Consider the following 71,757-nt stretch of genomic DNA (forward strand, 5'->3'; position numbering starts at 1 on the left):
CAGTGTTGATTTTTGCCCTTGTCAAAATCCTCCATTTTTAGGCGTCCCCAATCCTCTTCAAATGCAAAGAAACTCTTTTCTTCACCTCCTCTCCGACTCTATCTCTATTTCTCTCTTTATATATATATATATATATATTCTGAAAATTCATTATTGAGCTGAAAGGGTTGAAGAATTCAATGGAAAATTCGGAATTCCTTGAAGGAGGTTACTACAACGTCGCCCAATTCAAGCCCTAAAGGCTCTACTCTGACACCAAGTCCACCGGCTACCACTTCACCGTTGAAGACCTCATCGAATTCCCCAATAACGATGCTGTTGTCGCTGACTACGGCTTCAACTCCTCCAGCAGCGAGCCTCACTTTGTCGCCGACGTTGGTTGCCGAGGCTTCGCCGACGCTCAATTCTCAGGCGACCTATGCGTCCTGGTAAACTAATAATCTAACCGTAGGCTTGAGAGAGAGAGAAGACAGGAGAGAGAGAGATATGCAAGATTGGGGGGCTGTTTTCCGTGTTTTTGATTTTTGACTATGTTTTCATTGAAAACACCCAAAACAATAAAATATTATTTTGAATTTTCTTTACAAATTTTTTCATTGTTTTCAAAAATGTGTTTTTAAAAATAACAAAAAGAATACGTTTTCAGTGTTTTAAAAAACTGAAAACTCAAAACGAGTTAAAAATAGTAAAGACAACAGGCCCTTAGTATCCCATGCTCCTACAATCAACTCCTATGAGGTTTTGGTGCCAAGACAATAAACATCAGGTGATGAGCTTACAACCAAACAGGAAAGCTGATTAGTGGTTAATTTTATAAAAAATTTGTTATAATTATACCCTTCTTTTGATCTTAAAAATAGTTTAAATTAGATATTAATATATATTTTATGGTTATATGCAAGTTTAAATTGAAAAATGAATGAAATGAAATTTTAAAGTAAAATTTAATAATAATAATAATAATATATAAAATTATATATAATACATATACATCATTATATGCATGCATGTAATATATATATAATATAATATAATATATATATATATGTGCCATGTGTAATACATATATATAATATATAATTTATTAATAACATTAAATTATTTTTATTTTTTTTTTAGGCATGAAGAATTCAAGCCCATGAAGACTTAAAGTCCATGAAGAATTCAAGCCCATGAAGAAATCAAGCCCATGGAAAAATCAAGCCCATGAAGAATTCAAGTCCATGAAGAAATCAAGCCCATGAAAAATTAAAGTCCATGAAGAATTCAAGCCCATGAAGAATTAAGGCCCAATTTGAGCAACCCATGGAAGATATTATTTGGAGAAGGCCCAAGGATTATTTTTAATCCTAATGAAGATTAAAAACCAATTTATAGAAATCTATTTTTATTTTTTATGTGAGAGCTTTATTAGGTGTGTTTTTTAGCTAAAATCCATTTAACTATTAGGTGGATATTATAGCTAAAATCCATTTAACTTTATGAATGCTTTATTAGGTATGTATTTTAGCTAAAATCCATTTAATATTAGGTGTGTATTATAGCTAAAATCCATTTAACTTTAAGTGTGTGAGTGCCCATTAGATATAATTATGTCTAGTTGAATAATTGAAATTGTGTGGTTTGTATTGCATCTTGTGGCCTATAAATAGATCACTTGATTGCATTTGTAAGTGTGATTATTATTCTTGAATCAAAATTTAATTGTTTCCTTATAATTCTCTCTTTGAGAATTGTTCTTGTTCTTTCCCCTTTTCTTTAGTATTCTCTCTTGTGATCTTACTTCCTTCCTTTCTTCTTTTAAATTCTTATGTCATTTATTATTACTTTATTATTCACCGCCTAAATGGCCGGTTAATTTGTGCCTTTAAATTTCTGCAATTTTCATTCTTGTCATTTAATTGTTCACCGTCTAAATGGACGGTTAGTTTATGCCTTTAAATTCTTGCAATTTTAATTCTTGTATTTTAATTATCTACCGCCTAAATGGCCGGTTAGTTTCTTCTATTTTAATTCCTGTCATTTAAATTCTGTTATTTAAATTATGTCATTTAAATTGCTGTCAATTAATTTAATAGAGATGAGTAGCTAAATCTAATCTTGGGTTAAGGCAATGACAGTGTCTAACGCCAATGATTCCCAAAGAAAGCTACGCTTTAAATGAGTAATATTGGTTTAAACTTCAATATGAGTGTGTTTTGATTATTGAAAAATCACTAGGTTTGGATTGGAGCGTAAGCCTAACTTAGAGCTTTCATGTCACGCATGAGAGTTACTAGAACTGGAAACGCTATCATACCCAAACCCGGATGATTAATTTAGTTGTTTTGTGTATTAATTGTAATTGAATTTATGGTAGTTTCTTAAATTAGAATCCCGCATATCATGTATGAGGATTGCTTAAACTAGAGTTATCATTATCTTTAATTGCATTTAATAACAAATCCTCATATCTGAAATTAAATTAATGTTGCTAATCTTTTATGCTAATATTTGGGAATCAACGGGTTGGCACTGAAATTGTCTTAACTCAAGTACTTTCCAATTTCATATTCTCACGTTTAGTATTTATTTCAACTTCTGTCTTGCTTTATTTTCTAGTATTTGTTATCTAAAAAAATCATAAAAAATCATGTTATCAATCCATCTAAATGCGTGTGCGTGTGTGTGACATTCTTTTTTTCTTTTACCATAAATAAATTTCTCAGTGGACGACCTGGACTTATCCAGAAAGTATAAATTTAAATTTGAACTACAACTGCACTCGTACACTGACGAGTATAAACCTCTCGCCTAAATAAATAAATAAAATATAAAATTTTTATTGTGTTTTGTTTTGTGTTTTAATTGCAGGGTGAGAGTGCAGTCAAAAGCACTTGATAATGAGAGTGCTGGCTAGGTGAACGAAATGAGATCTTCTGTCATTGGAAGAAGGAAAGCAATGGCATCGATTAGAAAGAATATTAAAGATGGAAAGATATATCTCGTGACTAACTAACCATTATTTATAAAAGATATGAGATTCAATGAACTATCTTTTTTGAGGTTGCTTTCTAGCTAAGAAAAATATTTATGAAAGATGAGTTAATGTAAAGACTCTCAACAAAAGAACGATTTATATTTACGTTATACAAAGAGACTAGGGGCGGATCCAGAAATCTATATAGGGGGAGATTAAAATTTGTTTTTGAGGTATAAAATTACACATCATAAATTTTGGGGTGGGTTGGAATTTTTTTTGACTGAATTATTAGTAAAATTTATTATTTTTTATATTAAAAAAATAAAATTTATATTAAAAAATATTTTTAATTATGAGTTATTTTGGGCTGAAGTCAAGAGACACTCCAAGTCGAACCAATTAAGTAAAAGGAAGAAATAGTGAAGATAGCGTCCATTTTGAAGGCAAGAATAAAAAAAGCAAAAGTTTGAAAAGTCCATGCAACTTCAATCAACCCTAAAAACTATACGAGGAAAAAAAAAATACATGACCAAAGGCAAATTTAAGGGGATTTAAGAAGAGAATCGGAGTTTCAATTTGAGGGATTGTGTGTGTATATATATATGTATATATATATAATGTTTTAGTTGGGGCTGGCATGGGTCGAAGCCCGTGTCAGCCCTTCTCTGGATCCATCATAGTTAACTTGTGTTAGTCTTTTCCTAGATCTGTCACTGACCATGACTAATTAATTTTAAATATATTCTCTCTCAATTTGAGACTCTACAGGACATGTAAGAATCTATCGTCAAAGTATGAAAAGACAATTGTAATAAAATTTACATGCCCTAAAATCAAATATTAAGTTTAAATATCCAAATAATATTTCTCCTAACATTAACCCCATGAGCCATGACGTTTGGATGTGCATGGTTGCTAGGCAGGCATTATTTTTTTTAAAATACAAAATATTTGAGCAAAATTGAAAAGTATTTTTCAAAACTAAATGGCCGTTAAATTTTTTTGTTCGGTTTCACTTTTTATATTTAGTTTTATATATTTATCCTTTTATTTTTATTATAAAAACTATAAAAGCAGAATAATGTTTTAGCAAAAGAGGCTGGAAATATATTAAAGAAAATTTAGCTGAAAGAAGGTGTTATTAGAAAGTAATTAGAAATATAGAATTTATATATATCATATTTCACTTGGTGATTATTTAAGATGTAAAAACAATACATTGTCAAATAATAATAATAATAATAATAATATTATTATTATTATTATGTGATGATGGAGCATCTCAACTCATTGGAAAAAAGTGAAAATGCCCCCTAGCTCTGCTCTCCACAGATGACCTGAGGCCAGTAGGAATATCACAAGCCTAGGCCCGAATTAGGTTTGTCTCCATGATCAGAGTTCAAGATTTAACTTGAGGCCCATCCAGCCCCTATAGAAGATTTGGCCCAAAAAGGATTTAGGCCCAAACTTGGACGTAGGCACATGTCATTTCTCATCTAAGTTGCCCTATGGGTTCAAATCCAACATTCCACGTGGTATGATCATAATCAATCACAAGATTTACATTTGATTATTCGTGTGGCATGATCTTGACCTTTCACCTGTTTTACAGTATATTTATATTAAGGTGAGAATTTTAAAAGTCAAGTATCTTATTAATTGTATAATCATTACATCATTTACTCTCGAGTCTTATGATTAACTTGATTGTTGAAGGACATACTGAATGATTAAACCATGCCCTTATTTTTTGCAAGCTGAGTAGGTTTCCAACAAATTCAAGCCTAAGAACAGCTAGAGTTGTAGGTCTATAAGGAGATGGCTATTCAAGAGAAGGTAAATTGAGTGTTTAAAATTTTTGATTATTTTATCGTAATTACAATTTTTGTTAATTAATTTTATACAAATTAAGTTTGTATAGATATGTATACGTGTGTTTGATTTTAATAATGAATGCAAGTCATAAGATAGAAATATAATAAATAAATAAAACACAAGACAATTTTAAGTGATTTGGTATCTTCGCGTACATCTAGTTCACTCTTTCTAAGATTTGACCACTCTTGAGGTTCTACTAATCTAATATCAGCAAGATTTTTACATTAGCTCACATTGAAAGTTAGATACACTTTTAGATTATAATGGGTTGTAGATAATCACTACACACAAAATTTCTCCCTAACTTACCTTAAAAACTAGATTTATCTAGATTTTAATAATTTTAGGAAACGCATACAATACACAACAATAATTTAAATGATTACAAGTAATTGTCCACATTTGGACACAAATAAATAAGCAATTAAGAACAAATTATATAAGCCAAATGAAATTTAAATAAAATAAATAAATTTGTAATCTCAAATGGATAAGTTTAGATTTGTCGTAGAAGACTTAAAGAACTTTTATCCTCTTACCTCGTGGCTCTTCGGTGGATGTGCAATGATACTTTGAGAGCCTCAGATTGGTTGGGTTTTTGCTTGAGAGTGTTAGAGAGTTTTCGAGTGCTTTGGATATGCAATATGTGCAATGAATTGATCTCCAAAATGAGTTTGAGACTATTTATAAGCATTCTGAAAAATACTGTAACGTTAGTGTTCATAATGGTTGGATACTATAGCATCACTGTTCACACGATCGGATTTATTGTTCACAACGGGCGGATACTATAGTGCCAATGCTCACACGATCGGATTGCTATTCACAACGATCAGATTCGCTATAGCATCACTGTTTATTGTAGTATTTGAAAATATATTTTTATATAAAATTTTTATGCATTTTTTCAAATAATTTTAATGAAAAATAATATTTTTTTGGTAATACATATTTTATAAATTAATAAAAAATAATTAATATATTTACTTAATATAATATTTTTGTTAATTATTAAAACTTAATTACAAATTAAATATATCAACTTGGCTAAACAAGAATGCCTTAGGGTTGAAGAAAACTAATCAGAAGTACAACCCTTGGATGGGTTGGGTCGTGTTCAACTTTGAGACGTTATCATTTAATTTTTTTTTTAAAAAAAACAAAAATTAGACTTGTTATTTGATAAAAATATGTTTATTTTATAATAGGATTAAATATATAATTCATGTTGACCTATTAAAACTTTGTTTTCCCTCTTATTTTGCAATTAGAACTTATGCTCGGTTTGATAGCACGCATTTGTTATAGAAAATATCTAATTATGTATAATTATTAAATATATTTTTTATGAAAATAATCAAAATATTCTTAATTTTTTTATGAAAAATATGTATATAATATAAGCATTTAAAACTTCTTTCTATGAAATTCATTTTTCATGGGGTGAGATAATTTTTATTTTATAGGCAATCGTTACTTAATTCTAAGTAATGCAATCAAACAGGCCCTTAGGGTGTGTTTGATTGGAATTATTTTTCATAGAAATGTCACATCAATAAAAAATTTGTCATACTTGCATATTTGATTGCTTAACATTTTTCATGGTACAACACATTGAATCGTATTTTGTCCCATTTTCTATAAAAAATTGCAACTAGGGGAGGTGGGAATTGTTTTTCATTAAATTAAAAAATACTTTTTTTTTTTATATTTTTTCAATCAAACACACCATGTTTGATAGTATTTAGTTGAAAAAGAAAATATTTTTCAACTTATATGGAAAATAAAAACCACATCCCCTAAATGAAAATTTTCATGAAAAAGAGGGCAAATGGTGTTTTAATGGTTATATTATAAAATTCAATTCTATGAAAGATGTAATATATCAAACAACAAAAATGGAATCTAATTTCTTGTATGGGACATTTTTCATATAATTTTCGTACTATCAAACACACCCCTATTAGATTTATGTTTATTTGTGGGTTTCAAATGATGAGTCCAAACTTGAAAACCCATTTTCTTTTTTATTCTCGTCTAGTCTTTAGTTTGATAGTGGAAAAAATAAAAGAAAATATGAGAAAAAATTATCAACAATATTTCTTGCTTTTCTTCTTATCTAATCAACTTAATTAGAAGCCTAAACTTAATTGGATGTGGTTAAACCCAAAGCCAAAAGGTGTTTGTAATTAACAATGTAATGTAAATTCCATTCAATTTTATTATAAATTACGTAATTAGTTGGGGAGAAAGATTGCTTTTTTTCTCAACGGAGAGAGCAGCGTGGAGATGGAGGTAGGTTTAACGGTCAAATATTTACGGCAGACCGTTGGAGAATTTTACACGTTGGGGGAAGTGATCGAGTCGAGAAGATTCTCACACGTGGAAAAGCAAAGCGAGCCAAGCCACCTAGTTGGAATACCGTCCAGTTTGGTAGAAGCAATCAAGGAAGAAAAGCTATACACGATGATTTGGGCGTTGGGTGTACGGGGCTGGCTCAAGAATCTGTGGCTGGAGAGATCTCCTCCTCAAAAATTGTCTGGTTCGTGTTCACCACAATCCGTCCACATAAATACCCTTTTCGTTTTTTGCCCTAAAAGATCTCCGCTCCTTCAAACGTTTTCTTCATTCGGTGTCGGCGTTATAAGCCTCTTTACCCACCTTGGTGAATCTTTGACTCCATTTCTCAATCCCCCATTTTCCTGGAGGCTCACCATCTGGTTGTTGATTTGCCCTAGTGGGTGGCTTCTGTTCCTCTCCATTGTTGCCTCAGAACTTTCATCTGGGCAACATTGTTGGCCTGCTGATTTAGGTGAATTTGAAGGATGGTGGGGGCTTTGGCTTTGGTCGGTTCATCGGTGGTGGATTCGCATACTTCGCCGTGCTTGTGTTTGGAAGCTTTGCCCTCGTCCAGTTTGAATCACAAGAGCGGTGGAGACTTGGTTTCGCAGAGGAGTTCTGCGGCTAGAAAGCATTTGTTGAGCAGCTCTTTTGTTGATTCAGGGCATGAGTTGAAGCTCTTGGTTAAAGCCAAGAAATCAAGGAAACCGCCGAAGCATCGGAGCCTTGTCATCGTCAATGAGTTGGCTGGACAATATGAAGATAGTTTCGAGGATGTTAAAACAGTAAGAGAACTCTTAATACATAATTCCTGATGGATCCGTTCTTTGTTCCTGTGCTTGATTTGGATTTGAAATCTTATACGGTTCATTTATCCAAGGAGATGCTGTAAGGGAAAAAAAATCTTCGAAGTACACGCAAGTATTCTTTTCACTTGCCCACGAAGCATTCTTGTCAATCAATCATAATCCTTGCAATCACAAATCATAAAAAATACAAGCCAATCCAACAAACTCCACCTGGCAAGTACTTTTGCCATGCCACGCGTGGAGTCTCCAATCAGAAACCGGTGATCTTAAGAAAACCATACAAAATTCATTGGACTTTCAATAAACCAACTACATGCAAACTCGAATCAATTAATGGTCGTATGCCTGATTCACATAAGTGGCCAATGCACCATGTATTGTTGCAACTGAGTCAATGGCTCCACTTGACTCTACAGAAAGACCTCAATCTCTCTACCTCACCATTGACAATTTTTTTTTTCCTTCACAATCACCTGCACCCTGGAAACCATTCACATAATTCTTTATTTCCTCCACCGCGTAGGAAACTCGTGGTTGATGATTACCATCCCTAGCTCATGCATTCTGTTTCCAGCTCCTTGAGGTCTATTGTATTGCTTTTTAAACGGTACAAATCTTGATTGAGGTTCCCTCTTATCAAGACCATACAATGCAACCATGGACGACTATTAGAACTTCACCATCAGCCTTGTAGCCACAACCTTGGTAGTTTAACAAGCTTATAGAAATGAGATTTGCTATGCATCTTTGGAACAAAAGCAAAACCATCTATAAAGTGTGCAGTGCTCCATCAGACATTTTGATTTTTACTCCACCAACACCCATCCATACCCTCCTCTGCTGAATTGTCACCTAATTTTTGTGCACTAGTCATTCTCCTGTAGACTGTCAAAATAATCCTTGCGAGAGCATACGTGAGTGTTACAACAAATTAAATGCCAACCATTTTTGGAAGATGCATCATTACCTTCAAAGACACTGAAGATATCTCCACCATTGCCTGTAACAAGAGACCACCCAGCATTATCTTTTTCTTCCTTGCTTTTGCCCTTTTCCTTTTCCTTTAGACAATCTTTGCATCCATAGCATTGACTGCATCATCCAAATTTCTGACTTCAAATATAGACCTACCTTGTTCAGATGGATGTTCTCACTGACCTAGTGACCTCCACCTTGAGTAATCAATGCCTCACCATTCTTGATCGGATTTCTCCTTTTCTTTTTTTTTGGGCATCATGTACCACCAATGCTGCCTGTGCTTGATCCATGGTCACTGTATTTTTGCTACACAGAAGTGTCTGTATGCATTTACCATAAGAGTTGGGGAGTGAGGTAAGAAGCAGAAATGCCTTATCTTCTTCCTCAATTTTCTGATGGACCTTTTTAGTCGATCTAATATACCATCCAATTTGTTCAGATTCTCCACCAGAATTTTGCCTTCCTCCATCCCAAGTCTATATAAATCCTTCTATAACCTGAATTTGTTAGTCAAACATTTAGCCAAATAAAGTGTTTTTTTCCCTTGAACTTTTCCAAAATAGTTGCTTCAGATCATCATTAGTTAACATTGTTTTCACAATATTGTCAGTGATGCAAAGATGAATAGTACTTACACGCTTTGCTTTGTAACTCCTCCTAGTCATTGCCACTCATCTTTTCAGGTTTGCCACTGGGACCTTTCAATGTGCTTGCCAAGCCCTATTAAGCAAGAAGATCCTTCACCCTTCCCTGCCATAGCATGAAGTTGCTTTTTCCATTAAACTTAATCCACTGTGAACTGTGCTGAAACATTTGACATGTTTGTTGCATCTACAATCCAAGGTTGAACTAGCTCTGATACCAAAAATGGGGAAAATCTAGGACCCAAGCAACTTGTAAAACAATTAACAAATGCATATAACACAAACCCAAAGAAGATAAGTAAGAATGCCCGTGGAAGTTTACGTGGTTTGGCACCTTTTGCTTACTCCACAGAGAGATAGCTAAGTTTTTCACTATGTAAGGTAAACAAATACAAGCTAATTCAATCTCGAGTCAATCCAAACCTAAACCCTTAAACCACTGTACGCTTTCTCACAATTCCACAAGAAACTCTCTCAAATCCTCTAGACCATGCTAGAACAAAAAATACTAGAGCTATCAAAGTATTTCCCACACAGCTGATGCATTGTGTGTCTATATGCTGTGACTCCAAAATACATCTAGTATTCATATAGTACATCCACCAATCACAAGGAGACTTTGCCTTCATGTAATGAAAAAAAAAATCTTCAAATAGTAAATTCCCTTGACTTGTCCACAAAGTATACTTCTGATCAAATAGTCCTTGTAATCACAAATTAACAAAAATACAAGCCAATCAACAAAAGCGTAGAGCAAACTCTGGACAACTCTTGCACATTCTAAACATAGGTATTTCAGTTTCAGTTGTTAACAATCCTCCAACTTGCTGTTGGAATTATGATGCTTTGCAGAGTTAGAGAACGTGATGAAGTTGGAGAGTAACTTCAAGACAACTTGATGCAAATGAATCGTAACTACAGCCATGCTTTATGGTTTATATGAATATAGCTCCCTTGATTTGTTGAAAAATAGTCAAATTTATATAGAACTTGAACTATCAAAATCTGTCAATTGCTAAGAATTGGTACAAATTATTGCCTTATCTTGTCTCAACAGAAACGTGGAAATGTTGTTCATGACAGCGTTGCCTTAGATCAGATCATTGATTGTGTGAAAGACTTATCTGCTATTACCGAGCTTGTACTCCTGTATGTTATCTATTTCAAGGTGGTTCAACAAATGGCTGTAATTTTGGTATTTTTCCTGAAACTAGACATTGAATTGCTAATAACCTACTGAATTTTGCAGAGAGAATATCTTTTGCCCTCTTTACACCTAAAATGAATTTTTTCCCAACTTTTCTCATATATTTCTTAGGTATTGTATTTACATCACAAATACATGGTCACATGTCCTGTAATTTGCGCAACACAAGTCACAAAACCTGTTTATTAATGTCTCTTTTACCTCGAGTTTCCTGTAGATTTCAGTGATTTTGTATTTAATCTTTATTTTCTGCTTGCAGCAATTATTGAATTATTTTACCTACAAAGCAGTGCGGACTGTTCTAAACCAGCTTTATGAGATGAACCCAACGCAGTATAGGTGGTTCTATGAGTAAGTGGATCATCATCCCGCCATATCAAAATTGATGGTTTCATTGCATCTCATATAGGTAATTCATGTTAAGAGTTGTGGTTAGTTAGCCTGTGGTTCATCAGGTTTGATGCATTTCTGAAGCCTTTCTGATGTATGTCACATGGATGAATTGCAAGCAATTGAACCTTCCAAATTAACAATATTTTCATTCACGAGAACATAATGTGAAGTGTACTGCAACTAGTAACTTTGTTGAGTTCTCGTGCTTTATGGGAGTTCCATCACCTCAACTTGAACTTGACTTTTGGTTTGGATTCAAACCGAACCCCATGCTCAACCTAATCCAAACTTTCTGATAATTCTGAAACTAGAAAATGATTGCAACCTTCACAATTTAGGTGGTTTAATGATATGATCAAGATTTGGTATATAAAACACTTTTTGTCCTGGACTGAGTCCACATAGTCTCCAGCCATTGCTGGAAATGCATCCAGTAACTTTGAATGACATGGTAAATTGTCTCTAATTTTCGTGGCATTTTCTCATTCTTTCAGTTTTGTTGTCACCAACAAACCAGGTGATGGGAGACGTTTTATTCGCTCCCTTGGAAAGGTACCTTCCTGAATGACATCATCTAAAGATGGTATGCTAGTTTTATATAATTCCAATCTTAAGCATATAAGCGCCTGTTTGTCATCTTGTTGTATGATAGGAGAAGCAAGATCTCGCTGAGAGAGTGATGATAACGAGACTTCACCTCTATGGAAAGTGGGTCAAGGTATTAAATTTGTTACACTTCTCTGACTTATTCAATATGGAAATCAAAATCAGATAGGGAAGATGATTTCTTCTGTTACTGAACTGTAGAAATGCAACCATGCTGAGATATACAAGGAGATTTCGGAACAGAACTTGGAGTTGATGCGTGAACGACTGATAGAGACTGTGATTTGGCCGTCAGATGACACAAATACAGAGAAGATCGGCTGATGAAATCAAGTACCCCTTGGAGTTGAGTTTTCACCTTATTTTTCCCCTTCTAGTCTCTGCTATTGCTGTTCACCAGTTAGGTCTCATCCTTGAAAAAGAGATGGAAAAGTTTAGTTGAAACAACTGTCATTTATATTATTATATCTCCACCAAGTAATAAGCAGTGTCATGTATATTGCACACGAAAGTTGTGTACATAAATATAACCCATCAAGTTTATTTAGATCTCTATGGGAAGTGACTTGAAAACTTGGGATGATTGGATTGACATAAGATAATGACCATTGATATAGACAATTGGCAGTCTAAAATTGTGACTGGAGACAATAGCTTTACGAAAGAGGTGACCCAAATGAAGATAATTTGGAATGTATGTAGCCAGCTTAGCTTGGTAAAATTATATGACTCTTAACTGTTGTTATTAGAAGTGTGTAGCCATGTGATTTTGTGCTGAAGACTTGCTGGCTATATACCCTATTAAGTAATTGTGCTTTGCAGTCTAGTAGTTTACACGCATGCAATCTTATCCCTATTTTAGCACAACTTTTAAGTCGACTCGTAATATTCCAATCACAAATGCTAACAAATGAACAACATTACTGTCCCGACCAAAGTTCACCGCAAAACTTATCCCAATTAAATTATGACGACACTGAAAATATTTTTAGTGGAAACTCAACATTACGGTAGCTCAGTTTACATAATAATTCACTAATTTGCAACCCCCAAAAAAGATGTATAGAACAAGGGACCAAAAATACAAACAAAGAAAAAAGAAAAAAAGAAAAAAGACAGGCTAATATGATACAGTGAGTCTGGCTGGCAGGTAGAGCACCATAAGAGGTAGAACACCGTAAGGCAGTGGCTTTTGAACATAGCTTGGTCGCTGGGTACCCAGAAGAGAGCTCTGCGCTTTGCTTTGAGGTGGAAAATATGGAGAGCTAATGTCTTAAACCTGAAAAAGGAAAAAAGGTTGCAGTGAAAGCAGAGACTTCATTCACAATACATGAATGAGTGGCTTCTAATGTAAACCTAACTAGGATGGAAAATCATATTAAATCCACTCCTAGAATAGAAACGCAATTGTATAGAAGAGGTTCATCGTATGTTTTTTCCATCCTTAAATCAGCAAGTTTCAATGTCATATTATCAAGTAGCAACAATGGGTAACCCCTCCATTAGAGGCAAGTGCAGTAATTAAGCCCCACTAGAGACTCCTAACAAGACAAGGACAAAGAGAGCAAATTCTGTCGATTTGGGGTACAAAGGAACTTCTAACAGAGGACACCATTCATCATTAGATGAAACCATATTATTTATTTTGAAGAAGTCTTAAGCAAAATCTCTATTGACTATGACAATTATTGGGACCAAAAAATTGTCACCTGCATACCATGATTTCAGGGCACCCATGAAGGTGATGGCGACAACTTATAAGCTGTAAGAGCTCACAAAATTGGTTGGCAGCAAAATCTCTTGTACTGTTACCAAGTTCAATGACTGACAAAGATAATCATGTCAAGCTATCGCCAAACACCATAAATTGCCCAAGCGCTGTTTTTATACGAAGCTGAAAAGAATCAAAATAATTTTAGTCAACAAGCAGAAACATGATTGTTAAAGAAAAGTCTGATTTTGTATGACCAATAATTACCATTACATCCAAGCAGGGATCACTAAACATATTCTTTAAGCGAGAAGCTACGCCAGCATTCTGTAGTTCTACAACCCGATTGTGAGCACCAGGACAGCTTGGAAAGATGAGATTTATTACAGTCCAGACAGCAGCTGCACGTAACCGGCTGTCGTTACTCTGCAAAACCTTGATTATAATTGATTGGGTACCATCACTCATTTGTCGCAAAAGCTGGTGCATAACCGCTTTCTTGTGGAACTCACTGCCAGAAGCCACATTACTGAGAACATACATTCCCTAAATGAGACAGGTTTAAAGATCTATCAGAGGCAACACAAACAAATAACCTCTATTACATATACCCAGAATATCCTTGTTGACAAGACACAACATGCCATGGCAATCTCCTTGCAGCACATGGATGCTGGGATGCATTTTAGATTTTAGCAGTCATCATAACAAGTTTTCTTATTTGAATGCTAATAGTACAATGGACCATGCTATTGGTACCCCTTGGGCTACACAATGCATCACAAATGACAAAAATACTTCTCACGCCTCACTACCTTGCCTCGCCTCACCTCATCGCCGCCTTGAGTTAGGGGTATTTTAGACATTTTAGCTACATTGTGTAGCCAAGGTGTAAGCCATGATGTACCAATAGCATTTTCCAAATAATAACCATGCATCATAATGCTCATCAAGTAACTGAACTCAATGGTACTTAAATGACCCTCCATGTCAAACAAGGTTTGTATAATTTAATTCTCTTTTGGTTTTCACTGGAAAAAAGAAAGAACCTCATAACCTGAACTAAAACCTCAGCTTTTGAGGCAGTCTGCAATTGCCTTCCAACAGCATTTAATATGCGTCCATCCTCCATAAAGACATACTCAATGCAGTCCAAACATCCATCCACAAGATTGCGAGCAAGAGCCAAAGCTTGCTCTTGGACAGATGGCTCAGGGTCTGCAATGTAATTTTAATCAAGCTCTAAGTTGTTAAAGATATAATTTCCAATATTTTTACTTTCACTTAATACAAACAATGAACATGATATTTACCATTAATTAGGCTAGTTAATGTTGATACTGTGAGCTCTAAGAATATCTCTTCCTTACACTTATTGTCAGTGAGGAATATCAAGTTCCTCAAAGCCCATACGGCATTTACCCTGATAGTTGATTCCATTGATTTTGACAGCTGAACAAGATCTTTCAATCCTCCACTTTGTTTGAATACTGACTTGTGCGTTTTAAAATCAACCACAATGTTGCCAATGGCACGAAGAGCTGCAACCTGGAAAAGAATGATCAAAAGAAAGATCTGTTACATAATCATAACTCCAACAAAGTCCAAACAGGTGTTAATGCATAGTTATTATATTACTGTTGTATCCAAAATTTCTTTAAGTTTGTCGCATAATTGAGCTAAAATTAATAACTATAAAAACAAAGGAATAATTAGTTATTCATGACCCCACTAACTTTGGTCTCAGTGAAAATGTACAAAGAAGTAAGACAAGCATGTTTGGTAGGCTGGCATCAGTCCTAGGCTTTGTCAGATTGTGTGACTAATCTTGACAGACTTATCCAGCAAGCCCGTTTCAGTAAGACATGCCATCAAGGTCCCTTGTATGGACCAATAATTACACACAAGTGAATTGGGTCTCTGCTACATGTATTTTAAGGTTACACAATAAACAGAGTGCCAGGCAGAAACAGTTACATAGTATGTTGCACTGAACATCCAAATATAGTTTATTGCATTATGGAGGCAACACATTCAGGAGACTGAAGCAAAAGGCAATAAATACCCTTTGAAATTTTACAAATGCTGTTCAGTATAACATATCTGCACGATCAGCTTATGTCATAATTCTCAACATGTCACATAAATCAATTTTTATTTCACTATCCTGATCTTCATTTGAATGCAAAAGACTGCTAGTAGTCATTAGAGGACATTTCTACGAGTTCCAAAATGTTGACGCATTGGTTGGTGCAGCTAGTCATATGGCTGTTTCTTTCTTGACCACCAATCTAACCCCAAGACCCAAAACTTGGCAGCTGTTCTCAGACCTCAAGTTCTCAGAAATTTCTGCAAACATTGTACTTCAAAATTGAAAAGGAATTTGCTTTTTCTTCAATCTTCATCTACCAGCCCCAGATCCTTTGTGCTATTTTCCACATCCTAAATTAGAAAATTTGACATGAAGGTTTCTCACCATAAAATCATTCATAACTGTCAAATTTTGAGTATACTGGGTTGTTCTACATTACAGAGAGACAATGTGGAACACATGCATATGACTGCATCATGTTCTATCACTTTGAAACTTCTAATCCATATATCACAGAAATATGGAAGGCTAAGCTAATTTTCATGTAAAAGAAAACCAGGAAGAATAAGAAGTGAAATTCCTAATAAGTAATTCCAATAAAAAAGATAAAAAGATGGCTACCCAGAGGTGGTAATCATTTACAAGAATTAAAAACTAAACCTGGACAGTAGTTGAAGTATCATGTAGTAGTTGAACCAAGCGTGTGATAATGGCTTCCTTCATAAATTCACCTGCACTCAGATTCTGAATTACATTCTGTCAGGAAAGATAATTGCAACTGGAAATCAGATCAAGAGTAACATTATGCATTTTGCATACCTTGACTGACCGAGACACACTTTTTAAGCAAATGCAAGCTGCAGCGCGTACATTGGCACTATCATGTGTTAGTGCATCAGTTACCAAGTTCAATACCTATAAAGTAACAGTTACCAGTAAACCATTCATGCATGTGCTAATTCGCAAAACTAATGACAATTCATTTGAATAAATTACTTTATCAGGCACCTTTTTGTTAGTGCTTGCATCATTTCCAGGCAAGGTTGCAATTATCACTAATTAACTGTGCTTGTGTAATATTCATGCAATTAGTAATGAACTTTGATAACAACATGCCAAGCCTTTATCCACAATGTGGGGTTGGCTTAGTATTACACTTAAATGTTATAAGCAAATCATTAATTTGATTAAAAATTAGAATAAATCATCTAAAAGAGCACCTATCTTCTGCTTTGAAATCTCTGACTAAACTAGCTAAAGTTTCTTTCTATTTCTGGAAGCTTCCCCTGCTCAAAACGTACTTCTATTTCAGAAAGAAATGCACCATTCTAGGTATCTCCATCATCAGGTGATATGTCAAGGGGGTACTTAAGACAAATACAGAACTTTAGTTCTGTAAATCTTGGAAGGCTGCCGCGAATCTTAATTGACATATGACAACTATAAGTTTATAACCAATAATAGAAAAGTGAGCAAGCAAAAAAAAAAAAAAAAAAGGACAGGAATTTAACAGGCATAATGGACATTATGCCAGGTCCAGTGAGGGAGAGGGAAGCAGGCAGAGAAGCTTCCACAGTTCTGGTCAGGTTCTTGGCAGTTTGTAGTTCTGGTGCAATAATGTTGCATAGGGGTTAGGTTGTGTATGCCAGACTAAAAAAAGTAGCTAAACTTAACTTTGATAGTAGCTAGTAATTTTATTAATAGCAGGAAATATATATTTTCCACAAGTATCAAGCGAGTCATTATGAACTAATAAGCAGGTACTCTACACTTGGGCAATCTTGACAAGTTAGGTCAGAGATTCATACTACTAGTTCTGTTAAATCATGCAATAGCTTGACTATGTAAAGTCTAAAAAGTAAAATTAAAAACTAACTCACAAAAACAAGAATAATTTATCTAGAAACCATATAAAAAAAACTACTACAGACTAATAAATACTGCAGGGGCAAGTTTATGCATTCTAAGGAACAACAAACCTGCAGTGACAGAAGTTTAGACCTGCAACTTTCCAACTTTGAGCATAGATCAGCCAATGCCAGCAATATTCCTTCAAAGCGTTTGGCCTGAAAGGGGCCTCTTCCCAAGTGGCTGCAAAGCCTATCAATAACATTTTCCTCAAATGCTAACCTTTGTAGGTCCTCCTTTTCTGAAATTAAATTAGACAAAACAAAAGCAGCTTCATCTCCAACTTGACCAGGATCATCAAGAAGCTCCAGCAATATCAGCATCAATTTGGTATTTGTTTCTACATCTTGCAGGACGCAAGGAGAAGTGTTCCTTATGACAATCAGGCACATGGATGCTAGCAACCTTGTCCGTGGATACTTATCCTTTATTAACTCAGTAACCGTACTCAATGCCCTTCCACTTTCAGGTCCCAGAAATTTCAAGACAACTTCAGGATTTCCCTTGATTATCGAGGCTAGAGACTCCAAGCAAGAATCTCTAAGGCATACAGAACTTGTGAGAAGACTAAGAAGCCGTCTTAATACCCCAGCATCACATAAAGCCTTCTGCGCAATACTCGTCTCACAGCAATGTGTGATGATACTTGCACCAAGACCAGTAACAGTTTCGTTCTCACTATTCAACAGTGAAAGAAGAAAATCCATGTTCTTCTCTTGAAGAAAATCATACTTTGGAGCCAATTTTGATTGATAAATCATTTTAAGTGCACGAGCTCCAGCGTCCACTACCTGTAGAACAAGGAAATGATTCAAATGACTTGGCAGAGCACGTAGATGAGCACCGGGAAAAAGGAGCAGGGTATCAACAATTGAGGTTGGCTCTACTAAAAAGTCCAAAAAAGAATGGAGAGATAAAAAATGGGAGAACACGTTAGGAAATAATATGGAGTGGAAGGATCGAACATCTCTTTTGAATGAATCAATAATAGCAGTCTACGATCAGCACAAGGAAAGCTGAGAGGGGGCGCAATTTAATTTATGATGATTCATAGAGTTTATATTTGGTTGTCTTTAAAAGAGCGATACACGACGCAGCCAACGCAATCCCCTGTCTAGATGTCCATCATCATACCCATCCAATTCAATTAAACTTTGCCCCATATAGGTGTTAAGTAAAACCTTGTATATTTAGTTGTAAGAGAACCTCAAGTATTCAAATGACATACAATTCCTGAAGTGCAATGGCTGGTCTACAGTGAACAAAATCCTTTCTTTTTCCTTCAATTTTCTGTTGCTTGAAACAAACTTAAGAAAGAACTTTTGAGACCTTTGGGTTTGAATATAGTATTTATTGCCTCTCTCTCCTCATGCCTTTGAAGTTCCCTAAGGATTTAATTGGGTGAGAGGAGGGGTAGGAGATGGGACAGTAAAAATTTTTATTCTCCCTTTGTTTGGGAAGAATAAAATGTAAATGAGCATAGTCAAACTTTATTTTGTTTGGAAAGATATTGGAAGGGAATGGACTGGTAAAGTGAAAAAAAGACAAAGTGACAATTATACCCTTCACTTTCAAAATAAATTACAAGATACAACATAATTGGATGCGAAAAATCTAAACTTAAAAGAGCTTTACATTGTGTTATATATATATATATAAATTATTTTGAGCATTTAGAAAAGATATATCATGTTAAATTATAAAAAAATAATTATAGGATTTTTTCAGATTAACAATGATATTGAGTTTTTTAAAAAAATAATAAAGGTAAAATAATAAAAACAATAGAAGTTATTAATCTGTTTCCTTCTCGCTACACCTCAAAATGTGGTGCAAGAAAAATTAGGGCATGGATGGGGAAGAGAGGGTATCAAGCACCCTCCCTTCTCCTTCCATTCCATTTTAAGACTCTGTCCCAAACAAGAATAAGAGCATCTCATCCCATCCCCCTCCATACTCTCCGTCCAAACAAGAGATAAGGATCTCATTTTATGAGTAAAAGATTAATTTATCTCTCCATAGAACTACCAATTCAAAAACTTCTTGGCATGTTAATAAGAATTTTGGAAAATTTTGAAGAGTTGAAAGTGGACTAGTCTTGAAGTAGAAATGTGCCAACCCATGGTAACACTCAAGCACATTTACAGCATGATAATATACATATGAGTGATGCATTTAACAAAGAATTAGTTCTATTAATTGTTAAAAGTTAAAGCAATTTTTTTTCTCCCTCAATATTAGAAAGAAGGAAAAAGGGTTTTATTTTAGGGGGAACATGAACTGAAAGGAAAAAAAGGTTTTGTTTTCCTTAAAAAAAAGGTTTTATTTTCCTTAAATATTAGAAATCAACACCATAGTAGGGATAAACAGTTAGATAGTCAAATATCTTTCTTTCTGCAGGTATTGGGAGTACTTGAAAAGAGCATTCTTTAGTTATGGAATTGTAGTATGGTTCTACTAATCGTACCTCACTGCAAGCTTGAAGAGATTCATGTTATTTTAGCAAGGCATCCATACATAGAGCACCCTCAAATTCTGTATGCACTACAAAAACTTGTATCATCAGAGGAACAAGTTTACATTGCTTTCCTCTATGCATGATTCTCCATCAACTCATTTAAACAATGACTACATGAAAGTTGGAGTTTTCCAGAGAAATTAAAACTCTCCACTAAAAAACTTTCCAAACTAAAATTCCAAGTACAGAATTTCCCAAAATACAACTCTACCGCCTGTCAGTGCTAGAGCTTGGCAATGAATCCTTCCTAATTCGACGTGAATTAGAGGGTGCAAGACACGGTAGAAGAACAGAGAGAGAGAGGGAGAATTGTAGGGAGAAAGAGAACAATTCTCATTAACTTCTTGATGATTCAATCAGGGGGGATCAGTTGGTTTATATACTGATCTCCTTCGCCCAATCTGCTGGTAGGGGTGCAAATTGGATGAAGTTCCCACCAAATACAATCTTCTATAACCTTCTATAGTTGTAACTAACTACACGTGACTACCCTCACATGTAACAGACTTTCCAAACTAAAAGTACATGACAATTCCACCCCACCCCCCCCCCAAAAAAAAAAAAACCAAATTTCTTATCCTCAAGCAATGCTAAGGAGACTTGTTGTTTGAGGGAATTGCTTGAGTAAGTCAGGTAAGTACTCCCAAGTATTATTGTTTGCATGGAAGTTCGACCACTTCACTAACACCTGCATGAGTGGGGCTCCGTGTTTGTATATAATGCGTCTGCCCACTATAGCTTATGGCTCCATAGGAGGGGTGGCTTCCTTAGGAAGTAGGGGCAATGCGGGGCTTACCTGCTGCATCCCCACTAATTTCTTTAGAAGACAAACATACACCGAATGAATTTGAGAGTCCTCAGGTAGTCATAGTTTGTAAGCAACCTTCCCAATCTTGGCACATATGGGAAAAGGCCCATAGTATCGGGGGCTTAGTTTAGTTACCTGCCCTTGTGTGATTGATTTGAGGTGAGGCTATCTTAACTTTAAATAAACTTCTTCCCTTACTGAAAACTCGCTCTCACTTTTCCTCCAATCCACAAACTGTTTCATTCGGTTTGGGCCGAGGCTAATTCGTTTAATTGTTGCAAGACTTGTTGCCTCTATTGCAAATAATCTTCCATCGTTGCCACCGTAGTGCGCCCCCCAATAGCCGATAAGATAGGCAGTTTGTAACAAAATAAGGCCTTGAAAGGAGACATTTTAAGAGAGTTGTGATGGTTGGAATTGTACCACCGTTGTGCAAGTATCAACCACTTGTGCCACCCCTTGAGATGTAGGAAACATAGGCATTGTAAGTAAGTCTTCAAACTCTGGTTCACCCTCTCTGTTTGCCCATTTGATTGCAGGTAATAGGCAGTGGACAAGTTGGTGAATATTTCATGATTGGAGACTATAGGCTGAGGGGTACCATGTAGTTTGACCACTTGGTCTAGGAAGGTTCTAGCTATCTCCTGTGTTGTGTAGGGGTGGGTGAGCCCTATGAAATAAGCAAATTTGGTGACTCTATCAACCATCACCATTATACTATCTTCCCCCTCTGATTTAGGCAATCCTTATATGAAGTCTATAGATACACTGACCCAAACTTGTGCAGGTGTGGTTAAGGGTTGTAATAGTTCAGGGTAGGCCATGGTTTTGTGCTTACACCTTTTATAGGTGTCACATGCCATGACAAATTCTTTCACCTCTTTCTTAAGTTGGGACCAATAGAAGACTTGCTTGACTCGGTCGTAGGTATTCTAAATTCCAGAATGTCCTCCCAAAGGTGATTCGTGTAGAGCTTGCAAAATTTTCTTCTTGGGTGACTCACTACTCCCAATCACAAGCCTCCCCTGATACCTTATCGATCCATTCACCAGTACATACCCCTTCTTCCCATTCAGATCCACTGCCAGTTGCTCCAATAGCTCCTTAACCTTCTCATCCCCTTCATAGCTTGTCACTACCTCTTGGTACCAATATGGAATTATAGTAGTAATGGGGCTGTTGAACTCCCTTCCTCATGGCACCTTGAAAAGGCATTGGCTGCCACGTTCTCCCTTCCCTTCTTGTATTGTATGGTGTAGTCTAGCCCCATTAGTTTTGCCATCCCCTTCTTCTGCAGGTGAGTGTGCAATTTCAATTGCAATAAAAATTTTAAACTCTCATGATCGGTCCTGATTATGAATCGGCCCCCTTCCAAATAATGTCTCCATTTTTCCATAGACATTAGCATGGCTAGGAATTCCTTTTCATAGATACTCAACCCCATGTGTCTGGGGCCCAAGGCTTGGCTAAGAAATGCCAGTAGCCTTCCCTCCTGCATCACGACCGCCCCAATTCACATTCCACAAGCGTTCTATATCTAGGATGAAGGGTTTGCTAAAGTCAAGCAACCTAAGGACCGGAACCTTACTCACAACCTTCTTCAATTTTGCAAAGACCACCTTTGCCTCAGGTCCCTAGCTAAACTTGTCCTTAGTAGCTTGGTTAGGGGCCTACTAGTAACTCCATGATTCTTCACAAACCGGTGATAATATCCACTCAACCCTAGGAACCCTCTTAGGGCCTTAACTGTGGTAGGTCGTGGCCATGCAGTCATTGTCTCCACTTTCCCCGAATCTGTACTTACCCCTTCCACCGAGATTATAAGCCCCAAGTACTCCACCTGCCCTTGGCTAAAAGCACACTTCGACCTTTTAATATAGAGCTGGTTAGACCTGAGGATCTCAAATGTAGTTCTTAGGTGGGTTAAGTGTTGGTCGAAGGTGGGGCTATAAACAAGTTGTTGGACAGAATTAGAGGATCCTAAGCTAAAGAGACTTCAAAGCTAAGAAGGAATGTAGAAGATGCGGATAAAGGAAGAAATAACTCACGGTTGAAGATTAAAATGGTAGGATAATCCTAGAGTTTTCTTGTTGTAAAGTTTAAATTTATTTCCTAAGTTTTAGGAGATAGTTTATCCTATTTTCTAGGAGATAGATATCCTAAATCTTCTCCTACTTTATAGGAGAAAAAGTAGGACACAACCTCTATATATTGTTCATGTGTGTTTTATGGAATTATTCAAGCCTCCAATTATCTTTTAGGCTTGTTTCATGGTATCAGAGCTAGGTTCTAATTACTCATAGTGTTAGAATCAAGGCTATGCACGAGAATATGGCCGAAGCTCACCAAAACCCTACCTTAACTGAAGCATCAGCCACAAGCTCGCCAAACATTCTTAGTCCTCCGTTTGCTACAACAAATCTTTCCACCAATTCAATTGATCACCATCCTTTGCTTATTACTCACCACAAATTGAATGGGAGTAATTTCAGAGAATGGTTTCAATTCATAATGTTGGTAATCAAAGGAAAGGAAAGGGAAAATCTGGATATTTAACCGATTCTATTCCTCCTCCACTAACAACAACAGCCACTTATGGTGTTTGGAAGGTAGAAAACTCCACCATAATGGCCCGGTTGATAAATTCGATGGAGCCTAAAATAAGTAGGACTTACCTATTCTACAAGATTGCAAAGGAAATATGGGATTTAGTCCAAGAGATGTACTTCGACTTGGAAAATTCATCCCAATGCTTTGAGATTAGGTAGGCCATCAGAATAACCAAACAAGGTACTCTAAATGTCACTACTGATTACTTTAATTTTTTGGTTGAACTATGGCATGAAATGAATCTATTCCACACTATTGATTGGGAATGCAAAGAAGACAGTGCTAAATATAGCAAGATGATTGAAAAAGATCACGTGTTTGATTTTTTACATGGACTTAACCCTGATTTAGATGAAGTTAGAGGAAGGATCTTGGATACAAAGCCTCTACCATCACAGTCAAGTCTCTGGATCGAGACTTGAATTTTCGAAGTATAAGAGAATAGAGAGAGAGAGAGAGAGAGAGAGAACGAGGGAAAGAGAGATAGAATTTGGAGGGAGAATAGAGAGAGAGAGATTGGAGGGAAAGAATTCAATGTTATTTCCGTAAATGAATTCCCATCCTCATGCATCTAAGCCTTTTATAGGCCATGCATCAGCGATTAAAGCCTTCACGTGAGGGTATACAGTCCTCACAATATCACCAGATTAGTTAGTTACATGTCCACTTGCAAAAGTTTTAAAAAATTACAATTGGGACCCTTAGGTCGTGACACTCCCCTACCCTTCAACAACATTCTTGTCCTCAAGAAGTCTTCAAAGTAGGCTGGTCATTCTGGGAAGCTTCTTCAGTAACTTGAGGAGGTATTCCCAAGCGGTATGGTCGGGCTGGAGTTGCGACCATTGGACCAAAACTTGAATGAGGGGAACTGTAGTGGCTCGAAGCAGTGCCGAGGCTGAATTTCGTGCCATTGCTCAAGGGATATGTGAAATTATTTGGTTGGAAAGGATAATGGAGGACCTGGGGATATCACAACCAACATAAGTTTATAGTGATAGCAAGTCTGCTATTAGTATTGTGAAGAATCTGGTTCAACATGACTGAATGAAACATGTAAGAATTGACAGGAGTTTTATAAAGAGGGAAATTGAAGAAGGAATCAGCTTATCCTACATTCCAACTACTAATCAAGTAGCTGATATTTTCACAAAACTGTTGCAAGGCCAGGGTTTGAGTTACTAATTGGCAAGCTGAGAATGACTTGTATCTATTCCTCAGTTTGAGGGGGAGTGTTGGAAGGCCAAGTTGCCGAGCTGATGAGGCCGAGCTGCCGAGCTAATGAAAGGTTGAGTTGATGAGGCTGAGCTTCCGAGTTAATGAAAGGTCGATCTGCGAGCTGATGGAGGCTAAGCTAATGGTCGAGTTGCTGAGCTACTAAGCTCGTTATCGGCTAATTTACCCTCTATGATTTATCTTGATTTATATTACTTTTATCTTATCTTGCTTCTATTAGATTTGTTTGTATTTAAGGTCATTGTAATCTAGTCTTATAAAGTAGAAATTTAATCTCTAAAGTTTAGGAGAATTCTTAGGATCCACTATGTATATATTTGTGGCATTCTCGAGGGAACAATTGACGGAGTATTATTCTTCCCAAAAAAGAAGATTTCTTCAAGTATAAAATCCACTACATCCTTCTTTTGCCTCGACCAAAAGAATAGTTGCCTTACTTTGTGGTAGGTGGCCCAGATACCTGAGCGACCCCCTAGGGGTGAGCAGTGCAGGGATTTCAAAATCTTCTCCTTCAACTCTTTGTCATCCCCTATCACCAGGCACCCTTGGAATTTGATGAGACCATATGATACGGAGTAGCCCTTTTCCTCCCCTGTTTGCACCACCAATTAGGTTAAGAGGGACTGCACCCACTGTGTGTTTTCATAACTTTGCTCCACCTCCTTTACCCACTCCGGCACCATTGCAGTGATCCCATAACATTGACCCTCATTTTCCATGACTTCTCTCCTGGACAGTGCGTCTGCTACTATATTCTCTTTACCTTTTCGATAAAGGATAGTGTAGTCCAACCCCATTAGTTTAGACACCCCCTTCCTTTGTAACTGAGATTGCAGCCTCAGTTGGGAGAAAAACCTTAGGCTTTCATGGTCTATCTTGATTATAAACAAATTGCCCTCTAGGTAGTTGTCAAGCCCTTGACTTAAGGTTTGACAATGGTAGAAATTCCGAAAGGAATTTCCTTCTAAAACAACAATACAAGAAAAGAAAGAAAGAGAGATAGAGAGAGAGAGAGGGAGAGAGAGAGAAACGAAGAGGGCGGGAGAGTTTGTTATTTCATCAAAACTAATTCTTCCTCTACAATAGCCTCTTTAGTAGGCGTTAGCTCCCACAAGGCTTCCCTCCCATTACATTCCCTTGCCCGTTAGTTATTTAACTACCCACTTTTATTACAATTATGCCTTGGGTCCTAATAGTAATGTCTCCATTTATCCATAGCCTTCAACATAGCCAGTAACTCTTTGTCGTATACACTCCACCCCTAGTGTTTAGGCCCTAAAGCTTGGCTGATGTAAGCAATAGGCCTTTCTTCCTACATTAAGACTGCCTCAATCCCTTTTTCACACGCGTCCGTCTCTACCACAAATTGTTTGTTGAAGTCTGGGAGGGCTAATACAAGGGCTCGTATCATGGCATTTTTTAGATTTAAGAATGTTGCTTCTGCTTGGGGATTCCAGAAAGACCCTTACTTAAGCAATTCTATCAGGGGTTGGCTGATGAACCCATAGTGCCTTATGAACTTGCGGTAGTAGACTATTAATCCCAAAAATCCCCTTAATTCCCTCACCATTTGGGGTCTATGCCACTCTACCATTGCTGTGAGCTTGCTGGGATCGGTTTTGACTCCACCTCCTGATATGATGTGCCCCAAGTAGACCACCTCATCTTTGGCAAAAATACACTTGGATAGCTTGACATACAAATGGTTAGCTCTAAGGACCACAAATGCAGTTTTAAGGTGGTTTAAGTGTTGGTCTATGTTTGGGCTGTATATGAGAATATCGTCAAAGAAAACTAGGATGAATTTTAAGAGATAGGGAGCAAATATCTAGTTCATAAGGGCTTGGAAGGTGGCTGGGGCATTTGTCAGCCCAAAGGGCATAACAACAAATTCATAAAGGCCTTGGTGAGTGCGAAATGCAGTTTTTGGTATGTATGTGTCATGTACCGTTGGGGATAAGGATAGTTTTGCAATAAAATGTAATAGAAGGGCTGGATAAGAAAGGTTGGGCTGAGTTAGTTAGTTGTTGTGGGGGGTAGTACATAATCTGTTGCTACTTTATTAAGCTTGTACATTCCCTATAGCTGTAATCGATTACAGCACTGAGGAGAATCCCAGCTATATATGGGCTATCTCTCCCGATTGGATATTCATTGAGAAGTAATATCACTATCCTATCAATTTCTCCCTCTGTTCTTCCTTCCTCTCTCCTAATTCTCTCTATTTTCCCTCTCCCATTCTCTAAAATATCTAGTCAGTCCTCCGGGACCTGACAGTCTGTTGTTTTCATCTGGATTTGATGGTATTCGGATCTCAAATCAAGTTTAGAAAAAACCTTGGCCCCAGCCAATTCATCAAGTAGGTCATCAATGAGGGGAATTGGAAATTTGTTTTTGATGGTGTGTGAGTTGAGTTGGGGATAGTCTACACAAAATCTCTAAGTTCTATCTTTCTTTTTTACCAATAGAACAGGGGATGCAAAGGAACTTTGGCCAGGTTGTATGAATGAAGTGGCTAGCATGTTAGAGATTTGTTTTTCGATCTCTGCCTTTTGTGTAGGAGAGTATCGATAAGCTCTAATATTAATTGGGATGGTATGAGGTTTAAGTGGTATAGCATGATCCAAGGGCCATTGGGGAGGTAGGGAATTAGGTTCTTGGAATGGGTCCTTAAAGTTTTCCATTAGTACATGCAAGCTATCTAAAGTAGTTACCTCTTGATGGGTGACGTGGGATGCTCCCCCTTCCTCTGGTATGTACTCAATTGTTCGGTCTGATTCTTCTTTCTCAATGGCATGTATCGAGTATAGCTAAGATATCTGTCCCTTTTTCTTAGCCAACAACTTCTGTAGCTTGTCCCCTTCGATCATTTTGCACTCCCCCTATTCCAGACTTCCCACGAAGGTTAGCCATTTGCAGCCCATTTCCATTGTTACTTCCAACTTGTTAAAGTCGAAGGTTAGGGGACTAACTGTTCTCATCCAATCCACACCTAGCACAATCTCACAGCCACCCAACTCCAAGATCCTCAAATCAGCCTTGAACTCGTTTCCTTGCATCATCCAAGTGAACCCCACACACTTGCAGTGGCTATACATTTTGTGTCCATTGGCTACAGTCATTGACAGGGGGTTAGTATGAGTCAACTTACATCCCAACTCCTTGGTTGTAGTTTCATTGAGGAAGCTATGGGTACTATCACTGTCTATTAGTACCATGAGCTTCTTCTTCCCCACCTGGCCTTATACTTTAATCATCTTCCCCGTAGGTCCCCCTTTTAAGGCATGGAAGGAGATCTCCCCACCTTCCGATCCTTGTTCTTCCTCTAGCATTTCTAGTGGAGGTTCCTCCTCCTTCCTCTTTATCCAACTCTTCTTCTTCATTCCCTTCTCTACCTTACATAATAAACAATTGTCTCCTACACTGGTGCCCCTGACTATATTTTTCTCCGCATCTAAAACATAACCCCAACATCCTCCTCTAGTCCAAAGTGGTACTCCTGTTTGGCCTCGCATTGGATCCCCCCCTTTGGTCCACCTGGAGTGACCATAGGCACCATAGCCTTCAAAGTACCCCCACTGAAGGCCCCTCCCATAGGGAACGACTTAGCCACGATTTTGTTCTTTTTAAAGATGGCTTCGAGCATTAGCTCTTGTAGCCTTTCCTTCTCTGCTGCCTCCCTCACTGTGGCTGGCATCATCATTTTCACCATTGATTTTAACTCATCTTTGAGGTCGCTGATAAAACTGGATACGAAGTATTGATTAGTTAGAGTGGGTTGAGTACTCCACATTAGCGATCCCAGTTCTTCAAACCTCTCTTGATACTCAGTCATCGATCCCTCTTTGAAGTATCCACCTCGCCCCAATACCTATGGATCTTAACCATCCTTGGTACTAGAGATGGAAAAATGGGCCCGGCCCAACGGGCTGGCCCGTTGGGGCCCGGCCTGGGACCGGGCTAGGGCCAGCATTTTGCTGGCCCATTTAAGGCCGGGCCGATTTGGCCCGGCCCGCTTGGCCCGCTAATCGGCCACAACCCCCCCCCCCCTCGCCTCGCCCCTCAGTCGCTCGCACCCCTCGCTCTCAGTCTCGCCCCTCGCCCTCTATCGCTCACGCTGCCTGCCTCTGTTGCCTAGCTAAAGCCTAAAGGTAAGTTAAGTTTTGTGTTAATTATTTGCCTAGCTAAAGCCAAAAATGGTATCAAACAAAAAAAAAATAAAATTGGGCGGGCCCGTGTAGGGCCGAGCTAGGGCCAGCAATCTGCTGGCCCGTTTTTAAGCGGGCCGATTTGGCCCGGCCCGTTTGCCATCTTTACTTGGTACCAACAATCAACTATGTCGTTAAGATATGCTGAAGCCAGCGGATCTGGCCCGGCCCGTTTGCCATCTCTACTTGGTACCAACAATCAGCTATGTCGTTAAGATATGCTGAAGCCAGCGTGATCCGCTGGTTCTCCAAGATACTGTAGAATTGGAAGTACCTCTCACACCTCCGAATCCACCATCTCGGTTTAGATCCTTCAAACAGAGGTATCTCTAGCCTCGGTAAGGGTACATGATTAATTCTAAGGGAATTCAGATCCCTTACCTGATCGCATGTCTCCTCAATGTGTACAGTATCAACCTCTCTTGCTCCTTGAGGCCTCAAAAGTATCCCTTAACTCGAAGTACTCGTCTCCGGTACTGATCGAGGGGGAAACTCTGGCGGCAAACAAAATTGAGAAAGAGCAAACAGCATGTTGATCACACTGTTGATCCGTTGCTCCATTGACTCCCTCTGTTGGGCCAATTCTCTCATCATGCCTTCTCGGGAAGCCGCCATGTCCTCCTGCAATTCTTCCCTAATGGATTGAACCTCCTCTCTACTCTGCGTCCTGCGTTTGTGTCAGACCGAACTCCATTGCTTCCATCCTATTCTCTAGCTACTTCGTTCGTGTACCCTTAGCCATTCTGAATTCCGTCGTTCAAGTCACCTCCGATGATCGATCAATGATTTGAAATCACAGTCTAGGACAACTGACTCTGATACCAATTGTCAAGTCTTTGGATCGAGACTTGAATTTCTGAAGTATAAGAGAATAAAGAGAGATGAGGGAAATAGAGAGAGAATTTGGAGGGAGAATAGAGAGAAAGATATTGGAGGGAAAGAATTCAATGTTATTTCTGTGAATGAATTCCCATCCTCACGCATCTAAGCCTTTTATAGGCCATGCATCAGCGGTTACAACCTTCACGTGAGGGTATACAGTCCTCACACTATCACCAGATCAGTTAGTTATATGTCCACTTGGAAAAGTTTTAAAAAATTACAATTGGGACCCTTAGGTCGTGACACTCACTTAAGGAAGTTTTTTCAAAAGTAAGGAGGAAAGAAAGCCGACGTAAGGTTACGCTCAATCAACAAAGTGAACCTTCCTTAACTCATCAGAATTCGGCTCTTACTATTTTTAAACAAGGAGAGAACCTACCAAAGAGCCTAGGAAGGGACAAACAGTGGTGTGACCACTGCAAAAGACCTTATCACACCAAGGAAACATGCTCCTTATCACACCACGGAAACATGCTAGAAGATCCATGGCAAACCAGCTAACTGGAAGCCAAGGAACAAGAGGGAGATTACATGATCTGCTTACATAGCAGATGTACCAACAAAAATCGAGAAGAAACCAATCTCAACCTGACAAAGGACCAGATTCAGGCCTGATATAGGCTGCTCAATCAAGGTACAGCTTCCCTAAGTCTTCCTACGACATCTACTGCCGTGCAAGCTAATTCTCCTTGCTCTCTAATTTCAAAAAGGTTTCCTAAGAATGTTTGGATAGTGGATACTGGTGTGTCAGATCATATGGCTTGTTCAGCCTCCTCAATGACTGAATATACTCCTTATATCACTACTATTGATATTTCTATGGCCGATGGCACAACCTCACCTGCCCTAGGACTCGGAATAGTGTGTATTTCTGAATTGAAGTTAAAATCAGTCCTACATGTACTAGGGTTACAATGCAATCTATTATCAGTCAATAAGATCACTCAAGATATGAACTCCTGTATCACTTTCTTTCCATCCTATTGCTTATTTCAGGACCGAGCATCGAGGAGGATGATTGGCAGTGCTAAGGCAAGGGATGGCGTATACTACTTGACAGAGGGTGCTTCAGCCTCTTCCATAAATAAAGCTAGTCTAATAGTCACAATGGATGCCAAAGTTCTATTATGGTATAAACGATTAGGACACTCTAGTTTTCCCTATTTAAAATTCTTGTACCCTCAAATTTTCAACAATAAAGATCAAATTTTCTCATGTGAGCAGTGCACTCTCACAAAATACTCTCGATTTCCCCATCCCATTAAATCCTATAAACCATCTACACCTTTCCATTTGATCCACAGTGATATTTGGGGACCATCTAAACACCCAAATATTTCTAGTTCCAGATGGCTTATAACATTTATGGATGATCATTCTAGAGTTTGTTTGGGGGTACCTTATGACGGAAAAATTCGAAACAAGCAACATCATTAAGAAATTTCACAAATTTATCTTGAACATGTTCCAAACTACAATTCACATCATTCACACTGATAATGGTCGAGAATATTTCTCACCCCATACCCGGGTAAGATCGAATCCATCCTCTCCCTATGAGGAAAGTCAGGGGAGATTTTTATTAAATTTTGGTGAGTGAACATCTCCATAAACTGTTGAAGCTGATCCCTGAATTACACTCCCATCTCCTCCTGGATCTATGAGATAGCTCCATCCAATCTCCACTCCAGCCCTACCATGGAGCTGTCCAACTTCCGATCGACTGCCATAATCACTTCATGATTCTTGGTAGATTCGATCTCTAATAGATCAGCTTTGTTTTGAAAATTGGACATCGTCGAACTAAATTGCTACAATTGAGATTTGAAGTTCTTCATGCAAGTACCATTCGCCATTGATTCGGGTTCTTAGAGAACTCTTGCCGAGAACCGCACTCTGATACCAAAATTGTCAATGCTAGAGCCTGATAATGAATCCTCCCTAATTCGATGTGAATTAGAGGGTGCAAGACACAGTAGAAGAACAGAGAAAGAAAGAGAGAGTTGTAGGGAGAAAGAGAACAATTCTCATTAACTTCTCGATGATTCAATCAGGGGGATCAATTGGTTTATATATTGATCTCCTTCGCCCAATCTGCCGGTAGGGGTGCAAATTGGAAGAGGTTCCCACCAAATTCAATCTTCTATAACCTTCTATAGTTCTAAATAACTACACGTGACTACCCTCACACGTAACAGACGTCCCAAACTGAAAGTACATGACATCGCCATGCCACAGAACACATCATAACAGTAGCCAAGAAAGAGCTGCTGACTTGGTCAGCAGTTCCCACAGAAAACTGCTGGCCTAGTCAGCGGGTTCTAATGGGAAATGCAGCAGCGGTTAATAGGAGCCACTGCTTGCTGGTTCCCACTAAAAATGGGAACTGCTACCATGCGAACTGCTGCTTACCATTTTTAATGTGAACTGCTAGCTCAGCCAGTAGTTCCTAAAGAGAACTGCTGACTGGGCCAGCGGTTCTCTCCTACCTCTTCTGCATTGTGTGAATGATGTGGTATGTAATGTGATGAGAGGACTTCTAGTTTGGGTAATAATTTAGAGAGAATTTTAGTTTGATTTATTTTGTAAGGAGTTTTAATTTTGTAAAAAACTCTGAATGTTGAAAGAGGAAACAAAAAAATAAATAAACAATGCTTTCAGATTTCCCTCATCAAACTAAAAGTTTCTCCTCAATTAAACACTTTTGCATTTCATTAGCATTCATCACTCTCAATCTACTTGGGAGAACAACAAGCAAATTCTTTTTTTTTTTTTTTTTGGATTTCCCTCATCCAACTATGAGTTTGTCCTTAATTAACCACTTCCCCGTTTCATTGTCATTCATCACTCCGTATCTCAAATTTTAAGGTTCAGATGGTTATTCTTTTTCCTAAGTTCAGCATATACACTAAGAACAAACAAGTTTCCATTTACGATGAACATTTCTAAGACCAAAACCTCATAACGCATAATTGAGAAATGTTCTATAGAAGTTCATAGTAACCAAGATTGCATTGAATACTAACCTCCTAAATCCTTGTTCATCTTATCCCCAATGTTTGCCCACCGCATATTACAAGCTCTAACCCTCATGATAACATAGCCTATTTTCAGAGCAAAGAGAAATACAACACTATACAATAATAAAGCATTGCAGTTCAACCCCCAATGAACTAACACCGTAGATGGGGGGAAAGGGAAACGAAACAACCAATTCACACACCACATACGTGCAAATCTAAATAATAGGTCATACACACGACCGTCTTCTCTGAAATGGAACTTGATTCTGCTTTTTGGTGCGAAGTTGAAGGAAGAAAGAAAGAAATAGAGACAAAGAGAAGGCAATCAAGATTTTGAGATCAGAAGCGAAATCAGTAGGAAAAATAGAATTTCTGACTTGCAGGAACTGATAGATTAGTTCATCCTGTAGAACCACGCAATAGAAAAGCGAAAATGGCCTAGCAAAAGAGAAAGGGGGAAAAATAAAATTTTTCCTTTTCCTCCTCTGCCCTTTACTGCCTTTCCCAATTTTGATCAGCACCAGAGAGAGACCAAGAAAGGAGAAATTACCTTGTGATTAGGATGAGAAATGAGAGTGAGAAGGTGAGGAAAAGCTCCGGCGTCGAGAACGGCCTCGACGCCGGCCTCGAGTCCGCAGGCGAAGCTCCCAATGGCGGCGGCGGACTGCACGAGGAGGGATTCAGAGAGGGACCGGGAGTGGTAAGCGTCGGCGTCAGCAGCAGCGGAGGAGAGGATGGTGACGACGGAGGGGACGGCGCCGAACTTGATGTAGGAGAGCTTCTTGGTGGGGTTGCCGATGATCTGGTTCTTGAGCTCCCTTAGGGCTTTCAGCCTGGAGTTGGGGTCGATGGAGGGGGAGCTGAGCCGCGCCAGCAGCTCCTCCGGGCGGTGACCCGAAGCCGAGGCTGAGGCTGATGCCGATGCTGGCATGGTGTCGCCTCACCGGACCACAATCGTCATGCGAGAGCACGGAGCGTCCCCTTCTCTCCCTCTCTCTCTGCCCAAAAGCATAAAACAACCCATCACTGTCTCACATGAAGTATATATACACACATATAATATATTATAGAAACACATGGCTTAAAATAAGATGGATAAAGATTATATAAACATAAAATTAAAATATTTTTTAAATTAATATATAAAATAATTAAAATAAAAAATATATTAAAATTTTTATTAAATTATTTATTATTTTTTAAAATATATAAAATATTTTTTATTATATATATTATCAAAGAGATAAATTTATCTAGAAAATTTTAAATAAAAAGTCACGTAACTTATTTTTTAAGAATTATCAAATAAATTTAATAAAAAATATTTTTATTTAAAATATTCTTTGAATTTTTTTAACTTATAATTTAATTAATAAATAATATATCTGATGATAATTTATCTGATTAATTCCAACTCTATTAAAATTCAACGTTAATTAATTTAATCGCAGGCACCTCTGTTTTCGCCCACGGCCTATTCACCCTCGTCGCCACATCAGCCTACGTCCCATGTTTTATGATATTTTATGATTATAATCAATTTATCAATTTAATCACTCATTTACTATAGGGACACCGATCTCATCCATAAAGAAGAGATGCTGCCATTCAACTAGCAAAACAATTAAGCATCCATGGGATGGGCCACGTGAGATGGTTTAAATCTCCGTTACCTCTACTAAGGTTTAGTTCTCTATGGAAGTGAGTCGACACAAAGATGTTTTGTTTTTTTTATATGCTTGTTAGGATACATGCTTTCTTAGCAATAGCATACGTCGTGAGAGAGAGAAAAAAAAAAAAACATAAAAGAGGAATAAAGTCTCCAAAGTTGTGTAAGAAAAGAATTTATAAGTTGAATACGTTGTCCAAATTATTAAGAATATTTTGTGTGAGTTACCATTCATTGTTAATGATTTTATTTTGTTAAAAATTGGTTAATAATATGACTGATTATTTTTTAAGAAATGTGCACGACGTTTTCGTTATTGATAATGATTTAACTAATTATTAGCGGAATGCGTGCATTGATTTTTGGATTCAAGTGTGAGTTTGGGTTAATTTGATCTATGGATTAATGTTGTAAAGGAGGAGATGAGTCTATGGATTATAATGGAGTTTGAAAACTAATTAAGCTCCGTAAAAATAGTAAACCCATAAGTTAAAAGTGGGTTGATAAGACTAAAAAAGACTTGAAAAGAAGGATTGAGTGCTCCAAGACAAGATGGGTGACAAAAGGGTTTACTTAGAGAGAAACCATTGATTATACTAAGATATTTTCTCCTATGCTTCTAATGATTCATTCAAAATTATTATGGCCACTAGATGGGCGTGAAGATAATCTTCTTGAATGGAGATCTAAATGAAAAGGTTTTACATGAGACACCCTGAAGGTTTTGAGATAGAGGGAAAATAACTTTTGGTGTGTAAGTTATAGAAGTTCATTTATAATTTGAAGCAAACTTCACGATAATAGTATTTCAAATTTGATGAAGTGGTGTCATATTTAGGTTTTGTGAAAAGCAAAGTTGATCAAGGCATCTATGTTGAGGTTAGTGGGATTAAGTTCACGTTTTTTCCATTTCGTATGTTGATGATATATTACTTGCTAGTAATGATATTTGAAATTTGATGAAGTGGTGTCATTGTTAGGTTTTGTGGAAAGCAAAATTGATCAATGCATCTATGTTAAGGTTAGTAGGATCAAGTTCACTTTTTTCGTTTTGTATGTCGATAGCATATTACTTGCTAGTAATGACCTTGGTATATTTTTCGAGACTAAGCAAATGTTGTCAAATAACCTTGATATGAAAGGCCTAAGGGAGGCTTATTTTGTCTTAGGAATTGAGATTTGCAGGGATAGATCTCGTTCTTTATTGGATTTATCTTAGAAAGCATACATTAATAGTGTCCTTGAGAGATTCAATATGATAAATTGCAAAATTGGGAATGTACCATTTATTAAGGGTGACAAATTTAGCAAGAATCAGTGTCCCAATAATGATTTGGAAAGGGGAAAAAATGAAAAATGTTCTTTATGTTAGTGTAGTTGGGAGCTTGATGTATGCTTAAATCTGTACTAGGTTAGATATATCTTTTATTGTTAAGGTTCTTAGTAGATATCTTTCTGACCCATGATATGATCATTGGATAACTGGTAAAAAGGTTATGAAGCATCTATAGAAGATAAAAGAACATAAGCTTGTTTATAGGCATGTGGATCTTGAGGTACTTGGATACTCAAACTCAGATCTAGCTAGATGTCTAGATGATCTGAAATCCACTTCAGGGTACATTTTTATGTTAACTAAAGTTGCAGTAACTTGGAAGATGGCTAAACAAAGCATGGCTACTTTTTCTACCATGAATGTTGAATTCATTGCATGTTTCATTGCTACTACTCAAGTAGTGTGGTTGAAGAATTTTATTTCTAAGTTTCATGTCGTTAACTTTATTTATAGACCATTGTATATTTAGTGTGACAATACTGTTGTTGTGTTATTTTCTAAGAACAATAAAATACCTAGTAGGTCTAAGCATAAGTTAAAATACTTGACTATCAAAGACCATGTAAAGAAAGGGAACATAACAATAGAACATATTGATACTAGCTTGATGTTGGTGATTCTTTGACCAAAGGACTTAGGTCTATAGTTTTTATTGGACATGTTTTCAATATGTGAGTTCTAAGTTATTTTGATGTACTTGGTTAGTGGAAGTTTTGTTATTTTATTCTTGTGTTTGACTTATTTTTTTATTTATTTATTGGCCATGTTGGAGGTAAGGTGTGAGCTTTGGGCCTAATGTCATTGTCTCATTATCGATACCATATTTAGATATGAGAGTGTTATTATCTTAATGATTGTTGCGAAATTTCTTTTGCTTCTATGGTTTTGAGCTTATTTTGAAAATAAATTAATTTATTTTGCTTATGTTGTTCTAAACATTTCTAAGAGAAATTGAGGAGACAATATGTTTGATGTTATTTTCTTGCCACACTACCACACCTTAACTCATCTTAATATTATTTATTATATTTGTAATCATGGATAAGGGTTGCCTTGAAATTAAGAATGCAATGATTGCATGGTTCAATACTGTGAATTTTATTGGACAGAATCGTATTTAATGTTACCTCTTTGATCATATTGTTTTTTTATTAAATCATGAACATGTTACAAAATTAGTCACTCAACCCAAGAGTCATTTGATGATAAAATGTTTTCAAAATCAAACTCTTGCAATTAATGTTGCCCAAGTGGGAGAACGTTGGGAATATTTTGTGTAAGTTGGCATTAATTGTAAATAATTTTGTTTTGTTAAAAACGAGCTGATAATATGATTGATTATTTTTTAAGAGATGTGCATAACATTCTCATTGTTGATAATGGTATAACTAACTATTAATGGAATGTGCGTATTGACTTTTGGATTTAAGTGTGGCACTAAGGTAGACTGTAAGCCATTATCTTATTAACGGTAATGGGAGGATTATTAAATAAATATTTTATTTACAGTTATTTCCCCCTCTCTAGTACTTTAAATAATAAGTTTTGAGTTAATTTTTTTTTTTTGCCCTACGATAACGCATTATATGCGTGTTCTATTAAACAACTGTATGTCTAACAAGTAATGGGAGGAAGTTCTTGATGTATAAGATTAGTTTTGATTTGACATCAGTGTTTGTGATTGTGATTCAGTGCTAGATCAAATCATATAAAATCTTATTCAATAGTGAATACAAATATGTTATATTTCGTCTATATTAATTCATACGATCTGATTATTTAAATATTTTACATGTGATATCAAAGCACTAGTTGTATGATTTTTTTTTTTTTTTAGAACCCATCCCTTAATTTCCGAGGCTTTCGTTTGTTATAAAAGCATTGATTGATTCAATTTTGATATGAAACCGTTGTAATCAACTAAGTACAAAACTATGAAGCTGTTTGGCTTGCAATTTTTTAAGATGGCTTTTAAGCGTTCTTATTTAAAAGTTATGTAAAACTTTAAAGGTAGTTACATTTAAATTGATATCGTGTTTAAATCAATACACTTTAAGGTGTTACTTATATAATTATGTGTTTGATTTAAAAAAAACTAATAAGCTATCAAGACTTAACAAAAAGACTAAAATAATAAGCGATGGGGTTGGAAGGGCGACTGATAGGGATAGGGCTGATGGCTGATGGAGGAGACGGTGACGACGATGACAATGACAGCGCTAGAGGGAGGCGACGATAGAGAGAAGGTAGAGGGATGAAGGAGAGGCATAAAGTTGGAAATATGATAATTATTTGAGAGCAAAATTGTAAAATACTCAGTCAACGAAATAAATTGGTAACAACATTTTGAGAAAAGTGGGGGGGGGGGGGGGAGCTTTTCTAAAACGCTGTTAAATTAGCGTTTAAACTCTTTAATTTTTAACAAATGTGTAACTAAATAAGATATACAACATTTAAACTAATGGGGCAGCTTATAAGCGGTCAAACCACTAAGCCAAACACCCCCTATATGACAGCCATGTTTCCATGGATCTATACCCGTTAACTAAGGAATACACCGCCACTACTGCTTCCTTGGCTGGGATTTGCTTCTCAAGGAAGCCTTTCTGGAGCTATTAGAACAACAAATTCATGTTCAGTGCCTGAGAAAGCCCCAAGGCCCTGATCCAGTCCCTATCCTGCAAGTTAAGAGTTTGTTGTCATGGAGGCTTACAAGGATATATACTATTGACAAGTTCATCCACGGTAAAAAGCTCATATGCTTTGGTGAACACTTTTGTGGTCAGGAGGGTACCTCCAAAAACCGACGAATACTCTGAGACTCATGTATATAGTCAGAGCAACCCAAATTCCTATGAATCCATGGCTGGACGAGAGAATGAACAACAGGAAGATGCTGGCCACAGCCACCAGAACCTGAAAAAAGATGAGCATTGACCGTGTTAACTTTTAGTATGGTAAAACAGCTCAAATTTTCAAACTTTGTGTTACATTTGCCCCCAAAAGTTGGTTTGCATCCCTGTCTAACTCTACACTCCAACTGTAGTAAAAAACTCCAGGCTTTAGGGTTCATCAGATCTCAAATGTGGCGAGATAAAAAGAAAAAGAGAGAAAGAATGAAAGAAAGACTTGCTTATAGTCTATATAACGAGATGCTTCATGGGTAAATCTTTTGCAATATAAGTGCCTTATGTTAAATGGCTTAGAAGAGGTTAACATTAATGTCAAAATATATGAAAAATGCTATTGGTACATCATGACTTACATCTTGAGCTATACAATGTAGCTAAAATGTCTATAAAATACTTCTCACCCAAGGTGGTGAGGTGAGGCAGTGTGAGGTAGTGAGGCGCATGACTAAAATATCCCACCCCCGAGGCGGTGAGGCGTGAGGGGTAATTTTGTCATTTGTGACGCATTGTATAGCCCAAGAGGTACCAATAGCATGGTCCCAAAATATATAAAGGGAAATGTTTCAATACAAGCTAATAAGGTTCTAAGTTTGTTCATGATATGAAGAAGCTGACAAGGTTTACCATAGAGTAAGCAGAATACGCAAAATCAGAAGCTCCAAAATTGACACCATCAAAAACAAAAGCCAGGGCGTTGATTGGTTGAGTAGCTGCAACAAACTGATATGAAGGTCAAGGTATATCAAATACAAGTTGGTTTAACACGACAAGAGCTAATGACAGTGTTTCCCAGTTTGCAAAGAAAAATAGATACCGGGATGCTAGTATGGATGAGGTGGACAACATTGATGTCTTTTGTGAATAACCTAGCTCCAAACTGCAGCCCAACTCCCAGTATGAGAGCCAGCACCATGCCAAGGACCAATCCCAACTGCAGTAATGATCACATAGAACAATCATTTTCAATAAAAGAAAAATATATTAGATGAACATGCACGAGCATCCTGTCAAACACAATCCAATTAAGTACCTGCAAAACTCGCGTTGCAGTTGCTTTAGCCCGTTTGTTGTCTTTTCTTGCAAATGCACTTGCAATTATTGCCTAAAAAAGTGCAATATAGTAAACTCAGGTTTTCAAAGAAGTAGATGCAAATAGAGAACTCGAGATAAATAAATCATATCTCCATTGACATAGGCTCGAACAGGAGGGGGTGTTGATGTTGTAGGTCCTATATAGTGACAATAGGAGGTATCAATATGCTTCTTAATTTTTTCTTATCATGATTCAGAACGTGTGTATTTTGGGGTTCAACAATTGGAACACAAGCTTCTAAATTCATCTTCCTAAATGTGTGCACAATTTTCAAAGCCATTTTAATCCATTCAAGAATTAACATGCCATTTGACCACATATCCAGGTTCAGGGACGTGAATCATCCTTTGCTGTATTTGCATCCAGAAAGAGGTGATTTCTGACCTGCCCGGCAACAGCCAGTCCATCAGCAAGAAGAGATGTCGTTAGCCAAACTTGCAAGCAGACCTGAAATGCAGCCATTGGTGTTGATCCCAGGCGTGCAGCCATAGAAGCTGCCAGGGTCACGCAGAATGTAACAGCTATGACCCTCATGAGTAACAAAAAGCCTGGATGTCATTAACAAGTAATTGATTAATATGCTTAAAACTTAAAGAGATGAAGGTTCTACATGTTCAAGAAAATTTAAAAAGCGATGGTTGAGTGTAAAGGTTAAAAGCCAAAATAGGAAAGGTGGAGAAACACTTGGAGAATGAAACCCTTTGATTCAAGGAGTTTTTTTGGCCTTTTCACAGCACACAATTATACACACCAAACTAACGAGGGAAAAAACTTCTCAATCTAGTGGGTGTCTAGACAAGGTTATTGGTGGTTAAAAAAGTACAAAAACAAAAACAGTAATTAGTATTTATAGAAGGAGAAGCAGAAGAAATACTCTCACCATTTTTAAGAAATGGACCAAATTGCATATATTTGAGACTAGGAGGGAAAAGATCAACTTGTTGCACTAATTTCCAAAAAAGTATAAGGGAAATTAGGTACCTACAATTCAAAAGTGAAATGTGTTGAAATTTCCTGACAATGTTATAATAAAGAAGTTCATATCAGGATTGAACCATATCCTTGCAATAGAAGAGCAATTAAATTTGAACTTACTGAGACAAAACATGTGCAATGGCTGCACCACTGACACCCAGATGGAAAACGAACATAAATATTGCGTCCAGAATTATATTTGTCACATCTCCTGCCACTAAATTGAACAGCATAAGGAGAAGAGTTAATATTAAAACAGAAAAAAAGTTCCAACAAGAAGAGTTGGAAAACTGGTTGTCTTTAGATGACTGCAAACAAGGACTCCACACGAGCGGAATTATTTGACCGGTCCAATAAAAGTAAACACTATGCAAAACATGTTCTGTGTGAGAGTGGGTTTATCTGTCGTTTTTATCAGGTTACATACCAGTAGCATATAAAGGAGTTTTCGTGTCCTTAAATCCGCGGAAAACTCCTTGCATGGCCAGTGAGAGCAGAACAGCAGGAGCACCAAGAGACCTCAATGTCAAGTATTTTTGTGCTGGTTTTAGCATAGGAGAGTCCTTTGTAAAAGAAATCATTCAGATGTTTCCATAACAAATAGCAGACAGAAAAGCCTAAAACTGTGAAAGAAAAATTGAATGTTTTTCAACAGAACTTACGGATTTGACTCCCATGAAGTTTAAAACAGGTTTTGCTGTATAAATTAAAAATAAGGCCTCCAAGAGTCCGAGGATGGAACCAATAAATAATGCTGTAGAAGCTGATGGGATGCGCCTTTTTGCATGTTTAGGTAGAACTATATCAAAGCTACTGCTCAGTGATTTTGATTTGTATTCTGAATCTGGTAAGGACATAGGACAACAGGAAGTTAAAATAAAAAAAAGAAAAACAAAAGAACTATTCCGGCACACAACTTGAACAAATATTAGTAGCACTGATGAAATCTCATACCTGGCTTTTGTATCAACACTTTCTTTTCACCAAGTGTTGAGCCAACTTCCAAGTTTTCACTTTCTTCTCTGTCAGGACTTGCTGTCCTAACATCTTCCTCAGCTACAAAAGATGTTGTGACACTTACAAGTGGAAATATTGCGATCCTTGATACTTGATTGAACACAGCAATAGAAACTCCTACAGCAGCAAGTTCAACTGGACCTGTAGACAATAATGGAGCATTACCTATTTGTTCATTGTCGCAGCAAAGTAAATAAACAGTGGAAAGAAGTAACACCATGACAATGTGAGAAATTCATCTTCACACACCTTGTCTGTGTCCTATTATCAATATTTGTTGTGTTAGGGCATTTTAGTAGTTGTAACACCCCACTTCTCTGGAGCGTTACGTAACGTAAGATTCCGGGAATATAAATTTTTTTCCAAATAAAAACCCATCACAAAAACCGTTCCCCGAAAATCCCGTTACACCTTCTCAGTATATTAACTATGAACCATCAATAAACTAAGACAGGTTCACCAACTCAAATGCGGAAACTAGATCAAAACCTTAACAGGTCATAACCGAAACCACTTTATTAATAATATAAAGTCAAACCAACACTTACAAGACGTCCTCAAAATAAACAACATTATTGAAAGCGACGTATTACAAGCTATCAACTAATCGCCATCACTCCTCGGCAATTCCCTTTCCTTTCGCACCGCTGTCTTCACCTAGAACGTTTGAATATTCCAGGGACATAGTTCAAATTAGATGCTGAATCATCTAAGTGAGAGTTAAAATCACATTTTTCATGAATGAATATAAGACATGAAATAAACCAATACACCCGGTAAGCCCTAGCCCAAGAGAATCCCCAGCGCTTAACCTTACCACGGGAAAAGAGCAATCTCTCTAAAAGCTATGCCACCATACCGACTCGACGACACGACGACGCGACGCGATTCTAGCTTAAATGGGGCTGCTAACGCATCTCACCAGATTACATTCCCACCTTAAGCATCCAGGAAACACCATACAATCCCAGCTCCAAAATTTCACATGGACCACCTAGTTATCCTAGTGCAACTTCCTTGACCAAACGGCTTGGCACGAAAACCAAGGCGGCTATCTTGACATGCACACCAGCATCAGATATCCCTATTATTCCGTCACGCCCTTGGAGAATTATGGCTACACTATCCAGACAATATCCTAGGCTGACATCCCACATGAACAACACATTATGGACCACCTAGTCGTCCTAGTGCAACTTCCCTGACCAAGCGGTTTGGCACGAAAACCAAGGCTGGCGTGTGAGAGTGAAGGTTGGCGCGTGGCTGCACGCGCCACCGTCTTCTTCGTTGAACCAGCCGCCGACGGTTGCTCCGATGGCCGAAATGAAGACACCCACTTGAAGCCCTCTTAATGTCGATCACGATGGTACCTTTTTCTGGCCGAAACAACACCGGCAAGGCCTCCAAAAATCGATTTACAGGTAGCCCTAGGCGGTTCGCCTCCCACTCACGGCCAAGCTTCGATTGGCCACCAAACGAACACGAAAATGCCTTAAAATGCTCCCAAAATGATCCTTGATGCCTAGAGACCAAAAGCCCTCTATCAAAGCTCCCAAAATCGTACCAAAACGCGACCAATTCCTTGCCAAAATTTCGAAACCCTCGGCCCCCCTTTTATAGCATTTTCCGGCCAACTCTCGGCCAATCACCGGCCGAGGCTTGGCCCCCAAGCTAGCCCACGCCGTATAGCACCTTCCCCAGCTCCTCCCCGGCCGTCCCATCGTCGAGATCGGCCTTCATGTGTGAAGATTTGCAGCAGCCGAAATTCCATTGCTGTGTTCACATTGCAAATTTTTCATTTTTTACACTTTCACCCCCTACTTTCTTCCAATTCCATTTTAGCCCCTACCATAATACCCTTGATCATTCCAACACCATCACTAAGGCCCACAAGTTTAGTACTATTCATTTCATCCTTGAAACTTTCAAAAAATTACCGTTTTGACCAACCTCGGGCAAAATTAGAAAAATTACACTTAGGCCCGACTGATTGATTTGACCTTAAATCCATACGTTTTAACTTGAAATCACTTAAGGGTTGTTCTATACATAAAATCTAAGTTCTCAGGACACTCCGTTGACTTTCTGGACGTCTTCTACGTCGATTCGGTTTTCTCAACCTGGTCGATAGCTATACCGAAAACTGTTCCCAATCCAATTTCTTTCATCACCAAAAATCATAATTCGAATCACTCATTGATACTATACCATTTTCCTTGGCTATCTAGGGTCCGGAGTACTCCCTTCGTCTAATTCGGTCGCTTGAGACTGCGATAGTGTACCCTATAGCCTCATTTTTTCTGAAAATTTCATTTATGCTCTTCATCAAATATTATTTATAACCTCAAATCATTCCCGGGTATTACAGTAGTTCTTTATGTTTGACTATAATACCTGCAAAGTGACCAGGAGAATAAGAAAAATAGCACTGTTGGATGAAGGTTGAGATGCTACATATAGGAAGTTATGTGCAATTTTATCCATTACCAATTAAAAATGTCAACCATTCTGATGAAAACCATAATCTCATAAAGACTAGAGGTAAGCAAATCCAAAAAACTCATGGATAGTTGTTACAGTAGAACAATGACAACAATGATTATGCTCAAGTAGTTCCTTCAACTACTACTTGTTCTGCTACATGATCAATGCTATATGGAGAAACGAGCTTGAAATCATTTTGCTTGTACAAAGTTCTCAATCTGCTGTTGATTAAGTGCTTTCTTCATTATACCCCAATGGATTCAGCCATACAATTTGAACAGATAAAGTTGAAACTTGAAAGTACATATTTGACGGTGCAGATGCCAGCTCCTTTAGTGTCCAAAAGGACACGTGGGAAAAATAATTTGGTGAAAGTGTGAAGAAGATACCTATTTGGCCAATGAATGCTGTGTCAACCAAAGAAGCAATTGGGTCAGCTGCCAAAGCCATTGCTGCAGGGACTGCAATCCTTGCGACTTCCAGGCCAAGCTCATCCATTTTGAAAACAAGTCTGCCGATAACAATTGAAATAAATATTCTCAACTCCTAGGCATCTTAAAAACAGAAAAGAAAAAAAAGAGGTACTAATAATACTAGCACCAATGGAAGACACTTGAATCGAAGTTAGTATCATATCCTGAAAGCAAGATATATGAAATCAGAAAGTGAAGAACTGGTAGCCAGTGATCACCATCCTGATCATTTCTGAAACGACTTACCTAGTTGGACTTTTGTTACCTTAAAGCATCAAAGTTCGGAAAAATTAACAATTCTTGTAACTAAAGGACCATGTCTACCATCGATGAGATCAATTTCATGGTTCCAAAACGTACACACAACACAAGAACTAAATGTAAACACTACTGAAAAGAAGATGGGCTGTTGAAATGAAGAGTGTCAAAGCAAATAATCAAAGAAGGAATGGTAAACTAAATGTATGTACAAATGAGACTCCGGGCACAGCATGGTCTAGAAGTGTCACCCATCACTGCCAGAATAGGAAAAGCAAATATCACGGAAAATCAAAGGAAACGGAAAAGAGGGAGAGAATTTATAAATGCATAAAACAGATAAAATAAGCAGAAATGGCAATTGGTGTTAGAATGGCGGTTACACAAGGAATAAATTCTCTAATGATAAGATAAATATTTAGAATTTGAATTTGTTTCAAATTGATTCGTATTTGAATTTTAACAATATGATGGGATAAATTTATTAAAAGTTCTACAAGTGGGCACCTGGCATCGTCAAAGAAAACGCATAGGGGGCTTCTGCTCTTGCTCTCCGAAGGGTACGATGATGAATCAATTCTATCTCCCATGGTTGGGGAGGGCTCGAATCACCTTCACACATAACAGAGAAGACGACAACTCGTCAGTGAACCGGGCTTATGAACGAGTGTTGAACTTGGTACGAGAAGAAGCCCCAGCTGGTTCCGCTGCAAAATTAGTAAAGATGAACAGATACGGAAAACCCAATATGGCTGATCGCAAGAAGAGAAAAGGAGGGTTGAATTATTCTAGAATTGGGATTTATTCGGGATCAGAAGCCCAGTAAAGGAAGAGCTTCAAATTTCACAGAGAGAGAGAGAGAGAGAGAGAGAGAGAGAGAGAGAGAGAGAGAGAGAAGAGAGAACCTTCCACTTTTTCTGGAAAATGAGATTCTGAAATGGAAAGAAGCCGTCCTGCCTCTGGAAGTATCGAAGTCTAAATGATGTGTAGGCTTCCCTTCCAATTCCAAGCCAAGGTCGAGAGAGAGAGAGAGGTGGAGGGAAATATGATATAGGTATCCTCCAAATCACAGAGGGGATTCACACACACGTTACTAACAAGAAGAGGAAGAAGATGACGAGACAGTGATCAGAGACCGGGCCCACTCAGACCGTCACTCTGACAAAAATTAATTAATGGGAGTAGTGAAAATCTTATTTTACCCTCGCATTCACTCAAATCGGCACTTTTTAGTCTTAATGAATGAATGATCTTATATGTACACTCATTTTATATATCTTAAAATATATAAAGAGATATTATGATCAAAATATTCTACGCCTCACATGCACTTTACGCGTCTCATAAGAAATTTTTTTGTTATAATACCTTTTTATGTAGCTCAAGATATACAAAATAAGTGTACTAATAGTATTTTTCCTGAATGAATACTTAGCCAAAAATCAAAATAGAATGGAAAAATTTTAACAAAAAATATTTATAAAAATAGCAATAACGGGTTTTATTGTTTTGTCTTTACTTGATTTTAATATTGCAAAAAATAAATAATTATAAAAATTTATAAACTATTCTATTTGTATTTCAATTTTTAATTTTAAGTTTTAAATTTATTTTTAATTTTATATTTTTAATGTCTGTTTTGAAATTGTTAAATTTTTTTTATGTGGAGTTCTTTTTGCTTTTTAAAAATTTTGAGCGTATTTGTAATTATTTTTAATTTTCGTTATATTTTTTTTAAAAAAATATTTTTTAAAAAATAAAAATAAACACATTTTTACTATTTTTAAAAACTAAAAACTAAAAATAATCTAAAAAAAATAAAAAGAATAAGGTCTTAAGGTTTCGTTTGATATTAAATTTCAATCCACGTGGAGTGGAGCTTAATGTGGAATATGACAAAAGAAGGTATTTGATATATAGTCTCATTTTTGTTTCAATTCAACTTCAAGTTTTTGATACATTATGTAAATTTAAGTGTTTTACCAAATAATTATCATTAAAACTTAATCTAACTTGATTAAATTACTAAATAATTTTATGTAATCAAATATTTTTTTTTATTCACCTAAAGTGTTCGACCTTCGTCCAACTAATTTTCATGGATAGGTGACTTTCCCTCTTGATGTACTTCTTTGATAAATTTAGATGTAGATATAGTCTATACATACTCAGAGCTAAACATTAGCACAATCCATGTGGAACTTGCCTTCTAACAATAATTCTATCTTTTAAGTCCTCGCACTGATTCGAATCTCGATATTTTATGTAAAACTTCAAGTGTTTTATCATTGCACTATGCCTATAACAACGTAATTAAATAAATTTTACCTAACACTTTGCCCGTCAATTTCCAATGAAGTAGGCAATCGATCTAGTGATAGGATCAAATGTTGGTATCTTTATCGTAATAATAGATAGGTAAATAAATAACTATGATTTGATATGTATTACAAAATCTTTGGGGATAAGGATAAAAAGAAATTCTTTTAATTGATTATTCATCCACTAAAGAAAGAATAGTACAAAAAAAAGCTAAAAACAAAAGCAAAGGCATATTTTAGAGGCGGTGGGGAAGGAGAAGAGTGACTGAGGGATGCCATTTGCTCTTTCTTATGTGGTTATTATTCTAAGCCCATTTGGCCCATCATCAAATGGGTGGTTTAGGTTTTGTTTAGAAATGATGAGTTGTGTGGATTCTGATTCAGCAAGAAGAGTGGGGGAGTGGGCACAACTTTTGAAGAGGGATGGCAGACTTTAATTTAAAAATAAAAATCAAAGGTTTTGTTTAATATTTTTGTTATTATTTTTAAAATTTAAAAATGATAGATAGAGTCAACGAAATTAGACTCTAGGACATGTGGGGGTCTAAAAGATTTTATTAATTATAACAATAATAATAATATGAATTTTTGTTTATTATTAGTTTAAAGTCTAAATAAATGATGTAATTTTGTAAAATAAAAAAACAGACACAAATTTAAGATGAATTGAGTGAAAATAAAAAAAATTCATGAAATGAACTTCAAATGATGTGATAAAAACTTGAGATCATATTATAATAATATAAATTTTATTTTATTGAAATCTTAACATTCCAAAAGGGTGATGGGGATGGATGGAGGGAGATTCCTAACATAAAAGTCATATGCCTTGAAGAGTTTGGTATCCCCACGCAATCATCTATTTCTTTTTCGGGTTTTAAAATCCAAACATATTTCTTTTTTTTGGAGTTTGGGATTCAGTCTATGAAAAATATATAAAAAAAAATTAAAAATTAATGAGTTAACATGTCATTAACTAAAGTAATCCCTTCCCCAACTACTTTATTTCAACAACCTCTTCCCTATCCCTAACTATTATTAGTAGTCCAGTTATGTTATTTGGCCACCCTCAGTGTCACTCAATAAGATCTATCAGTCGAATCTTCATAGATCTAACCTTAAAGTTTTGACTAAACCCAAATAAGTTTAGAAGATTTACCTCATTCTAGATCGGGGACAATGAAGACGTGAAATGGACGAAAAAGAGAAAGAGAAAGAGAGAGGGCATGAGTTGCTGCAATGGAGAAAATTCGATCGCAAGAGAAAGAGAGAGAGAGGGGGTGGGGGGAAGAAGGAAGCACGGGAGTGAGTGAGTGAGATAAAGATAAATGAGTTGAAGATATATATATATATATATATATATATATTGAAGGTATATTCGGATGTCCGAATAGCATTACTCTATTTTTATTGACTTTTGTCAACATCACAATTCTTCACTTTATTAAGGCTTAATTTTAGACATATTATTTTATTTTTGCAAGAAAACTATTCTACAACTTAAGCAAATCACTCATCCAACCAAGCAGTCACCCTGTCCCTGTCATTTACTTAATAGGAAAAAAAAAAAAAAAAATAATCACAAGTCATTCATCTCGACATTTGAATTCCATTTCAAAACTTCAAATACAAACTCAATAGTTGCTTTGGCCCATTAGCATATAAAATCCCGAAATCCCCACCAAAATTAATCTCTAGAATAAATAATCAAAACTAATGCAACAAGTTTAAGTAAATATACAAGGGAAGATTGTGACTGAGGTGACAGTAGATTCAGCCAATGTACTAAATTTTTGGGTCAGTGAAATGAATGAAGCCAACCCCTCTCCCTACCACAACCCAATGGCCTTCCACCAAGCCCCTCCAACTCCAAGCCAGATGATAATGTTTACTACTGAGATGAGGAATCCATAGCCCCACCATTTAGCAAGCGGCACATATTTTGCACCATAGAAGACGGGTGCAGATCCGATCCCATAGTGGGTGAGTCCACCCATCAAGTTGGAGAGGAATGCAAGCACCAAGGCTCCCAGGTATGGCGGGGTGCCTAGTGCGCTCGCAACTGATAGGAACGCTGTAAACATCGCACCAATATGAGCAGCACCGCTTGCAAAGAAGTAGTGAGAGTAGAAATAGAGTAGAAGTAAAATGCCGAAAGACAGCTGCCATGAAAGACCCAATCCACCAACAAACTGTGAAGCAAGGCAAAAAGATGGTAGTTACTATATACTTCATAAACATGGCAAAATAATCTAAGTTCCACACTTGCTGAACCTTAAAATTAGGCTATATTTATAAGTTTACAAGGATTTATAAAGGGAGTGATCACCCAAACTACTGTAATCTCTTACTACTCAGCATCGGATTTGAAACACTGCTATTATACCCAAACCAGATGGCAAGTTATACAGGCCAAACCACAAACTAATTCAGTACAGTTATTTGAATTGTTTGGGGAATAAAGCAGATCCAATAGAACTGACTCGTCATACCTTCATTAGATCATAACTAGATTGACAGTTATTTGAAGTGGCTGGTTGAAAGGGCAAGACTTGAATCAATGTTTTACCATTTTAAAGCCGTAGAAATGCAAAGTCTATATATACACATGGTGCTTAGCTAGGGGGGCAGCCACCCTACATCTAGCCAACTATTTTTTCCTTTTAAGAAAGAGTAACTATCAATAAAATGTCAAAGTGGCCAAACCCTGCATATAGATACAAGAGGTGTCTACGATCTGTCTACAAAAAAGTCTCATCAGATCAACCAAAAAAAAAAAAAAAAAAAAAGGAAAGAAAGAAGGTCATACAAAAAGTGAGTCCTCCCTTCAACCACTAAAAAGGTGGAAATACAAGATTTTTGTTCCCTAAAAAGGGAAACGAAAAGGGAACAACTGCATAACTGTTGTAGTTAGATAATGGAATTTAAATTGCGGATCATCCTAAAATCATATATCCAATTAAACTTATTGCAGGGATCCATTGATTTTGTCAGATTCCTCTACTTAACATTCAGAAAACGCATGGTGATGAAATAATTTTTCTTTCATTTCCAAGTTTTATTTGCATTAGTAGAAAATTAGTTTCCCACCAAATTAACATGTTAAATGATGTTTTCTATTTTCTGTTTCTTCCTTATTAAGTTCTCATGTCTAGCTATTATCTTCAACTAAGGAACTAACAGTTCCATTTTGGTCTTAACCACAAACGGGTAGCACCGCATCTTGAAATACAAGTGGACCAAGTGAAATTAATGTAAACCCTAGAGGGACAAAAAGTAATTGACCTCCAAAAAGAGATGGGGTTGCAGGTACGTTCATTGTGCTCCTCCAGTAGGTCATATAGATATATCACCATGAAATTCTATAACTAAGGGTAACTCACTGCACAAGGTTCTTGTCATTGGGCGTCTAATACATAGACAGAATTTTCATGGTTGGAACCCACGATCCTATAATCACAAAAGGGGTAGAACCACATCTTGAAATACAAGTGAAGAAAGTGAAAATTGATCTAAACCTATAGGACAAGAATACTCTTCCTCCAAAAGAGAAGAGGGTGCATTTACATTCATTGAGCCCCTCCAAGAGGTCATATATAGATATATCAGCATGAAAATCTATGACTAAAAAAGGGTAACTCAGCCCACAAGGTTCTCGCCATTGGGCTTCTTATTCAGATTCATAGAGAGACGATTTTATGGTTGGAACCCACAATTCTACAACAACAATGAAGAACCCTTTAGCACTGATCATCTAATATAGAAAATAAGGTTTTTCAACAGGCTAGGAATACCTGACCAACCAGAAAAGATATTTATTCAGCTGAAATTCGTTCAAGAAACCATCTACTGTGTAATTATAATAAGTATCAAAAAGAAAACATGAGAGAAATAAATTATTTTAGTGAAAAAGTCGGCATCTCTCTGTGGTACCATCTGAATTTGGCTGTACCACATGAAATTTTCAGACACAACCAGAATTTTCTGGCACCAAATGAAAACTTGCACAGAACAAGCCCACCCTTGTCTGAATGATGACAACAGGGTTGGATTTCGTCTATCTTTTGGGATAGCAAACTATCTAGATATAGACTATACTAAATTAGGCGTGGGGAATTTCTCCAAGGGCATGCAAAATTAACCATGCATAGAAGGTAACAGTAATAACCTTAACAACAGTTTGGCTGAACCATGAGATAAGGCCATATTTGTTGAGATAACCAGCCATTGCAATGAGTGCAGCAAACCAAGTTAAAGTGTCCCAGGCAACTGCTTCAGACAAGCATTCTTTCCATGTGACAACCCCAGTTATTAGGAGAATAGCTAGCCCAAGGATGGCAGCAGTAACAGCATCTATATTTAGCACCCCACCAAATACCCATAATCCAACCTGATACAATAGAAAAGAGAGAACATGAAAATCCGTATAGGAAGGGAACACAATAACAGGAACACACTGATTCAACAAGTCTCATGGTGCCTTATGGTTCATGTCAGCAGATGCATATCCACCTCATTTGCCTGCATATGAAGTACTGCATGACATGACTTTTGTGCCAAGAGAGATAATAACAATGTCATATATAACTAGTTTATTTGCAGCAACACTTATTAAAAATCTTGTGCATATATATAAACATGGACCTTTTTCCACCTAGTACTGTTACATTTGCCAAAAAGTGTACTTGAGGAACATCAACATTATTGGATTTGGCAACATGAACAACTGAATTTTCTAAAAGGTTGTATATTTCACAGATGCTGCTGCAACACTGTAATAAAGTTGGGGGCGACAACTATTAAAGATAAGATGCACAAGGTGCCGTTTAGATGGTTTGGACATGCAAGAAGAAGACCAATAAATTCACCACCTCTATAGGTCAAAATGCTTCTTTTTTCATCTTCAAACCTCTCACACTAAACACTGCAATGCCAGACAAGTTTATGCATTTGTACAGCCATGTCTTCCATATGGTAGCTAAAGATTGAGAGCGGAAGAAAATTTTGAGCAGGACCATGAAGATAAATCATGACAGAAGATCTGTAACTGTCGTTATGTCAAAAGAGGGGAAGAAAATTTTGAGAGCAGATTGATGTTCCAGTTGAGGATAGAAGCGTATAAGAGAGGCTAACAGTATCCTTCACCAATTAAATTCAAGAAGGCCATAATACATTCAGAACAAAGAAACTTCATAGAATAAACTAAAGTCATCAAATCAAATAAAGGAGAAACACAGATCTGCACTTAGGTATGAAAACAAAGCATAAGTTCTAGATACTGAGAAGAGGTCAGTGAAAAGGGCAATATCATGCATAAGACGAGAAACAACATAGTTGTATTACCATGAGAAGAATGAATGAGTGCTTTTTTGTCAAGATAAATCAAAAAGTGGGAGGTTCAGAGAGAAGAAGAGGAGAATCCAGCCAAAGAAAGATAAAAAAAAAAAGTATGGTAAAACAGCACCATGCCAAGGACCAATCCCAACTGCAGAAAGTGATTCCAAATTGTGTTCAAGACTAGGGCCCTTATATCCTTGCTGGTCTTAAATGCTCTAACTAGTTTGGTGGTATTGGTGTTGAATGAATTACATGTGATGTGACAACTGTAGGAAACTATGGAATAATAAATTTAATGGTCTAAAAGTCTCTGATTTGGATACAAGTTTTAGTGGCAAAGAGGAAATGGAAAAGGAAAGCTCCTAAAAAAATGAAAATACCTGAATACAAAGTCAAGAACTTACATGTAGCACAAATAAATGCCTAGATGGATTGTCTGACAAATTTTACTTTTAATATGATTTTAAAGAGAAAATACTGCAAAATATAGGGAGTAGGTATCACAAGCTGAAATACTAGCAAACCAAGTACACTGGTCAGAGTTAAAGGCTGTGCTTTCCAATTACAGAGTGGTTCTATATACATGTATACGAACCAAATAACAAGCAAAACAGGCGGAAACTATTAACCATGTCTACAGAAGACAGATAAGTCTATCAACCATAAAATTTGCAAATGAATGGCGCACAAAAATAAAATGTTTGAGAAAAGCTCTTGTTAGACAATACAAATATGAAATATGCATAAAACTATTAGTACAACAGTACAATATATAAAACTGAACAGTAGTAGTGGGGAATATAATACAGTATAAAAGAAGATAAGAGCACAACAGAATATGAAATTGAACTGAAATAGTGCACAGATAGAGAACTGAGGACTGTGTGACACACAGTGCCCTTAAAACAGATTTGTCCCCTCACCGAGAGTGCTTGAGGTTGGTTGGGCATCTGTTTCTCAGGATACAACGGTATATGGACTATGAAGTTAGCACAAATACTCTAGAGCCTTATAGCGAACAAGATCAATGGCCGAACACTATCAGAACTGGGCAGAATACCAGGATGTTTTTGGAGAATGCAGATTTCGTGCAGTGAGAGTTGTGTGATGCAAAGAAACTGAGGGATGCTATTCATAGGAGAATCGTTAGTAAATGGCACTGCTGTTATTGGCTGGGCGTCTTATCTCCCGGGATAAAAAAAATAAAGGGGAAATAGCAAAACATAGCTTGGCCCGGGTGTTCATTTCGGCGCTGCATTCGTGTACGCAGGCCTGTTCTCCGGGCCTGGGATTTGCGCCCCCCCACGCACGGGCGCGCAAGAGAGAGCCTCTTGTCTAATAAGCTCACTCATCATAAAATGTGTAAGCCTATATAAACATCAAGAGGCTATGTTGCTTTTCCCATGTGAGACAAGAGCATTCCCTTAATATTTTTCTAACTCAAAGGGTATATTTTGTGTATCAATTTCTTATTCACCCATTTACCTTTTGGGCACAACTTGTGGGAATTTCATACAGATAACAATATTTATGACCAAAAACGCGTCTAATTCAGGATTTACATATTAGAAACAAAAACAAAAGAAAGCACACTGCTAGACAATGTTGGCACACAATAACTGAAACATACCGGAAGGAAATAAAAAAGAAGAAGAAGCAATTAGTAAGAACAAATTCAAGGGGCAGTACCGTGAGTAGCAGAGTTGCAGCCATTATAATCTCGCTCTGAGACATCGGCCCCATCTTCTCCAACTTCTCCCGCGCAAGCTTCGGCGCATCGGGGCTACTCTTCACCGTTGGAGGATAGACCAAATACAGAAGCAATGGCACCACAATCAGCGACACCAATCCCGGCACTATCGCCGCCTTGGCCCAATCCATCCACCCAATTGTCTGGTTTATTGCACTATAAGCTAAATTGGCACTCAAAGGGTTTGCCGCCATGGCCGTCAGGAACATGGACGACGAAATGACCGAAGTCTGGAAGCAAGTCAGCATCAACCACGCCCCCAACTTGTTCTCCGTGCCGTCCCCGGCGTTGCTTCCACAAGCAACACACAGAGACTTCACCAGTGGCAGAAAAATTCCGCCGGCTCTTGCCGACACAGACGGAATCGCCGGCGCCAACAACGCTTCGCTGAAGACTAAACTGTAACCTAGCCCTAATGACGAACTACCAAATAGAGAGACGAATTGGTAGGCGATGCGGTTGCCAAGACCGGTCTTGATGAAGCCTCGGGCGAAGAAGAAGGCGAGCGCGATTAGCCACGGGATGGGGTCGCCGAAGGCGGAGAAGGCGGCGGCGAACGTTAAGGTTTTGGTGAGGACGCAAGCGCCGAGGCCCATTACGGCCACCGCGCCAAGCGGCAGAGGTTGCGTGATGATTCCAACTATGGTGGCCAAGAAGATGGACAACAATTGCCAGGCATTGCGCGAGACGCCGGCCGGTTGCGGAACAAACCAGAGGATGACGCCGGTGGCTATGGAAGCGAGCAGCGGCTTCATTGCAGCGCCCTGCCATGGCTGCTCTTGGGGGCCGTCCGACACCGCCGCGGAGGCCTTGACAAGGAGGCTTGGGGCGGGGAGTGAAGAGTAGTTAGGGTTAGTGGAGGTGAATTTGGGGAAGAGCGTGTGTGGTCTGGAGTGGAACCTGTGAATTGGAGGGATGGAAATGAGATTTAACGGCGGCCGGGGATGATTAGAAGCACGGCGTGCCGCCGGAAGGCGGAGTAAGTTCGCCGGGGCGGCGAGAGCGAAGGACGCCATGGATGGGGTGGCGTCGTTGCAGAGAGAGGTGTGGGTTGCAGAGAGCTGGCTACATTGTTAGAGGTGGAGGTGAAGCCAGGGGCAAAACGGATATTATGAGGTAATGAAGGGGCATTAGTTAATGGATGCCACGTGGCATTGGTCGGACAAACAGCGAGGAATTCTTCTGGACTGGAAAATGCGATTCCTTCGAAGCCTGCTCCTGCGCCGATCAGTTAGTCAGTCAGTCAGAAAGATTGAGGCTGCGGTGACGTGTACGTATCAGAATGGGGGATTACCAATGCATTGCAACACGTGGCAATTATTCATTGAGTGAAATGGATGTCAAACAGAGAATGCAAGTACAAGTAGGACGACCGTTGATCCACCACAAAGAGGCAGTCAGTCAGGACCCCGCCCACGTAATTGATATAATTAATACCCTTTTTATATATTAATCATTAAATTTTCTTGACACTTTCTATATATATATATATATTTTATGATTCAAATGTTAAAGCCCGTCTAATCTTAAAAAAGATCGATATTTCCTCTTAATTTGATATCTGAATAAATTAAATACGATCACAAACTTATACACTCTCAAATAGACCGCGTCAGTCTTCACTAAATGAGATAATTTTACCTCTATTAAGAGTTAATCTCCCACCACTCTTAAGAAAATTTGAGAGTTTTACCACTTATGCTATGCCATAAGGGTTTCACACTTTCTATACTTCCATCACGTAAGAACTAATATATGTATTAAGTATTCGATTTTGCTACTTTGTTCAATAGAGTTATCGAGAGACTTACTGACACATGTCAAAATGACGAAAATATCCTCATCTAATTGTAAATTATTTTCCTTTCCCTTGGCCACATTCTCTCTCATTTCTCTTATTTTTCCATGGCTGCTTCCAACAATCGTCTATCGTCGCCTTTCTTTCTCTACCTCGCTTCTCACATGTCGACTGTTGCGACAAAAAAAAGGATGCAATGGTGATTGATGCACGATAATGTTAGAAATCGTGATCGTGTAGCCTTTGACGCCCTCCAATTTTGATTTGCAAAGACGCAAGTGCAATCTCCTCAAAGTCAGTCCATACGATCGATCTTTTCCATAATGTCCTTGGTCGTGCTAGCAACTCTAGATGTATTGAGAGAATACCCAAATTTTTTACCACCGTTTTTAGTTTCTTACGCGGCATATAAATAGAGTTCAAGAGCCTTAATCACGCCATAGAAAACCCTAAACATTTTAGGCTCGACCCTTAATCACATTGGGCTGACTCTCTCCCTATTTTAATTGTGGAATGGGCTCGATCTAATTGTGTAACCCCTTAGGTCCACCATTAGACTAGATGTAAGGGCCAATCCTATTAGTTATATTAGGGTCCAACTTATTGGATTAAATAAACACATCTCATGAGCTTATTAATTAAACTCTTTAATTAATAGTTTTAGAATTAATTAAATTAATTCTAAAACCCTACATATCATGCTTAACGTCTAGCAACATGCCATGGATCTCTAGTCAATGATGAAATGAATGTTAACCTTTTCAATTGCAATTATCGTGTAGTAAAATCCTTTCATCGATCTATATCCCGATTGAATTTAGGGCATGGTTTTATGACGAAACCCTAATCATTCAATAACTATATATCTATTCCAAATTTATGACTTGATAGGTGAAATTAAAATACCTTTTGATTTCTACCTCATCTTAGCCAATGATTTCCACAGTTATGAAATTATCGGAATACATAAGACATCTTTTCATCTTGACGATAAGTGATGAATCTTATTTCAACATTCACAAACCTTCATATGTGGCAAGGCCACGCCCAGTGACAGTTTGTCAATGACTCCATTAGAATCCAAAAAGCATCAAGGCGTAACCAGTCAAATATAAGACTACCATGATATCTCAAGTCTAAGGATCAATCTGCACAATTGCAACATAAAAATTTCAATTCGACATTAAACAATAACTATTAGAAATTCTGTAACGGGTCAGTTTAATGTACTTATTCTTATAATAAGCACCCACATATATGTACTAGTATCCTCACACTAATGTACATGAAACAAAATATTTTTTTGATTGAGCATGCATCATATGTGCTAGTTTATCCGAGTTATTAGTGTCCATTCCTAATAACTCTATGATTAGGAACATTTAAGATCAAGGCTTATAAGGAATATAACAGTTTGTCAATGACTCCATTAGAATCCAAAAAGTATCAAGGCGTAACTAGTTAAATATAAAACTATCATGATATCTCAAGTCTAAGAATCAATCTGCATAATTGAAACATAAAAATTTCAATTCGACATTAAACAATAACTATTAGAAATTCTATAGTGGGTCATTTTAGTGTACTTATTCTTATAATAAGCACCCACATATATTCACTAGTGTCCTTACATCAATGTACACAAAACAAAACATTCTTCTGATTGAGTATGTGTCATATGTGCTAGTTTATCCGAGTTATTAGTGTCCATTTCTAATAATTATATGATTAGGAACATTTAAGATTAAGGCTTATAAGGAATATGTTTTATGATCGTCATCTCTATGCACGATCATATTCTATGAGTCTATTTAATCTATGGACTTTGTCAAGTATAGATCGCAATAAATAATGATGACATACATCAACGACAAATAAAACATAATGTCTTGCAATAACAATTGATTGAAGATAAAACATTTTAATGAAAAATATAATCAATTACATAAAATATAATTGATTTGTGGGACATAACTTTAACAAATAAGGCAGCGAGAGGCGATTATTGGAAGCAACCATGGGAAAGAGAGATAGAGAAGAGAAGAGAAGATAAGAGACGATCAAGGGAAAATAATTTTGTAATTGGGTAAGGGTATTTTCATCATTTTAGCGTATGTTAGTAAGTTTCTCGATGACTCTTTCCGGCAAAGTAGCAAAATTCTTAAATAATTCATCCATCATTATAATTCGACAAATATATTTTCTGTTATAATTAATTTTCTTCTATACACTTTAAGGTTATTGTAACTTCCTTTTGAAGGAATTAGTTAAAGCTAATTTGTTTAGTCCCCCCATGCTAAAAGTATATATTGTACCTTCCTTCAGGTGTATTGTTTTTAAGTATATATATATATATATATATTTAATTACCTTTTTCAATGTCTCTGTGTTTAGGGTTTAAAGTTGTAGATTCCGCAATCCCGTCCAACAATTGCGTGTATGAGATACATAATTAAGATGGGGCATATATATGGTAAGTCATGCATGCGTGCATGCATGGGACATTCTCTCTCTTTCTAATTAATATTGAAAAATGTCAAACATTCTTATTAACTGTGGGTGCCCATCTCTCTCTCTCTATATATATATGTCACTGTTAAAAGACAACAATCAGATAACTACCTAAGGTTAGAAAAACATGCATAATTATTTTAATAATATTAATTATCTTCAAAAATCTAAAGTGTGTAGGTATGATTTGATCAAATTTATATTTTAATATGTTTTTATATAATTATTTAAAATTTTTATTATTTTAATTATACTCTTACATCTGTATTTTTGAATTAATTTAATTTTTTTATTTTAATTTTTTATAATAATTTAAAATTTTTATTATTTTAATTACACCACCACTATAGCTATATAGTTGGAAGCACCAATGCTAGCCATCCTAGCAATACATGTTGTTAACTCAAAGTGGTGCTCACGTCCTTTTCTTCCATAACTACAGCATCGATCCATCCGTCGTTTTCCAAGCTTGGTTTTTCTTCACTTTCTAAGCAAAGTTAATTCATTACCATATAAATATATATGCCCATGCCTGCAATTTCTCCTACACCTATAAGTTTGCCATGGGCATATGGATCTCTAATTATATATATATATAATAAACAAATTATATAATATGTGGTAGCCCAGTTGACGTACATATCTACGTGTGATACGTGTTTAGAAAGAGTCTAATTAACAGTTATGAATGTCTCTAAATAATACTCGATGTATGGGTGAGTTCATATATCTAATTAATAATTAAGATTTGTTTGAGTCATTCAACACTTTTAAATTTAGTAAAGCTAGCAAGCTAGCTAGCTAGAATTTTATTTTAGTTAAACTCTCAAACCAAACCAAACCAAATTAATCTAATGGTATATATTGAGAGATGTGACCAAATAAATCATGCCCATTGACAATGAGTGTTTTAACCATATATATATTTTACCAAGTAATTAGTCTCGCTTTGCCATTAATTAGGGTCGTCATTCATCTATCGTCTTCGTGTGGCTCGTTGCCACATGTAAGATAGAATTTTGAATTTAGTTGAGAGAGGGGGGTGATGGGATTCAGTAGGATGACCATTTGCACGGGTTTAATCAATCATAATTATTGTTGGAACCCAACCCTGCAACCACCAAGGCTAACTAACTAAAGTGAAAAATGTTAAGAGAAGAGAAATTATTATATAATAATCCAAACTGCAATCGAGAGGAAACTGACTTTGAACTCTTCCTCTCTCTGGTGCCGTTCATATTCCAAGTGGACATGTCACCTAAACGATTAAACCCACAAATCTCGGTTCCCAATGGAGGAAGAAGATGGCAAGATATGAAAATATTCAATCAATCACTGATTAACCTAAGATGTATCTGTTTATATAATTTGTAGGAAATTAAAGGAGGGTAAGTAATTAATTAGACAAATTAATCTCTTCAGAGGAAGAATGATTACAGAAGGCACTAGCAGAGAGAGAGAGTAGTGGGGGAGAAGGACCCCAAGTTTAATTTCCTAAGGAACATCATATCAGAGAGTAACAGGCATAGATACAACAGTACTTACAGATCATGCCCGGCCGGAGTTATATATATATATTTATATATATTTGTATTTTTATCTATAAAGCTAGCTAGCTACCATATATTTGGTGTATTAATTAGTAACGTTCTTTATTACACTACAGTACAAGGTTGGAGAACCAAGATTCAAGGATCCATGTCTTTGTTCACCAACCAAGGAAAACATTATTTTTCTTACATCCTTGTCGACTCTATGAACTTATTCAACCTTGGAAATCAAGAAAAGGGAAGGAGGAAACGTTCCTCATCAGCTCTTCCAAATCCCATTCCCCCACCTTCAGCAGCTCTTCTCCTTGCCAGCAAGCCTCAAATCCGGCCATGGTTTCTATGTTGCTTGAACCATTTACGGGGTGGTTGTTGTTGTTGTTGTTATAATTCATCGTGTTCCTATTGATCGAAATATTTTCAGGTTTTGCTCGGTTGTGCTCTTCTAGAGGAGGAACAAACAGGTCTCCATCTCCCCCAGTTATTAGACTGTTTCCGCCCCCAAAAAAGTCATCGCCGCCGATTCCCACCGGCGGAGGCACGAAGGTGGCAGGAGGGTTGACGTTGAAGAACCCATTATTTGAATTGGCCATGTTGGGAGCTTGATCAAACATGGGGAATGGGTTGTTTCCATGGTTGAGAGGCGGGGGCGCCATGACCATGGCTGAGGCGGTGGAGGAAGAGGATTCCATGAACATGGCGGCCATCATCATGCTGCGTTCTCCCATGGACATGAGGCCTTGCATTAGGTCGACTGGGCGGCAGGGCTCTGAATTCGATGAGTCGCTGGCGTTGGGGGATGGTGTGGACGATGAAGCGTTCTTTAGTCTCTTCTTTATCGTGGAGTTCCAGAAGTTTTTTATCTCATTGTCGGTGCGCCCAGGCAAGCGTGTTGCAATCTGCGACCACCTTTTAAAAAACAAAAACATCAGATTCAAAACAATGAATTAAGATATATATATATATATATATAGTCAACATATATAAGAGAAGATCTAGCTAGTACTTGAACTCAACTCAACAAATTTGAGGAAAACCCAATTCAAATTTCATATTCTGATCTTCCAAGAGATCGAAGAACTGATGAAAAATGTGCAGCAAATTGATCTAATTTTCTATTTCTCCATGGACATATATATATATATATATAGGAAATGATGTGTTACCACCCTTATGAGACGTTTTTTGTATCAAGATAGAGCAACTAATTAAACAAAACAGACATTTTTAATTATTTGTTGGATTCAAAGTGCATGTAATGTCATGAGAGTAATTAATAGTTGTCTTTCACCTCTTAACCCTAACATCCCACAAATTCAATCAGCTGGCATTATCCCAAGATGTATGTATGTATTGTACTAATTAAATTAATCTCATTTGAGCAGACTTCAGTTCTTTTATTGGTATTAGTAATTATAATTTTGGGGTCTAGAAGCCTGAATGATGGCAATTGACTTTAGTAATATATATATAATATGGGTGTAATTTAAAATAGGTTAACAAACGTGGAATATATGGCATGATCAATCAATGAATATTATACACATAGATATATATTAATGCCAAACAGGCCCCTAGAACAATAATTTTGGTAATATTTTCATACTTTGTATGCTAACTAACTACTGTTCACAGAACTTTTTGCTTGTGAGTGAAGTCAATATATGCAATTAAGTAACATCATTGTTTCTACACTTTTTTGTATGATATAATTTAATTGGTTTAATACTAAAATATTTCTCTACATAGCCTCCACTGGATTTTCTAACCACAATGAATATCAAAAGCTGCCTATATATATATGTAGATATTATCTTCTATATATATGGACACTGCTAAATGGGTTATTTGAATTAGTTGCCCGACTAAACTAAATCGGTGCTACTGAATTGATCCATATATTACTATTCTATATATATATACATATAAGAAATTGAAGACAAGATCAGAGGAGCACTTCCCTTGAGGATTTTCATGGTGTTAATTTATATATCTATATATATAAATATATATTAATTTCTTATATGTGCATGCAATATTTACAATTATATATATATATATATATGGAGAGAGAGAGAGAGAGAGGACCTGTTACCGAGAAGGGAATGCAAATGGATGATGAGATCTTCTTCTTGGGGAGAGAAAGCGCCTCTTTTGAGGTCAGGCCTTAAGTAGTTGATCCAGCGGAGGCGGCAACTCTTGCCGCATCTCTGCAAGCCGGCATTTCTGGCGACGTCGCTCCAGCAGCCTTGCCCGTTGGTCAACATGTAGTTCATCAGCTTGCTGTCTTCCTCCGGCGACCACAGTCCCTTCCTCAGCTTGCCGCCGCCCCCGCCCTTCCCGGAGCTCAAGGCCTGATGATCTCCTGCCGCCGGCTTCCTCATTGATCGATGGATAGTCCCTGCAACGCAACTAATTCTTCCTATTTTTCTCCCAACTGATTTGATGTAAAGCAGTGAAGACTTTATAGAGAAGAAGAAGCTTTGATGGATCCAGGGAGGGAGGGAGAGAGAGAGGGAGAGGGAGTAGCCAGCTAGGAATAACGATAATGATGATGGCGATGGATGTGGGGTTTGCTTCAAAATGGGGAATAAAGAGAGAGAGAGAGAAGAGAGAGAGAGAGAGAGAGGTTGGTTGATGGGTCGAGTAGGAAAAACGGTTTGGAAGTGGACCTGCGTTCTGGAGCTCATGCCTTTACATGGACGACGAGACAAGACATGGAGGGTCTTCTTTTCTTTTGACTCCTCCATACAAATACACATACATTAATTATATATGTATCTTTGTCTTAATTCGTCTAATTGTTTCATAGTTTCATACCCATATATATTTCGTCATTCTCAAGGTAATGATCGATATTTTATATATATATATATACAGAAAGAAGTGGGTATGTATATATTACCCAATGATTGAGAGCGTGGAAATTGAGAAGGGTTGTTTTTGTTGTAGCCCAAGTTCTCCTTCTCCCTCTCGCATATGCATTTTGCACTTTTGCTTCCACTTCACATAACCCCTCTCTCATGTCCCAACACGTGTATTTGAAGATAACTGATTTCATTTAAAGAAATATTAATTATATCATCACATTGCTTATGCATCTGTCATCCTCCTGTAATCACTCCAATCCACCTTCCCCTCTTTCTTTCTACAAAATTAATTAATTCTTCTTTTAGTTTTCACAAATTAATATATATATATATATATACATAAAATTAAAGAATTTGCATGGCAGCTCTCATTCAAGGCCTTTTGCTTGTGCTATCCCCACTCTTCAAATCATTACTTTATTAATAAAGAATGTGTCTCTCTGTCTGTCTGTCTATATTTATATATTCGAAATTTAGATTTGATGATAACAAAACAACAAGAATATATATATATATATAATTATCCTATTTATATATAATTATAACATGTTTTAATTAAACATATTTTTGTTCCCTCTAGCTAGGCTCTAGCTAGGACATGTTCTTTTTTTTTTTAAAAAAGAAGCATATATTATATATATATTATATATATATATATATATATATATATATTGGGTTACATGGCAAAAAGACAACACACTTTTGGCCCCATGCATGAATATTGAATAAGTAGAGAAGACTCCACATGTGGTAATACTACAACCATATATAAAAAAGAAATTCTCTAGAAGCAGACAAAGCCATATATACAATTTACTCACATACAATTGCTCAACGAGAATGATTTCCATATGTATATATATATATATGGATCAATTAATGAATGGTGTATAATTACCATATTATTATACGGAGAACTGTTTTAGTATGAGCATTATATATATCCATGTCATGATCTGGGAACTAATTAAGTCGATCTCCTTATAAATGGTATAGCTATACCATGTGTTTGCATGTATGTATGTATGTATGTAGATATATATGATGGATGAATGGATGCAATATTCAAACATTTGTGGTTGGCGGGTGGGTCCAGTTTCTGTTGCTGATATAGAGTATGAAGCTAGAGATATATGGCATGTATGTATAAGTATATGTCGAAGGGGGGAACGAATAGATGCATGAATTAAGATTGAAGTAAACGTTTTCTTGATCAACCTTAGACTGGAAGAGTTCTTTCAACTAATTAATCAAAAGATGAATCGCCAGCCAGCAGAGAGCCAGAGACATATATATATTTGGAGATGAACCCCCAGATTATATATATATATATATATACATATATTTATCTTCTTCAAGAGCTACAAGTATATATATATGCTGCATATATATATATATATAAAGCCTTTTTGGTGGCTGGCACAGAAGATCATTCGTACATCATTTTTCTCTTCTTGTCAAAATCATTGATTCTCACAGTCACAGCAGCTGCAAACTAATTAAGTTATTAAAATTAGCAACGTATCTGTTATATGTATTAATAGAAGAACAGAAGGAAATGAAAAAGATATATATGTGGAGAAGGAATTTGTTGAGAGAAACTGTCGCAAATAAACAATAAACCAACAATTATTATTATTGCAAACTCATAATTAACATTAAACACTAATTTGTGTCCGTCGCAAATAAACACGAATTAGTCAACTTTATACTAATTTTATATCTGCTCAAAAGTTTTCAAAATCAAAAAGTCCTTTTCTTTTATTTCTCCCAGTTGTTCCGCAGTCCTCCTCTCTTTTTCTTCCCTTGTTTTCAATTTCAATTTTTATATTTCAAGCCTACAAGCACACACACAACACTTTATAATAATATATATGTTATTTATTTTTTTAAGCAAGCCTCAATGGGTGAGACCCCACTTAAAAAGACCATTTTCAACCCATCTCACTCTCTACTATATTATAAATTATTTACTACCTATTCTAATTTTGTTTTAAAAAATGTGTTTGCTCTAACCAAATTCTATATTCTTTTCTCTATTTCATTCTATATTTTATTTATTTATTAATAAATTTTAATTCTATTTATTTTACCTTATAATTTTTATTATTATAAAAAAATATTATTTATTTGATATTTTAATAATAAATATGACGGTATTAAAATTTTATAATATGTTACAAATTTTATGTGATTTGGCTATGCAGTGAGATCATTCACTAGTGTATAATTTTGTATAAAAAAATTATAAATATATTTTACATGTTTTTCTCTAATTTAGATAAATGGTCACATTTTAGACTGTGAATTTATTTAATCTAAACATGGGATTATCTATGAACACTTAATACACAAAATGAATAATTAAATATATAGAATAATCACATACACACATACACATAATCAATAATCAAATATACAAATCAATAACCAAATACATAAAATATCAATAACCCAATACAAAAATAAATACAAAATATATATTGAATCACAAATCGGGTTCATTTTGCGTAAGAAGAAAGCACCGTTCCTGGCTGTCTTCTCCCTAATTCGAATTTGCGTTTGCCGCTGTTGGGTGGGGGAGAGAGATGGCGATGAGGGCAGGCTAATTTTGCTCAAGAAGAAGGTGCTGTCGCCGGCCATCTTTTTACTAATTCGAATCTGCGATCGCCGCTGTTGGGTGGTGGAGAGAGATGGTGACGAGGGTAGGTTGATTTTGTGCAAGAAGAAGGTGCCATCATCATCGCTGCCGTTGCTTGTCGTCGGCTGTCTTTTCCCAAATCCGAATATGCGTTCGTAGCTGTTGGGTGGGGGAGAGAGATGGCAAGTAGGGCAGGCTGATTTTCGTTCTCCAATTGTAACGAGCAATTTGAAGCTCAACAAATATTTTGTAAGGGACAAGACGTAGAGAGAGCACCGTTGGAGTGGGTTTCCAACAATTGGCTCTCCATATTTTAACTTGGCGAGTAATTTCTGCTCACGTTGGAGATGGCTTAACAATTTTTCCCCTCACGCATGGAAAAGTAGTCATCTCATGCTACAAAATGACAAAACTCAAACTTTTCCTTTGGTACAAGCTTTGTCAACATATCAGACCTAATGTCATCAGTATATATGTTTTCAAACTATAGTTGTTTCATTTCCAACACATTCCTAATCCAATAACATCTCATATCAATATATTTAGATTAGAATTGGAAAATAGAATTCTTACTAAGGTAAATAACACTCTGACTATCACAAAATAGTTTATAGTTGTCTTGCTTGAAACAAAGTTTTTAAACAAATTTCTTCATCCATAACAACTCTTTACAAGTTTAATAAACTTTGTTTCAATAGTAGGGAGTATATTTTGGCAATTTAAACTATCAACTCCCCCTTGAAAAAATGATTACCCTAGAGTAGACTTTCAAGAGTCAACATAATCTGTAACCTGTTGTATCATATTTTTTGATATATGAGAAAATGTGTTTGATAAAAAAAAAAATCTATCTTAGAATGAAATTTTTTTATGTTAATCTCATATTTTGAAATAAAGTTTTCATATTTCAAAACATACCTGAATAATGTTTGGCACGAATGTTCAAATGTTTGAAAAATTCAAAATTCATGCATTATGTTTCAAAACTTACTTTTCATGTTTCGAAACATCTTTTTGACATATTTCTATACATGTTTCGAAATGTCCTTTGATAAGGTTTCAATATTTGCTAAGTTTATACAATTGCTTTATTTTAAAACTTGTTTGAAATCTAAGCATATGTTTCGAAACCTATATAGTATGTGTAATACCCGGGAATAATTTAAGACTATAAATAATATTTGATGAAGGGTACAAGTGGAATTTTTGAAAAAATGAGACTATAGGGTACACTAACGCAACTTTAGGCAATCGAATCAGTCAGAGGAAGTACCCCATACCCTAGATAGCCAAGGAAAATGGTATAATATCGACAAGTGATTCGAATTATGATTTTTAGTTATGAAAGAAGTGGGATCAGGAGCAGTTTTCGGTACAGCTAAAATGTAGCTGCAAATTAGGCTCAAAAACTGAATTGTTATATGGGACTTCTGGAAAGTCAACGGAAGCCTGGGGAGGCTCCGATTTTTTGTAAGAAATAACCCTTCAGTGGTTTCGGGATGAAACAATATCCCGATGAGGACACTGGGGCGAAATCGTCATTATCGAGCAACTTTAAAGTTATTAATTTTGTATTTTCGGTATTATAATGAAAATTAATTTGAGGTTTAAGGATGTAATTGCAATTAGAGATTTAGCCAAGGGAAATTGAGATAGAAATTGGGGTTTAATGTGCAATTTTCTTTAAATCATAATATAATATATAGTTTTTTTATATATATATATATATATATAAATGTATATATGCGCGTGTGTGCGTGAATGGAGTGGTGAGCAAGCCAGAGGAAGTTTCTTGGAAATTCAAGTGCGTGGTGGCCAAGGCTGCAAGAGTCGGTGCATCAACTATAAACAGAGGAGCAAATTGGGAGTAGAATGGAAGGAGAAAGACAACAAACGAGCAGCGGCTAGTGGCTGGCAATGGCAAAAATGGAAGTTGAAACAGAGCAAGCAAACAACCAAGAAGATCGAGAGAGACATGGAAGCTGCTGCTAGTGGCCGAAGGTAATCACAAGAGTGGCCGAAAATGGCCAGGATAGGCCGTAAAAGCAAGCCGCGGCCATAGCTGCGAGCTTGCAATGGCTGGGCCGCATCCATGGCGGCCAAAGCAGTCTTGATGATGGCTGCTAGAAGGTGGGGCGGCGATCGGAGGGGTCGGGGAAGGTTGGTGAGGCTGGTGGTGGCCGGCGATGGAGATAGCAACCAGCGGCTGGCGCACGCGGAAGGCTGGTCGAGGACTGGTTCGCGCACGGGAAGAGCAGGGGAGAAAGAAGAAAGAAAGGAGAAGAAAGAAAGAAGAAGAAAAGAAAAGAAAGAAAAGAAAAGGAAAATAGAGAAAATGGAGAAAAAGGAAAGAAAAATATGAAAAATTTGAAAAAGTTCTCGAAAAAATCCCAAAAAATTATGAGGATTAATTTGAGACTAAAGGAGCATGCCAAAGCTAGGAAATTATTCAGATGCGCATTTCGAGACTTAGCAGGCATTACGAGGCAAAAATTGACTTTTTTGAATAAGGTGAGTGGTCTGACTCCAGTTTTACCTTTGTTTTGGAAACGTCTTGGTGTGAGTGTAGTGAGTTCAGGTGAGCGGTCTTACCAAAACTCGAGATGCTATGCTTATGCGTTTTATTCATGTATATATGACATCATTTGTATATTGATCATGTGGTATATTGCATCATCTGTTTTTATTTGCAAAAGAGTCGGTGCATGGCATGTGATTTTCATATCATCGGGGTATTGGTTTTCGTGTCATTGTTGGATCCGTATGGGACGGGATGGGGTCTTCTTGAGAATGGGACAAGGTTAATCCAAGTGAACGAGTGACACGATAGGGCACTCGAGAGATTAAGTATGTCGCGGCAAGGTCAACCCCAACGGTGTGTGGAATGGATTTTTTACGGGTGGTTGAGTATGTCAGGGAGATTTCTTAAATTAGACGTGTTTGCATGTTGTCATTTTGTCTGTGTCTACCATGCTTGTATGTTTTTCATGCATTATGTAAGTTGTTCATGCCATCACTTAGATTTTTTATCATCTAACCTGGGTTATGCCCCTGGAACATTCAAACGTTCCAGCCAGGGACTGCTGCGAGGGCGAGGATGTTGCCAGTTGAGGGCCAATGGTGTTTAGTTTGATAGTCATTGTATCTTTCTGGAGGCTTTAGTATGTAATTCGGTTTATGTATAAACAGTTGTGCGATAATGATGTTATCATTTGGTAGTTTGTAGTATGTAGTTCGGTGAAGAAACACCTTGTATGGAACTCGTGGTAGGCCACGATATTGATGTTAATATATCCGTTGCGTTATAAAATATCTCATTTAGTTGTTAAGATTATTGATCTTGTTAGTTAAACGGGTAAGACTGGGGTTCTCGGGATTCGATATCTATATGTGAAGATTGTTCTTGAAATCACCACGCGTGATGAATTTGGAAAAAAAAAAAGATTCTCGAAAATACCCTTATAGTGGCACGCCCGGCGAGGTGGGATGTTACAGTATGTTTCGAAACCTCTGTCATTTCTGTCAACAGAGCATTTATAAACTATGTTGCATATGTTTTGAAATATGTTTTTAAAGTATGTTTCGAAACCTTCATATTATATTTCGAAACATCTGATTCTGTTAGTAGAATATTTGAAAAACCAACATGTTGAGCCAAGTTGCTCCAATCAACCTATTGTGTATTTTGATGTTTAACAAAATATAATTTTAGTAAAACTATTTTTAGTATGTTTAAAACCCCTAATGGATTTTTGATACTTGTTAAGTATTATAGTATTTTGTGTATCAAAACAAACCAAGAAATGCTATTTGATTCTAAGTAGAATATTAGCACACTATAAGGGAACATATAAGAAAATATTTTCCTTTTGGAAAACTAACTCCCGGTATTTTCATAGCTAGTATTCATTATTGTGGAAATGATTTTTAGTGAATTTTTCAAGTAATGGAAAGTATGTTTTTGGAAGTGCTAAATTTGTCAAAATCAGAATTTGTTCTAAAACCCAAAATCTACTTTCTTATCTATTTGGATTTTAATTTTTTAGATATTTTTATTGAATCCAAATGGGGGTACTTTGTTATTTACATTTATATATTAAAGTAAATGGAAGGTAAAATATAAATAAAAGAAAATGTGGACATTTACTTAAACTAAAGAAATGTAAATATCTTGTAATGAATTTATGCTATGTATTGTATTATCAAAGCAAATCTTATTTTTTCTAAAATCTGGACTGAGAGTTGACTCCCGGTGAGGGACAGTCGACTGTAAGTCAATGGTAGTTGACTGTGGATGTGCATCAGTCGATATAGCCGAGCATTGTTTATGTAGAGTCGAGGTAGCTGAGAGTGGGTTTTGGCCAGTCGACTGTCTGTGAGAAAGTCGACTGTGGGTTGAGCGAGAGTTGACTGTTGGCAGCGAGAGTCGACTGTGGGTGTCGCGGAGTTGACTATCAGTTAAAGCAGTTGACTGCCAGACTCCAACTGTTGGATTTTTGGGGCCGTTGCAGGTCGTTTTGGGAGCCTCAATATAAATATCAAAGGGAGAAATCTTGAGAAGGCTAATGCTCTACCATTTCCTATCTTCCTAAAGCACACCCAAGCTTTCAAGCACTCAATCAAAGCAATCCAAGTCCCAAGGAGCTTCAAAGATCTATCCATTGGAGCCTCAAGGCAAAGAAGAAGTTTTCTTCTTATTGATAACTTGTATAATTTCATTTTGCCTTGTATATTGTTCTTGTATTGATATCCATTGTAGTCCAAGTGTGTTGGACATAGGATTGATTTATTTGTATTAGATTATGAATTGTGAGTGGCATCCTAGAGCCCAAGTAATCTAGGTGTATTATTGTGTTGTATTAGTTTCCGGGGTGAGCTAAGGGGAAACCTCGGGGTGTACAAGTTTGCTAGGTGATCTTGTGTGGAAACCTAGTGGTGGTTTTAGTGGAACCTCAAGTGTCGGTTTGACCTTGAGAGAGTGGAGTACGTGTTGGATACACCGAACCACTATATATCTTGTGTTTATATTGTGGTTGTTTGTGTATTTATATTGCTATCATTTCCAAACAACATATATATTTATAACAAGTGTATTTTGTGTATAAGAAAATCTCAAGAGTTTTAAAAAGGAAAGAATCGATTCGATAAGTTTTAATCACTCAATTCACCCCCCTTTTGAGTGGCCATTGTGTGTGTCAAGGGACCAACACAACATGCTTTTGTTTTTTAAATTCTTTTCATCCAAAAGCTATTTAAAAGTCTCTTTTGACTTAATCTTCATACTCTAATGTTTCAATTTCAAAATTTGAAAGTAGAGAATAAAATAAAATCATTTTGAATTTAAAGCATTGTCTCTTACTCATTCTGTTTCTAAGTGTATAACCAACTGTAAAGGCTGGATGTTTCCAAACATGTGATGTATGTTTCGAAACTTCAATGTAAAAATGTGATGTTTCGAAACTTATAAGGTGTGTTTCGAAACCTACTTTAACATCTTCTTTCTAACGATTATAATTAGCCAACTCTATCTCTTGATATATATATATATATCAATTCTTTGAAGACAAGAAGTACCACTTACAAGCATACAGTCGAGAATACACTTACAAGAGACATATACAAGAACAAGTGAACCAAATCTTTGTTACAAGCTTTCAAAGAAGATCCATTCAATCAATCCATGATGTGCATTATGGTGTGAAAAGGAGAAGCAAACTGAAAGCAACATCTCATCTTGTAAGCTCTTCTCACCTCATACCAAGAGGTTTGTACAACCATTTGGTAAGGTATTTCATTACATTTAAACTGTTAGGTTGTGAAAGATAAGTTTCATTTATCTTGTTATTGTGTGTAAGGTTTGAGTTGAGCTATAAAAATTCATCGTGTATAAGGTTTTAGGGTGAATCGTGGTAAAACTCTTGTTGTGGTTGATCACTAGTAAAAGTGATTGTGTTT

At 36.8% G+C, this 71,757-nt stretch overlaps 5 protein-coding genes across 8 annotated transcripts; 1 reads left to right on the forward strand and 4 right to left on the reverse strand.

Annotated features, from left to right (window-relative positions):
* The first annotated feature begins 7,287 nt into the window (after positions 1–7,287).
* On the forward strand, positions 7,288–12,372 carry LOC127798044 (chaperonin-like RbcX protein 2, chloroplastic). Of its 2 annotated transcripts, XM_052331328.1 has the most exons (6): positions 7,288–7,965; positions 10,669–10,779; positions 11,078–11,169; positions 11,706–11,763; positions 11,864–11,929; positions 12,019–12,372. In XM_052331328.1, the coding sequence occupies exons 1-6, from the start codon at positions 7,666–7,668 to the stop codon at positions 12,139–12,141; spliced, it is 750 nt and encodes a 249-aa protein (XP_052187288.1). In that variant the 5' UTR covers positions 7,288–7,665; the 3' UTR covers positions 12,142–12,372. The 2 variants fall into 2 exon arrangements, with proteins under 2 accessions (XP_052187288.1, XP_052187290.1); XM_052331330.1 differs by lacking the exon at positions 10,669–10,779 and having other exon boundaries at positions 7,302–7,965.
* A 383-nt stretch (positions 12,373–12,755) lies between these two features.
* Positions 12,756–33,825, reverse strand: LOC127798042 (uncharacterized). The gene is made up of 9 exons (XM_052331325.1): positions 33,361–33,825; positions 17,600–18,319; positions 16,440–16,535; positions 16,281–16,364; positions 14,842–15,076; positions 14,586–14,746; positions 13,796–14,074; positions 13,535–13,711; positions 12,756–13,096 (listed from the first exon to the last, which is right to left on the reverse strand). The coding sequence occupies exons 1-8, from the start codon at positions 33,739–33,741 to the stop codon at positions 13,655–13,657; spliced, it is 2,013 nt and encodes a 670-aa protein (XP_052187285.1). The 5' UTR covers positions 33,742–33,825; the 3' UTR covers positions 12,756–13,096; positions 13,535–13,654.
* A 4,334-nt stretch (positions 33,826–38,159) lies between these two features.
* On the reverse strand, positions 38,160–46,105 carry LOC127798371 (protein DETOXIFICATION 42). 3 transcript variants are annotated; one of them, XR_008022375.1, is made up of 14 exons: positions 45,933–46,105; positions 45,535–45,734; positions 44,686–44,807; positions 41,750–41,953; positions 41,458–41,639; positions 41,223–41,358; positions 40,916–41,012; positions 40,701–40,801; positions 40,205–40,368; positions 39,758–39,829; positions 39,542–39,658; positions 39,352–39,437; positions 38,610–38,731; positions 38,160–38,493 (listed from the first exon to the last, which is right to left on the reverse strand). XR_008022375.1 is itself a non-coding variant. In XM_052331898.1 (14 exons), the coding sequence occupies exons 2-14, from the start codon at positions 45,615–45,617 to the stop codon at positions 38,451–38,453; spliced, it is 1,539 nt and encodes a 512-aa protein (XP_052187858.1). In that variant the 5' UTR covers positions 45,618–45,639; positions 45,933–46,105; the 3' UTR covers positions 38,160–38,450. The 3 variants fall into 3 exon arrangements, 2 of the variants coding, with proteins under 2 accessions (XP_052187858.1, XP_052187857.1); XM_052331898.1 differs by having other exon boundaries at positions 39,352–39,447; positions 45,535–45,639; XM_052331897.1 differs by having other exon boundaries at positions 39,352–39,447.
* Positions 46,106–48,924: 2,819 nt separating this feature from the next.
* LOC127796183 (dicarboxylate transporter 1, chloroplastic-like) lies at positions 48,925–55,504 on the reverse strand. The gene is made up of 3 exons (XM_052328195.1): positions 54,375–55,504; positions 51,517–51,738; positions 48,925–49,540 (listed from the first exon to the last, which is right to left on the reverse strand). Exons 1-3 carry the CDS (start codon positions 55,449–55,451, stop codon positions 49,178–49,180), a joined length of 1,662 nt encoding a protein of 553 aa, XP_052184155.1. The 5' UTR covers positions 55,452–55,504; the 3' UTR covers positions 48,925–49,177.
* Positions 55,505–60,181: 4,677 nt separating this feature from the next.
* LOC127797653 (transcription factor MYB83) lies at positions 60,182–62,755 on the reverse strand. The gene is made up of 2 exons (XM_052330740.1): positions 62,380–62,755; positions 60,182–61,200 (listed from the first exon to the last, which is right to left on the reverse strand). The coding sequence occupies exons 1-2, from the start codon at positions 62,673–62,675 to the stop codon at positions 60,510–60,512; spliced, it is 987 nt and encodes a 328-aa protein (XP_052186700.1). The 5' UTR covers positions 62,676–62,755; the 3' UTR covers positions 60,182–60,509.
* Positions 62,756–71,757: the final 9,002 nt, after the last annotated feature.

Source organism: Diospyros lotus, chromosome 3 (assembly GCF_014633365.1).
Source record: "Diospyros lotus cultivar Yz01 chromosome 3, ASM1463336v1, whole genome shotgun sequence".
Taxonomy (NCBI): Eukaryota; Viridiplantae; Streptophyta; class Magnoliopsida; order Ericales; family Ebenaceae; genus Diospyros; species Diospyros lotus.

Coding starts and splice junctions, on each gene's coding strand:
- LOC127798044 (XM_052331328.1), top strand. CDS start 7,666: ATGGTGGGGGCTTTGGCTTTGGTCGGTTCATCGGTGGTGGATTCGCAT. Junction 11,170..11,705: donor CAGTATAGGTGGTTCTATGA/GTAAGTGGATCA, acceptor TCATTCTTTCAG/TTTTGTTGTCACCAACAAAC. Junction 11,930..12,018: donor TCTATGGAAAGTGGGTCAAG/GTATTAAATTTG, acceptor ACTGAACTGTAG/AAATGCAACCATGCTGAGAT.
- LOC127798042 (XM_052331325.1), bottom strand. CDS start 33,741: ATGCCAGCATCGGCATCAGCCTCAGCCTCGGCTTCGGGTCACCGCCCG. Junction 16,536..17,599: donor CTAAACTTCTGTCACTGCAG/GTTTGTTGTTCC, acceptor GTTACTTTATAG/GTATTGAACTTGGTAACTGA. Junction 13,712..13,795: donor ATCCCTGCTTGGATGTAATG/GTAATTATTGGT, acceptor GATTCTTTTCAG/CTTCGTATAAAAACAGCGCT.
- LOC127798371 (XM_052331898.1), bottom strand. CDS start 45,617: ATGGGAGATAGAATTGATTCATCATCGTACCCTTCGGAGAGCAAGAGC. Junction 41,954..44,685: donor AGCATTCATTGGCCAAATAG/GTATCTTCTTCA, acceptor TATTGTCTACAG/GTCCAGTTGAACTTGCTGCT. Junction 41,359..41,457: donor ACTTCATGGGAGTCAAATCC/GTAAGTTCTGTT, acceptor TCTTTTACAAAG/GACTCTCCTATGCTAAAACC.
- LOC127796183 (XM_052328195.1), bottom strand. CDS start 55,451: ATGGCGTCCTTCGCTCTCGCCGCCCCGGCGAACTTACTCCGCCTTCCG. Junction 51,739..54,374: donor CTGCAACTCTGCTACTCACG/GTACTGCCCCTT, acceptor CTATTGTATCAG/GTTGGATTATGGGTATTTGG. Junction 49,541..51,516: donor TCAGCCAAACTGTTGTTAAG/GTTATTACTGTT, acceptor CTTGCTTCACAG/TTTGTTGGTGGATTGGGTCT.
- LOC127797653 (XM_052330740.1), bottom strand. CDS start 62,675: ATGAGGAAGCCGGCGGCAGGAGATCATCAGGCCTTGAGCTCCGGGAAG. Junction 61,201..62,379: donor CATTCCCTTCTCGGTAACAG/GTCCTCTCTCTC, acceptor GTTTTTTAAAAG/GTGGTCGCAGATTGCAACAC.